The following is a 70,185-nucleotide window of genomic DNA, read 5'->3' as shown; positions in this document are numbered from 1 at the left end:
AATAAAGGAAACTTGAGCCTCGAGGCACGGGAGAAAGAGAGTTGATGTCTACTGTGAAAAGCTGAGGGGGAAACACAAAGCGAGAAGGCAGATTCCGCCTTAACTCTCTTTTCATTGTTATTAAATGAGATGCCTCTGCATGGTGAGTTTGGAGCAAAGGACTGATGTTAGTGTGACCAGGTTGCATTCATTGGCAGAGGAAAACACACTCATTAAAATATGAAGAAGACTTAGAGCGAGAAAGACCCTTGGTCAGTCACGATCAGGACTGGTGATGGCTCTATCAGCTCTCGGCAAAGGTCTTTCGCAACACCTCCTACCTGATCCTGTTAACTGCTGAGGACTGAATGGGGGGGGGGGCTTCATCATACAAACCAGATGATCTGCCACTGAACCACAGCCCCCCCCCCCAGCTCCAGCCCACAGGGAAGATCTCTCTTGGACTACCTCAAATTCCTCAAAAGGTGGGATATAGATTTTTATTTTATAAAAATAAAAATATTTTTGTAACTGTAAATAAATGAAACACGGTTATAGCATGCATTCAGACAAGCTGACAAGAGCACCAGTTCCTGCTTCTCGTATCGGTCAGCAAAAGGCAAAGAGGGAACCATACCAAGAGAGAGGAGATTCCTGCAATTCTCCATCATGACTTGCTTGTGCAACGGCCTGTGGCCCAGACCCAAAAAACCTGCTCCTCTCTAGTGAAACAGACACCACCAGACCCGGAAAGAAACATTTTCTTCTCACAGATATCAACACAAAGTTTTTTCACAGTATCAGCCTGGGTCAGCCACTTTGACAGAAAGGGAAAAGAGAGGATTCCTGGCCCAGGAGTGCGGACAGAGAATAGCGGCCCCAGCGGTGTCTCTGAGGCTTTCTTCCCTACCTGATCTGGTCCCTCAGAGACTGCTTCCAGGTCAAAGGTCCACAAGCACCTGCCAACAGGAATTTTACCCAACAGGCGGGCAAGTCGTCACTCTTTCATGCGGTCCCCCAGAAGCGCAACTGCAGCAGCCTCGGATTGGGTGGTGCCTTCTCTGCTTTGTGGAAATCAGCAGCCCCTTCTAACACAACAAGAAACGGGATTGGAATTAGGAAAGGAAGAGAAAATTTCTGGGAAGGCGTGGAGAAAGCAATACCTCTAGGCCAATTTTCTGAAATGCTGAATAATTAGGAAGGGAGGATATTTAGCATGTTCTTGTAGTCTGTTCTTTAGAGTGCTCAGGATGAAATCAGGAGGCGCGTTTTTAGCTAAGGCAGGAGAAGGTTGAAGTATCACACTCCCTCGTGTGTGAATCTGCCTACCAACCCCTTTTAAAGATATCCATGGTCATGGCCACCCATCCATCCATCCTAAGGTAACAAATCCCTGTCAATTACATATTGAGCAAAGAAGGTCTTTTCCTCCCAAATCTCCTTCCCATCAATTGCAATAATATGGAAGAGGGAGAAAATGGTGGATCCACCTCCATGCACAATTCAACGTCCTCTTTATTGTCTTTACAGCTTCTTCATGGTCAGGCTCTTTCAAAGACGGTCTCTTCTCTTTTCAACTGAGGCCTTTCCCAGAGGCCCTCATCTGTAAGGCTCTACTTTCCAAATGAAGAAGCAGGGCCTTTACAGCTGTGGCACCTTGGCCACAAATTTCTCCTCCCTGCCAATTTAACAGATTTTTATATTTCTGAGCATCACATTGAAAGAGAGATATTGTTGAGATTGATTTTAAAAGATCAACCATTAATACATCCAAATAGTTCATCATCTTCTGTCCATATTTTAGCATTCTACCCAAATTATTCATGATTTTCAGTGTTACAAGATTATATTTATCTATAATGCTGATCCTATTTGGATTGTATCAGACTGTTTCTGTCCAAATAATATTCTTGCTTATTTACTATTTACTACACAATCTGACTTCAGCTTTTATCTGTTCAGATGGCTAAATCTTAGATTCAAGTATTGGCTATATTCACAGGGGGGATTGGCAAAAAACTAGGGCATAATTCTTAATTCCATATATATGTAAATTCTACCATTGTATGTACTTAGGCATAAAATGCAATATTCATGTCGTTATGTAAGTATTAATGTGATTAAAAATCAAATATATTTGTTTTCCTATAGATTTATATCCATCCCTGCCAAATGTCAGAAAACCCTGTTATATCCATCCCTGCCTCTGGCTCAAACTTTCAGGAACTTTGACATTTCTCTAGCTGGCAAAAATATTGGCAGCCAAAAGGGAGATGAGAGTTTTTGGTCCCTGGGGCATCCTTTCCCACTTCTTTAAAACTCCCTTTTGTCCCCTTGGAGCTCTTTGCTCCATCCTGAATCATTTGATTTCCCTGCTGACTTGGATACCTGAGCACTTCATTTACAGAGGCACGAAGGGCCTAACACCGGAGGGGGGGGTGGGACACACCACCGATCCCTCCCTGCCCTCCCCGCCGGGGGGGGGGCTCTGCATCTTTTCCCACCCTCCGATTCCTGATCTCACCCCTGAAAGATCCTGCAGGGGGTCTGCCCCTAAAAACTTCCCCCCATCCAACCACTCTCTTTCCCTGCCTTTCCTCCCATGAAGACCCATCCCAGACTCTGCGCTCCGGAGCTGGATCTCTCCCTCCCCCGAGCCACGCGCAGAGAGGAGAGGAGAGAAGAGGGAAGGAGGCGGGCGGGGCGGAGCGCCCCCGAGGACCGGCGGTGGGGCGGCTCTCCTTCCCTCCCCGGCATCGGGTCCCGCCTGCCAACCACCTTCCCCGCCCGCTTCGGGGTCCTGTTCCACGCACCCGCCAGGGGGGAGCCGCTGCAACTCCGCGCGTGAGAAAAACAAAGGCCACTTTCCCACGCCACGGCGGGGCGGGCCAGGAAGCGACATTCCCCTCCTTCCCTGCCTCTCTAGCATTCCGCCTCGCTCCCCTTAACCCTTCCTGCGCACTCGCCCCAAGAGCACATCTTTGTATAGCGCCCTGCAAGCTTCCGAGTTCTCCAGAGCTCTTCATCAGGATGGAAGTTAGGAAAAACATTAAGAAATGCTGTAGAAAAGCCCTTTTTTCCACGGAAGGGGGAAAATCAGGCACGGAGGGCTTTGCATCCCCTCCCGTGGTTCTGCTCTTTTATCCCAGGGCGGAATGAAGGCCTGAAGGGAGCGTTGCCAATTACCAGGCGGGGCCTGGAAGTCTCCTGCAATTACAACTGATTTCCCTTCTACAAAGATCGGTTCCCCTGGAGAAAAGGGCTCCTATGGAGGGTGGTCTCTGTGGCATTATACCCCAGTGAGGGGTCCCTCTCCAAACCGTGCCCTCTCCAGGTTCCCCCACAAATCTCCAGGTTTTTCTTGACCAAGAGTTGGCAACTTGGTCGAGGGTTGCCCTCCTGCAGGTGGGGCGTGGTGCTCTCCCAGAACAACCGCCGGTCTCAAACCCTGCCCTCCCTGGTCTCCTTTTTGGGCAACCCCGCCCACTCACCCCTTCTCTCAGACAGGGTATGGTGTGGGACCAGCTATGCCCAACAGGAGCAGCCGCACCTCCTTCGCTCTGCCTTACATTCAACTCTCTTCTCTCTTGGGATGCAGCGCCTGGGTGCTGCTGCTTGGCATAAACGCACAGAAAACGTGGGTCCGTTCTCATGCGCCTACTTATGAGGTAAAGGCAAAGGTAGTCCCCTGTGCAAGCACCAAGTTATTACTGACCCATGGGGGGACGTTGCATCACGTTTTCTTAGCAGACTTTTTATGGGGTGGTTTGCCATTGCCTTCCCCGGTCATCTACACTTTACCCCCAGGAAACTGTGTATGCATTTTACCAACCTCGGAAGGGATGGAAGGCTGAGTCAACCTTGAGCTGGCTACCTGAACCCAGTTTCTGCCAGGATTTGTAAAACAGGATGCACCTGTTTTACAAATAAAACAGGTGCATTGTTTTATTTGTGATACTTTTGAAACCTAAGTAAACATAGTTCAGCTAAAACTGTTTCTACAGTGTTCCTATGTGGTAAAGGAAATTGTGTGGAAATTATACATTAAGTAAAATGCTATTTTAAAACGTTAAAGCCTTTTGAAGCAATAATTTGCAGTCCTTTCTCTCCTGTTTTGTTTACAGAGCATCACAGGATTGCTTCTCTCAATGAGAGGAGCTGGCTGCTGCGGAATATCAATCAAACTGGATATTTTAGGATTAATTATGTTAGAAATTGGAGATTGTTAATTGACCAACTAATTAACTATTAAGGTGAAGGTCAGCAGATGCAAGAAATATTTGCTCCCAATGAAGTTTCCTTTAACACTGCTGAGAGCCAGTTTGGTGTAGTGGTTGAGAGCGACGGGACTCTAATTTGGAGAACCTGGTTTGATTCCCCGCTCCTCCACTTGAAGCCAGATGGGTGACCTTGGGTCAGTCACAGCTTCTCAGAGCTCTCTCAGCCCCACCCACCTCGCAGGGTGATTGTTGTGGAGATAAAAACATACTTTGTAAACCACTCTGAGTGGGTGTTAAGTTGTCCTGAAGGGTGGTATAAAAATCAAATGTTGTTGTTATTATTATTACTACAAATGAACCAACCAAGAATTAACAAGATGTGCCTTCTGAGACTCAGGTATCTGTCGGACATGATCTTTGTTCCGTATCTTACAAATAAAGCATTATCTCTTCTTTTAACCCAGATTAAGTGATTATTTTCCATAACAAACAAAATAAATCTTTCTAACTTTAACACGATTGTCCTTTAAATAAAACCAATAGTCCTCAAAGTGTTTATAAAGATGAAACAAGAAGTGAACTGAGAGACAGCTTCATAATTCTTGTTAAACTCTCAAAGCAAAGTTATATATTTAAAAGTGGCACGTGTTCAAAATTAAAATGACACTAACCGTGTAAACCTAAAAACAGTGACACCAATCTAAGCTTATGAACTTCAATGGGCTTAGACTGCAGTAACACTGTTTAGGATTGCATTGTAAATCTGTTGTACTAATGAACTGTCAGGTCAAAAGGCAGGCCTGTATTTTTTCTCACCAGCTGCTGAACTTTTTGGAGGTGATGAGGCTCTAAGAGAATACACAGCAACAAATACAATCATGAATATATGACAGCGCCCCTGGTCTCCCATTGACATGAACACACACAAAAAGCTCCCTTAAATTGAATTAGGGATTCACCCCTGTATGGGTTTTTTCATGGCGAATAAGGCTGGGCTTCTTCCGGAAACTCTTTCCACACTCTGAGCAGGCATACAGTTTCTCGCCTGTGTGGATTCTTTGATGGTTTGCAAGGTGGCACGTTCGACTAAAGCACTTCCCACAGTCTGGGCATTTATATGGTTTCTCCCCTGTGTGGGTTCTTTGATGGGAAGAAAGCTTTCCACTCTCATTGAAGGCTTTTCCGCACTCCGGGCATATGTATGGTTTCACCTCTGTATGGGTTTTTTCATGGCCAATAAGGCTGGACTTCTTCCGGAAACTCTTCCCACATTCTGAGCAGGCATACAGTTTCTCACCTGTGTGGATTCTTTGATGATTCACAAGGTTGCCCTTCTGATTGAAGCGCTTTCCACAGTCTGAGCATTTATATGGTTTCTCCCCTGTGTGGGTTATTTGATGGGCAAGGAGGACCTTCTTCCGGCTGAAACATTTCCCACATTCTAAGCATTCGTACGGTTTTTCCCCTGTGTGGATTATTTGGTGGCAATTAAGGTTCGAACGGATAGTAAAGCTCTTCCCACATTCTAAGCACTTATACGGTTTCTCCCCCGTGTGGGTGCCTTGATGGGTAGTAAGTTGGCCCTTGTGAATGAACCTCATTCCACACTCTAAACATTTATATCGTTTCTCTCCAGTGTGGATTCTTTGATGGGCAGTAAGCTGACACCTCTTCCTGAAGTTGTTTCCACACTCTGAGCATTCGTACGGTTTTTCTCCGGTGTGGATTCTTTGATGGCACGTAAGGCTTGAATTCTGACTGAAACACCTTCCACACTCTGAGCACTCAAACGGTTTCTCCCCTGTGTGGATTCTTTGATGCGAAATAAGATTTGTGCTTCTGTTGAAGTTCATTCCACATTCTAAGCACTGAAATGGTTTCTCCCCAGCTTGGACTCTTTGATGGGAAATGGTTCTGTGACTGATGCTCTTTTCCCCAGGATGGATTCTTTGATGACTAGTAAAGCTGGAATGGTCACTGAATCTCTTTCCACATTCTGGACATATATACAGATTCTCCCCTTTATGGGTTTCTCGATGGGAAGTAAAGTTTGAAAGGTCACTAAAGCTCTCTCCACAGTCCGAGCATACATACAGGTTCTCCCCCTTGTGGGTTTTTTGATGCGATGTAAGGGTTGTTTTCTGACTGAAGCTTTTCCGATACTCGGACCCTTTCACCATATTTTCCTGGTTATGCATTCTTTGATGTGAGCTAAGACGTGATTTTCAGGTTAAGATTTTGGCACACTGATGGAAATTAAATTTGTTTCCTTCTTTCTTCACGGACTGGAATTTCCTATATATCAGTGCCTTCAGACTCAACACATTTCTCCCTCCACTCTGATATTGATTCTGCTCCACTTTTCTGCTCTTCTCCTCTCCTCTCGCACTCTTGCCCTGTATGAACAAAGAAAGGAAAATTAAACCTCCAGGCACAGTAGAAAGAGAGTTGATGTCTACTGTGAAAAGCTGAGGAGTAAACACAAAGTGAGGAGGCAGATTCCGCCTTAACTCTCTTTTCACTGTTATTAAATGACTAGCAACAAAGCCCATTGTGGGGAAAAATACAACGGGCTCTAGAAGGGGAGGGCGGATAAGACGGAATTCCCTCCTCCTGCGTCACTGATCCTGGCCGGTGATCTCAGTCACGTGAAGGGGGGTGGGCTTTGCTGCTGAGCGAGCCACTACTATGCGTGAATCTCTGGCTGTGATTTGTTGTGAGTCGCTTTCTCTGTAACTGCTTGGAAGAAGGGGAAGCCGGAAACGGGATTGTTATTTGCTAGCTAACCCTTTGCGATTACAATTTATTGTTTCCAACTCAATGATTGATATCAGCTTATACGGACCAGCGTGCTGGCCGTTTGTACGTTAATTTCATGTAACTTCTTCTTATAAGCGCTTCAGTTTCTGTGGCTTGTAAATGTACTTTTCATTGTAGAAGGTTGTTATACCTACACTTACCTTTGAATTAGCTATTAGTTTCACGCCATGAAAGTTGTCATTTGAATTTTCTGGTTGTAAGCAACAGCTTACTTACTGAGTTGAACTCAGTGGATTCTTGCTTCAGTTGGGTGGGCGGCGCCTCCTTCTCCTCCCATTTGGAGTAGGGGCTCGCGCTCTCCGCACTACTTAGGTTTTGCCAGTGTTTCCATTTAGAGTGTTATTCACTTTTATACAAGTTCTATTTATTATAATACAAAAATATTTTTGCACTTTGCTTTAAATGGTGTTTCTTTATTTGTGTTAGTTAGGTGGTCACGTTCTTTTTTCTAGTGTACATTTCCGTATAACTCCGTATAACTCACTAAAAACGTCAGCACAGTGTGCGACTGCCATAAAAAAAGCTAATGCTATGCTAGGGGTTATTAGGAAAGGGATTGAAAACAAATCAGCCGGTATCATAATGCCTCTGTATAAATCGATGGTGAGGCCTCATTTGGAGTACTGTGTACAGTTCTGGTCGCCACACCTTAAAAAAGATATCATAGCACTGGAAAAAGTACAGAGAAGGGCAACTAAAATGATTAAAGGGTTGGAACACTTTCCCTATGAGGAAAGATTGAGGCGCTTGGGGCTCTTTAGCCTGGAGAAAAGACGACTGAGGGGAGACATGATAGAGGTTTACAAGATAATGCACGGGTTAGAGAAGGTAGAGAAAGATGTGTTTTTCTCCCTTTCTCACAATACAAGAACTCGTGGGCACTCTATGAAATTATTGAGCAGTCGGGTTAGAACAGATAGAAGAAAATACTACTTTACACAAAGGGTGATAAACACATGGAATTCGTTGCCACAGGAGGTGGTGGCAGCTACAAGCATTGCCAGCTTCAAGAGGGGACTGGACAAATATATGGAGCAGAGGTCCATCAGTGGCTATTAGCCACAGGAGATAGATGGTATTCTCTTTGTGGGGAGGTGGTGCTCTGTTGTCTTGGTGCTGGAAGGAAGGCAGTGGGAGGGCTTCTGGTGTCCTGGCCTCACTGACAGTCCTTTAGATGGCACTGGATTTCTAGCCACTGTGTGTGACAGAATGTTGGACTGGATGGGCCACTGGCCTGATCCAACATGGCTTTGCTTATGTTCTTATGTTCTTATGTTCTCTTTTGGGTGTGTTCCCCTCCTAATAACAGCTGGTTTAAAGCGGGGGTGGGCATTGCCAGCTGCTCCGCTCCTAATACCAGCTAGGTGAAGACAGGGGGTGGGCACTGCCACGTGCTCCACTCCTAATACGAGCTTGGTTAAGGCATTGAACGGGAATTGCCACCTGCTCCACTCCTAATACTAGCTGGGTTAAGGCGGGGGTGAGCACTGCTACCTACTCTGTTCCTAATATTAGGTGGGTTAAGGTGGGGGTGAGTATTGCCACCTGTTCTGCTCCTAATACCAGCTGGGTGAAAGCAGGTGGCTGGTATTGCCACCTGTTACCCTCCTGATCCCAGCCTGGCCTTCCTGCCACGGCACATTTCCTGGAGGGACATGGTGCCTTGCCTGGGCTTCCCTCCGTGGCAGCGCCCTCTGGTGGTGCACCAGGGTATAAAGTGAGTTGTCTGAAACATGCCTACTCAGTTATATAGTAGGATATGCCTCTGCATGGTGAGTTTGGAGCAAAGGACTTGTGTTAGTGTGACCTGGTTGCATTCAGTGGCAGAGGAAAACACGCTCATTAAAATATGAAGAAGACTTAGAGCGAGTAAGACCTTGGTCCGTCACGATCAGGACTGTCTCCTCTGACTGGTGATAGCTCTATAAGCTCTCGGCAAAGGTCTTTCGCAACACCTCCTACCTGATCCTGTTAACTGCTGAGGATTAAATAGGGGGGTTTCGCCATACAAACCAGAAGTTCTGCCACTGAACCACAGCCCCTCCCCAGCTCCAGCCCACAGGGAAGATCTCTCTTGGACTACCTCAATTCCTCAAAAGAAAAGCCAAGAGGCATCCGCTGACAGCTAAGCCTGAAGACACCCAATGCAGCTTCAGCAAAGGGCTACCAGAGGAAGAATCTTGTCTCTGGGAAGAGACCCCACAACCCAGCCAGCTTGGAAGACGAGGACAGGAGTGGCCGAATTACAGCAACTGAGCTTACGTCCTGAAACGATTCACTGGCATTTCCAGACTGATTTTAAGTGTTATTGTTAGAGTGTTAAAGGCATTGCCCTGTCAGCTCCAGATGGATTAGTCACAATTCTGTTTTTAATTACTGCTTACATTTTAGATGGATTTTAGCTCTTGAATGATTCTGAGTTGGCTTTAATGGCCTTAAAACATGCTTTTATTGTGTATGTTTTAATTTTGGCCTTAGGAGCCCTCATGAAGGCAGAAAGGTGGGATATAGATTTTTACCCAATAGGCAAGCAAGTCGTCACACTTTCATGCAGTTCCCCAGAAGAGCAGCAGCAGCCTTGGATCAGGTGGTGCCTTCTTTGCTTTGTGGAAATCAGCGGCCCCTTCTGACAGCCCCTGAAACAGAAGACAAGAAAGGGGAGAGAAATTAGGAAAGGAAGAGAAAATTTCTGGGGTGGAGAAAGTGATATCTCTAGGCCAATTTTCTGAAATGTTGAATAATTAGGGAAGACGTTTAGCACGTTCTCGTAGTCTGTTCTTTTGAGTTCTCAGGATGAAATCAGGAGGCGCGTTTTTAGCTAAGGCAGAAGGTTGAAGTATCTACCAACCCCTTTTAAAGATATCCAAAGTCACGGCCATCCATCCTAAGATAACAAACCCCTGTCAATTATGTCTTGAGGAAAAAAGGTCTTTTCCTCCCAAATCACCTTCCCATCAATTGCAGTAATATGGAAGAGGGAGAAAATGGTGGATGCACCTCCATGCACAATTCAATGTCCTCTTTATTGCCTTTACAGCTTGTTCATGGTCAGGCTATTTCAATGACTGTCTTTTCTCCTTTCAACTGAAGCCCTTCTCAAAGGCCCTCATCTGTAAGGCATTACTTTCCAAATGAAGAAGCAATACATCCAAATAGTTCATCATCTTCTATCCATATTTTAGCATGCTACCTGAATTATTCATGATTGTCAGAGTTACAAGACTATATCCATTACTACAAAATCTGATTTCAGGTTTAATCTGTTCAGATGGCTAAATGTTGGGTATATTTAGGTGTTTTTGGCAGAAAACTAAGGTGTAATTCTTAATTCCATATAGATGTAATTTTACCATTTTATATACTTAGGCATAATAGTCATGTTGTTATGTAAGTATTAATGTGATTAAAATCAAATATTTGTTTTCCTATAAATTTATATCCATCCCTGCCAAATGTCAGAAAAATCTAGGGGTTTTTTTTTATGCCGCTGGCTCAAACTTTCAGGAACTTTGACATTTCTCTCGCTGGCAAAAATATTGGAAAGAAAAGGCAAATGAGAGTTTTTGGTCCCTGGGGCATCCTTTCCCACTTCTTTAAAACTCCCTTTTGTCCCCTTGGAGCTCTTTGCTCCATCCTGAATCATTTGATTTCCCTGCTGACTTGGATACCTGAGCACTTCATTTACAGAGGCACGAAGGGCCTAACACCGGAGGGGGGGGGGACGGGACACACCACCGATCCCTCCCTGCCCTCCCCGCCCGGGAGGGGGGGGGCTCTGCATCTTTTCCCACCCTCCGATTCCTGATCTCACCCCTGAAAGATCCTGCAGGGGGTCTGCCCCTAAAAACTTCCCCCCATCCAACCACTCTCTCTCCCTGCCTTTCCTCCCATGAAGACCCATCCCAGACTCCGCGCTCCGGAGCTGGATCTCTCCCTCCCCCGAGCCACGCGCAGAGAGGAGAGGAGAGGAGAGGAGAGGGAAGGAGGCGGGCGGGGCGGAGCGCCCCCGAGGACCGGCGGTGGGGCGGCTCTCCTTCCCTCCCTCCTTCCCTCCCCGGCATCGGGGCCCGCCTGCCACCTCCCTTCTCCGCCCGCCCGCCCGCCCCGGGGTCGCTCTCCTCGCACCCGGCAGGGAGGAGACGCCGCACCTCCGCGCGTGGGAAAAACGAAGGCCACTTTCCCACGGCGGGGCGGCCCAGGCGGCGGCAGGAAGTGACATTCCTCTCCTTCCCTGCCTCTCTAGCATTCCGGCTCGCCCCCCTTAACCCTTCCTGCGCACTCGCCCCAAGAGCAGCTCTTTGTATAGCGCCGTGCAAGCTTCCGAGTTCTCCAGAACTCTTCATCAGGATGGACGTTAGGAAAAACGTTAAGAAATGCTGTAGAAAAACCTTCTTTGTAGAGAAGGGAGGAAATCAGGCACGGAGGGCTTTGCATCTCCTCCCGAGGTTCTGCTGTTTTATCCCGGGGAGGAATAAAGGCCCATGAGGAGGCTTGCCAACTACCGGGCGGGGCCTGGAAGTCTTCTGCAATTACAACTGATCTCCCTTCTACAAAGATTGGTTCCCCTGGAGAAAATGGCTCCTTTGGAGGGAGGCCTCTGTGGCATTATACCCCAGTGAGGGGTCCCTCTCCAAACCATGCCCTCTCCAGGTTCCCTGCCCCCAAATCTCCAGGTCTTTCCTGACCTACAGTTGGGAACCCTTTGGGGATTCGAACCTCTCATAGCTCAGGGAACTTCTTCAACCCGTTCTGGCTTGTGATGGAGGGAATATTTTCCATCATCCGTCTTTGTGCTGCCTTCCTCCCAAATAGGAACATAGTCAGCAGGAGCTGTGACTCAGTGACAGAGCAGCTGTTTTGCATGTAGGAGGCCCTGGGTTCAATCCCCGGGATGTCCAGTTTAAGGATCAGGTGATGTGAATGACGTCAGCCAATGGAAAGTTGCTGCCACTCTGTAAGGTACATCTAGGTAAGAAGACGTGCCTGGGCCAAAGTCAGCCAACAACATTCTGTGGCCAAGAGAGAAATTCGAACCTGGATCTCTTTGATTCTATTGCAACCACTATACCCAATGTGCTCTTAAAGGTCAGGGAACTGGTTAACTGCTTTTTGACAGAGGACATACTTTCCACCCTCCCTGTTTGTGCTGCTTGCACTTTTCCTGGAACCTTTGCTTCCATTGCAAAATGTAGAGGGATGTTGTGTCATTGATTTGAACCATGATGGCCAGATTCCCTTACCTTTGGGCATGGTGACTTCTACATTCATGTTGAAGGTGGCAGCCAATTTTGAGGCTCCTAGCTTGACTTTGGCATGAGTTATAACTGCCAGAGTCAACTGCAGGTTCCAGGGCAAATAGCAGTGTGTGTGTGTGTGTGTGAGAGAGAGAGAGAGAGAGAGAGAGAGAGATTGCCATCACCATCCTAAAGTGGGCTCATAACTTTAATTGTGGATGATGTACGCCTGCCACAGAGAACCATAGCTTACAAAGTAAAGAACAGGTGTTTCTGGTGCTCACACATACCAGAATATTCCAATTCCTTTCTTGGCTGGCACTGAATTCCCACAGCCTTCTAGAAGCTGGTAGTCAATTCTGATGCGCCCCACTTCATTTTCTGAGGAGTTACGACTGCCCTAGATGGACAGAGCCTTTAATTGTGCCTGCTTGTTCCACTCGCAATATCTAACAATAGTGTGAATGCTGATTCCATAGCTCTGTCTCGGGTTGCCATCCTTCAGGGCACAGGTTTAAAATGAGGGTCCTTCACTGCCTAGCTGAAAGGGGCATGTGAACCTGAACAAGAAGATTATTTTTCTAGCCACTTTATTTGATTGGTTGGCTCTGGTTTTGGGTTGGTTTATGCTTCTTATGAAGAGGCCTCCCATGCTCAGAGCTGCACGCCAAGGGATCCTGAAAACTTAACCAGCGATGACATTTGTAGAGACTGTCTGGAAAATTTTAACATTTACGATTCTTGTGTGCCCTTTGGGGTATGTGCTCAGCCTGTGGTTAAGGAAACGAGGTTCATCTGATCAGAAAGGGAAAGAGAAAAGGGACAGGCACACCTGTTTCCACCCACCCACCAATTCCCTGTTTTCTTTCTTCTTTCCAGAGAGGGCCCAAGTGTCCACCAGCAATATCAGAGGTAGGTGTGAGGGAATCCCACCCCACGGAAGCTGCTACTCCCTCAGGCCTCTGTGGAAAAGACAGGCCTCCCTCTTCTCAGAGACCTTTGGGGAGGATGTTCAACACTGTCTTCCCATCCACAAGCCCTCGCCCCTTCCAATTCCAATGTTTAGGGGATGGAATAAAGAATCCCCAATGCACACACAAACAGACTCCACGCATTCACTGCAGGAAGCCCACTCTGGAGACTACAGGGCAGGGCTTTTTTTCAGGGGGAATGCGGGGGAAAGGAGTTCCGGAACCTCTTGAAAATGGTCACATGGCTGGTGGCCCTGCCCCCTGATGTCCAGACAGAGGGGAGTTTAGGTTGACCTCTGCGCCGCCAAGTGCCGCGGAGGGCAATCTAAACTCCCCTCTGTCTGGAGATCAGGGGGCAGGGCCACCAGCCATGTGACCATTTTCTCTGAGGGCAACCCACTGAGTTCTACCACCTCTTTTCCCAGCAAAAAGCCCTGCTACAGGGTATATCATATCCCTGCTCAGCCCTGCATTGTGGATTGAAGAACTTAACAGCAATCTTTTCTTCCTGTACAGGGACCAGACCTGATGTCCAGCAGTCCTAAATGAGGTGAGTGATGGAGGATTGGAGGGGGTGTAATAAGGGGAAAGGGTGTGGCTGAGTCTCCAGAGGGAGATCCCAGCTGCAATCACATCATTTGAGGGAAATCCCTCTTCTCAACCCCACACCCGTTCTTAAGCTGTTCTTTCTGGAAATGAACTGGTTAAAGGGAAGAGGAGTTCAAAAAGATCTGGGTGGCCCTTATGGAACACATTGGTGCAAGATTTAGTAACTGAGGAGAACCATTAAGAATCTGGAATCTGTGAGCTGTGCTGTACCTCCACAGTGATGGGGTAAGTGGAGGAACCGTTCTTTACATACAATGGGAAAGAGATTTCAGGAAGCTTGGCTCTCCATTACAGCTGCAAGACCAGGATGCGCCTACATTTCCCATCGAAACTTGAGGGAAGCTGACAAGTGTCCAACCTGTGTCAGGCGTCACTTGTAGCTTGGCTCTCAGATAGACAAATCTGCTCCTTTCTTGGGGGTGGGGCTGAAATTTCACCAGAAATTTCCTCTTCCCTATCCAAACTCAGCGCCTGGCGTTTCATTGCTTGAGATTCACCCCAGCCATGTTCTTTCTCTCTTAACTCTGCAGCATGATACCTCTCCGTGTAAACATCTCCAAGCTGGCAGCTCTGCAGGTCCAAAGAAGGCTGAAGCAGAGAGGACCGATATCTCTTCTGGACCCATCATTTGCCTTCGGGTGGACTTTACCTCATCCATACTGTTGAGAACTAGGCCATCAAGAGATCAAGCTGCAGAGAGCTTCGCTGCCGTCAGGATTTCTTTCTGGCAGGGCCAGGCCAAAAATAACAACAGGAGAGACTCAACCAGATGCCTCCAGTGCTGGACTGCAGTTTATCCTTTTTAAATCAAACACACCCAAGATGGGACAGAAACCAGCCTCTTCCCCAATATTCTGACGATATTCTTTAAGGTGCTTTTTGCTCTTCTGCTGCAAGCCAGCATGGCTACTCACTTGAAACTCCATGATATTGAGAAGGAAAATCAGCATCCCTTGATTATGAAAGGAAAACAACATCTCTTCTTCGGCCCCATTTAACCTTACCGTCCCGGTGGAGTGCCTACCCAACATAAAGAGGACACAATTTTAAGGAAAGTGAAAGTTTCCATGACAACGCTGAATGCTCTTTACATGAAGATTCCCCCTTTGGTGTTCCCTCAATCTAGTTTTCCACACCAGGGGAAATCTTCCCTTTCTGTCCGCTTAAGCCCATGAACTGTTTGCGTGAGCTCCAGTAAGATGCAAACAAGTCGATCCGATGCCTGCAAAAATCTGTGAGATGGGGGAAGGCGCTTTCCCCCTCTTCAGTACTTCCCTCCTTGTTCGATGTTCGGAAGTGAATAGTTTGAATTTTAAATTAAAAGGACATTGTGTTCATAGATATTCATTTCAGCTTCCTTAAACATTTCAGTAACTTTCCCCTTTAACCTCATATTAATCAAGCAATTGGGTTTTATTTTGCTATGGTTTCAGTCAGGGTAGGTACTTTGATTGCTCAGTAAAATACGATAATGTTTCCTATTCTGGTTTTGGTTCAAATTATTATCTATTTGTATTTAAGAATTTTCAATGCTACCTCTCTGGAGAATCTTACAAACTAAACACATAAAATGCCATAAAATTGTTAACAGGTTTTTAAAAATTTAAAACCCCCAAATTAAATACTCAGCTTAATTTAACGTCACTAATAAAGAGTCCACTATTGCTCACCTTTAATATCTCAATTAAGCTTATCAATAATATCAGTGGGGCCTATGCATTAATTTGCCTTTGTGATAAGGAGGCTATCCCAGTAACTAAAAGCCGAGTGCATGATCGCAAGCTCATCTCTGCACACTGGAGAATCTAAACACATGGGAAAACATTTACAGTGCAATCCTAAAAAGAGTTACTCCAGTCTAAGCCCATTGAAATCTTAGGATTTGGTTGTTGTAGAGTTTCCAGGCTGTATGGCCGTGGTCTTGGCATTGTAGTTCCCGATGTTTCGCCAGTAGCTGTCATCTTCAGAGGTGTAGCACCGAAAGACCGAGATCTCTCAGTGTCAATGTCAACACACACACACACACACGCACTGAGAGATCTCTGTCGGCGCTACACCTCTGAAGATGCCAGTCACAGCTACAGGGGAAACATCAGGAAGTACAATGCAAAGACCACGGCCATACAGCCCGGAAAATCTACAACAACCAACGTCCTCTGGCCGTGAAAGCCTTCGACAATATATCTTCTTAGGATTGCAGTCTTAAATACCTGAAATGTCAGGGCACCAGTTAAGCGCATAACTCATATCAAAATAGGGGTGAAAATAACTATTTCTTTTTTTTCTAAAATTGACACTCTCTGGGGACTCAGAGCAGAATATGGGAGGTATCCATTCAGGGCCAAATTATAGAAGCTTCTAATTACGGTATGTCCAAGCCTCTGTTGAAACCACTGAAATTCTGTTCATTATAAAAATGGGGCTGATTTCTCCTTTCCCTCTAATACATGCTATGGAGGGAGCCCCTGTAATAATTTCACACCACCCAGTAGCAAAACAGTTCAGAATTTTTTTGGAACAAATGGGTCTGATCTGGGCCTTGCTAGGCCATAACCAGTCACAGCCCACAACTAACACACACAAAGTGAGAAGTGAAACAAAAGCAAAGGCTTTTCCATAAAGAGGCCGTGTTAACTAACTCTCCAGTACAATAAGGGAACATTACCAAATTCTGCCCTCCCTACGATAGGGTCGCCAGGCCACCCACTATAGCACAAGATCTCCTGGCAACTTGTTAATGCCAGGAGGTGCCTGGCAGTGCTTGTAACACCCATGGGAGGAAATGGGTGCGTGTTTCTGATCAGGTCACCCAATGCAACATCATGGGACACTTATGGATTTTTCTTTAAAAGCTGATGTTTTTATCATAGGGATCTTACAAATCCTAGGTAAAGGTAAAGGAGGTCCCCTGTGCAAGCACCGAGTCATTACTGACCCATGGGGGGATGTCGCATCACGATATTTTCTTGGCAGACTTTTTTACGGGGTGGTTTGTCATTGCCTTCCCCAGTCATCCACACTTTACCCCCAGGAAACTGGGTACTCATTTTACCAACCTCGGAAGGGATGGAAGGCTGAGCCAACCTTAAGCTGGCTACCTGAAACCGGCTTCCTCCAGGATGAAACTCTGGTCAGGAGCAGAGCTTGGACTGCAGTACTGCAGCTTACACTCTGTGCCACAGGGCTCTTCCCATAAAACCTAGAACATCCCATAATGTTACTTCCAGAAGTGACATCAGCACACCAGTTGAAGGACCTTACATTCTCCTGGGAGGTGCCAAGTGCAGTCTGGCAATCCTACTCCACAATATATCTCACTCTTTGTGAGGCAAGTGATATCCACATATTCACAGTAACAGTGTGATTTGAATCATCAGAATCACAATCCCAGGATAGAATAAGCAATTCAGAATCCCTGTGGCCAAATGATTTCTGCTGACCATATTTCATCCACCTCCTTTGCAGTTTGGGCAGCCCTCAAAATATTATTAATTCTGATAATTATTAGCTGGAATCTTCCTGTATCTAACCCATTGTTCCTAGAAACTGAATATGGGTTTTTATTAATTTTTGTGTTCGCTTTTTAATTTGTTTTTAGTTTGGAACTGGCTGTTATTATTCCAGGTTACCGGTCTTCCAAAAACAACGAACATGATCAGCAACGAGCCTGCTAATCATATGGTTCCATATGTCCATCCTTAGATTAGCTAGGTAGATAAGATCTATCCTCCTTCCCTATCAAAGTATGGAGTTCCTATAATAAAGAACTCAGGATTTCCTATCTAAATATAAACAAGTGTATGCTTTGTTATTTTCTCTCCTGCACACATACCAGCCAGCATAACCAGCTCATAATCACGTTTCAAAGCAAACAATCTGCTAACGGTCCAACTAAGGAGCCCTTTAATTAGGTTTCTGGGGCCAACATACAATTTATCAAAATATCTCATGGGCTGCCTGGAGCAGCAGCAACCTCAGGGTCCAGTGCTATCTTTCTGCTAGTTATCTCCCAAGGAACCAAAACTTTCTTGCAAGACTAAGGCATCAGTGGAATTATATTAAATCTCAGATTGGCAGACCGCTCCTGCCTTCTCTTCTCCCAGGAGTCTTTGTTAGAGGAAGGCAGTTTAAAAGTGGGAGTAGATAAATAAATACTTTGTGGAACAGGAGAGACATTTATGAGCCAGCCTTTTGGGGCCTAGGTGCAAGGAATGGTCTCATGTTGTCCTCCCATCTCATGGTTGACTTATGGGTCTCAAAGGGATATTTGGGGGAAGCCCTTGAGGTTTGGTAAAAAGAAAAATAAATCACTATAATATTGACAATTATATGGGGGAGAATCACCCCAGCGACGTCCTGTTGTGTTTATGTGAAGTCACCAATGCAAGTTCACGCTCTGTGATAGGTTCAAGTGAGGGGAAAGGCCTGAAAGGCTGGCCTGAACTTGACTGACGAAATCACTCCCCAAGATTCAAGCTCCCCACAGCCTCTCGGGATGCATGACATGAGCAATCACAGAGAGGAATTACTTCTGAACAGCTGGTGCTGCTGTTGAATCAGAAAGTTGTCCCAGAAGGGGCAATCTTTTTCTTTATTCTAAACAGCACAGAGAAGGAGGGAGAAAGAGGGGCTCAGCCTGGGGGTGGGGGGCAGGTCTGGTAAAGCCAAGTGGGCTCATTTTGTCCCTTGCTGTGGCAAGGCTGGGGAAGAATAAGCCAGGAGAGCGAGTCCCTTGCAGTGGCAACCCCTTCTTCCCCTGTCTTCAGCTCGAGCCTGTGCCTTTTTGTGCTGGGGTGGCCCTAGACGTGGAGTGCCCTCGGTTTCATGTGACCCCAGTGGGAGGAGCAGCTCCCCAGGCCATCTTCCTGGTGGCTTTAAGGGCCAATCCACCCTGTCTGTCACTGCCAATCTTTTCCCCTTCATGTTGTTTCAACATGCTCAGTTCACTGGTTTGGGGGAATTTGGGAATTTCAGTCAAATTTGTGTTCTCCATGGTCTCCTGGTCTGTTGTCCTGATGGCTTACAATTATTAGGAATACAGACTCCAAAACTTTCTGCCTGTTCCTTTGCTCAGGAAACTGTACACAAATACCCTCATAGTATGGTTGCCAGCTCCAAGTTGGGAAATTCCTGGAGATCGGGGGGGGGGACCTGGAGAAACCTGGAGAAAGTGGGGTTTGGGGAGGGAAAGGACCTTGACATGGCATAATTCCATACAGTCCACCCCCAAAAGTAGCCATTTTCTCCAGGTGAACTGATCTCTGTGGCCTGGAGACCAGTTGTAATTCCGGGAGATCTCCAGCCACTACCTGGACGCTAGCCAAGCAGAGAGAAAATCAGAGAAGAAACTAGCAAAGTAAGCGCCGTGATTAACTAAACAATACAGATGATAGATCCAGAGGAGTTAGCCGTGTTAGTCTGTAGTAGCAAAATCAAAAAGAGTCCTGTAGCACTTTTAAGACTAACCAATTTTATTGTAGCATAAGCTTTCGAGAATCACCGTTCTCTACATCAGATGCATGGAGGGCCAAAAGAAACTGGTCAGATATAGAAGAGGAGAGGGGAAGGTGGAGTAGATGCAAACAGCTCCTTCTGATATGGAGATGCAAACAGCTCCTTCTGATATGGAGATCAGTTTGCTTCTGTAAAGGTTCAGAGGAGTTAGCCCTGTTAGTCTGTAGTAGCAAAATCAAAGAGTCCAGTAGCACCTTTAAGACTAATCCACTTTATTGTAGCATAAGCTGAAAAGTGACCAATGCTTGCAGATGTAAAGTGACCGTGTCTCGATTTATACCAGAAACAATGAACAGAAGAAAATGTCCATCATATTTAAAGGAGGAAATGTTCCAGAGTTGAGGTGTAACTGCAAAGGGGGCACTAGTGTTTCCTTCCCGTTTCTAAATTAATTCCTCGAAAGCTTATGCTACAATAAAATTGGTTAGTCTTAAAGGTGCTACTGGACTCTTTTTGATTTTCCTCCGGCAGTTATCATGAACAATATCTCAGTACAAACAGGGAACATCTCAGGGAAAATTCATAGCAGCAGCACTCTAATGGAAAGGCTGTTAACTTATAAAGAGAAGCAGCCGAACCATTTATCACGGTGCTTATGTTGCTTTCTTCGCTACTACCTGGAGGCTGGCAACCCTAGGTGCGGCTGCTCCTGTTGGGCATAGCTGGTCCCACATGATACCCCGTCTGAGAGAAGGGGTGAGTGGGTGGGGTTGCCCAAAAAGGAGACCAGGGAGGGCAGGGTTTGAGACCGGCGGTTGTTCTGGGAGAGCACCACGCCCCACGTGCAGGAGGGCAACCCTCGACCAAGTTGCCAACTCTTGGTCAAGAAACACCTGGAGATTTGTGGGGGAACCTGGAGAGGGCACGGTTTGGAGAGGGACCCCTCACTGGGGTATAATGCCACAGAGGCCACCCTCCAAAGGAGCCCTTTTCTCCAGGGGAACCGATCTTTGTAGAAGGGACATCAGTTGTGATGGCAGGAGACTTCCAGGCCCCGCCTGGTAATTGGCAACGCTCCCTTCAGGCCTCGTTCCGCCCCGGGATAAAAAAGCAGAACCACGGGAGGGGATGCAAAGCCCTCCGTGCCTGATTTCCCCCCTTCCGTGCAAAAAAGGGCTTTTCTACAGCATTTCTTAATGTTTTTCCTAACTTCCATCCTGATGAAGAGTTCTGGAGAACTCGGAAGCTTGCAGGGCGCTATACAAAGATGTGCTCTTGGGGGAGTGCGCAGGAAGGGTTAAGAGGAGCGAGCCGGAATGCTAGAGAGGCAGGAAGATGGGGCGATGGACGTCACTGCCGGCTGCGGCTTGGCCCGCCCCGCTGTGGGAAAGTGGCCTTTGTTTTTCCCACGCGCGGAGGTGCGGCGGCTCCTCCCTGCCGGGTGCGTGGAGAGGGACCGCGGGGCGGGCGGGGAAGGGAGGTGGCAGGCGGGCCCCGATCCCGGGGAGGGAGGGAGGGAAGGAGAGCCGCCCCACGGCCGGTCCTCGGGGGCGCTCCGCCCCGCCCGCCTCCTTCCCTCTCCTCTCCTCTCCTCTCTGCGCATGGCTCGGGGGAGGGAGAGGGGCGAGATCCAGCCCTTTCCCGGCATGGTGGATTTGCAGGGCGGGTGGAAAGGTAGAGCGCGGAGTCTGGAGGAGCCTTCTTGGGAGGGGGAATTGTGGGTCAAGGAAAGGCGGGGAGACACAGTGTTTGGATGGGGGGAAGTTTTCAGACCCCCTGCAGGATCTTTCAGGTGAGATCAGGAATCGGAGGGTAGGAATAGATGCAAAGTCCCCCCACCCACCCCAAGTAGAAGGGGAGTAGGTGGTCCCCCAGTCCTGGGATCTCTTTCAGGACGGGAGGCCTTTGATGTATCTGTAAATGATGTGGACTCAGGTGTCCGAGGCAGGACAGGGCATCGAATTATTAAGATTGGCAAAGCCCAGAGCAAATAATAATAACATTCGATTTATATACCTCCCTTCAGGACAACTTAATGCCCACTCAGAGCGGTTTACAAAGTGTTACAAAGCTCCACGGTGAGAAAAAAAATGGACTTTTAAAGAAGTGGGGAAGGATGCCTGGGCCCAAAAACTCTCATTTTCCTTTTGTTTCAAATATTTTTCTAAATAGTAGTATTTGTAAATAGGAGTAGCATATACGGAATTAAGAATTGTGCCTTAGTTTTCTTCCAAGAAAATGGAATCCATCCAATATTTGAATCTAAGCTTTAGCTATCTGAACAGATTAAAGCTGAAATCAGATTTTGTAGTAAATGAGCAAGAATATTATTTGAGACAGAAACAGTCTCATACAATTCAAATAGGATGAGCACCATACATAGGAATAATCTTGTAACACTGAAAATCATGGACAGCAGGACAGAACATTCCCAGTGAAATGAGCATCCAGTAATAAAAATATGATGCTAAAATTTGGATAGAAGATGACAAACTATTTGGATATATTAATGGGTGACCATTTAAAACCAATCTCCATTTCCCACAATATCTCCGATTTGACATGATGCCTAAAAATATCAAAGACTTGTCAAATTGGCAGGGAGGGGAAATTTGTGGCCCAAGGTGCCACAGCCGCAAAGGTCCTGCTGCTTCATTTGGAAAGCAGAGCCTTACAGATGAGGGCCTCTGAGAAGAGCCTCAGCTGAAAAGAGAAGAGACAGTCCTTGAAATAGCCTGACCATGAAGGAGCTGTAAAGGCAATAAATTATTGCAATTGATGGGAAGGAGATTTGGGAGGAAAAGACCTTCATTGCTCAATACATAATTGACAGGGGTTTGTTATCTTAGGATGGATGGCCATGACTTTGGGTATCTTTAAAAGGGGTTGGTAGATACTTCAACCTTCTGCCTTAGCTAAAAACGCGCCTCCTGATTTCATCCTGAGAACTCAAAAGAACAGACTACGAGAATATGCTAAACATCCTCCCTTCCTAATTATGCAGCATTTCAGAAAATTGGCCTAGATGTATTGCTTTCTCCACTCCTTCCCAGAACTTTTCTCTTCCTTTCCTAATTCCTCTCCCCTTTCTTGTCTTCTGTTTCAGGGGCTGTCAGAAGGGGCTGCTGATTTCCACAAAGCAGAGAAGGCACCACCCGATCCAAGGCCGAGGACACTCTTCTGGGGGACCGCACGAAAGAGTGACGTGTTGCTCATTTGCTAGGTAAGAATTCAGGTTGCCCATTTCAACTTAGTCTCTTTCCCTAGAGTCAGTTAGCTTGTCATTTCTGAGCTACTTTTATAGTCTCCGGGAAGTTTGCGTAGAAAAGATGCTGAGATTCAGGCTGAGCTGCAGTTTCAGAATGTGTTTAATTTCAAAAGTGTATCGCCAGTCAACTTAAGCAATGAGGAGTGTAGAATGAATGTTTTTTTTCAATGAGGAGTTGAAATACAAAACCCTTATCAAAAGTCATGCATTCTTTTTATGCAAGATGTTATTTATTCCCTTTCAGCTGCTATCTTATGGAGAATTCCCTCCACCATAGTTCCCTCTGCAGAAATGAAAACATGTGCCTGCAGGTGGTGGCTCCAGAAATAGATTTGCTTGCATATGAGAACGGTATTGAAAAGGGAAATCTCCTAATGTAAACTAGTAACAAAAAAAGCCAAAGCTCAAGGAGATTAGAATTAGGTTGCAATGAAACACCCTATGAAACAAACATAAATGTCAATTTCAATCTTCTATTTTACATGGACAATTCCAATTCACATATATAATCAAATCACTGTCTCATTTCCAATATGAATATATTATACACATATCATTAAGTAAGCTTATTATTTGTGATTCTCTCAGTTTGTGTCTCTTCAAATGTTCCAAGAAGCTAATGCAATGCTTCAAGTGGCTAGTAGCTGTCATGCAGTGTAGGCAAGCCGCATATCCTCGTCCGAGGGTAGATGCGAAAGCGGCACTTCAAGCTGGCTACGAGCTATGCCGGCTTTTCTATTTACAGGCTCGTTTCGAGTCCCATCTTCTTCTGGCCAGTATTTTCTATGTGACCAACAAATATTATTACTCCAAGGCATACAAAACCTAATAATAAAGTACAAGTAATAGTTTTTTCTTAGTGTGATTCTTCAATTAAACCTGCAGAGTAAATTGTTTTGGGTTGGGTGGAGCCCCTCAATTGTTTGACATATAAACACCTGCTCGTTAGATCTGTTCTTGTTCTTAAAGTGACCATAGTTTCAAGAGTTAACCTTTATAGGCAATACCATCTATACTCACATTCAATAATATCCTGCAGTATCCAGTTGCAGGGGATAACACAATCAAGGTCATTAACATCAAATATCTCATTTACTCACTCCAAGTGGTATCTAAAAATCAATAATTCATTTGAATGTACCCAGTTCCATAAATATCTATTTCAATAAATAAATATCATTCTAATAAATATCGTTACATAGAAAGTTATTACATCATTTACACAAATATTTTTCCAAAACAAAAGTTATATTTCATAATAATATTTTACCAAAATCTTATAGAAAGGGTAAAAAAAAATTTCATTATTGAGGCCATTTGATGTAAGTCCATTCTAAAAATCCACCTGGCTTCAGATCTTAAAAGAGCCTGTTGCGTATCCCTATTCTCTGTGGGGTGGATTGCTTCCAACATGGAAAATTGTAATTCCCTTTCATGGACGTGGTGTGCTTCAAAATGTTGTGATAGAGGAGCCTCCTTATTACGAGTTTTTATTTTGGATAAGTGCTCCTGTATTCGGGTACGGATTGGACGTGTTGTGCTTCCAATGTACATAAGATTGCATGTACATATAATAATGTAAATTACATAAGGTGTAGCACAGGTTGAGAAGTCTTTAGAAGACATCATTTTTCCTGTATGTCGATGCTTCAAATGTTTTAAATCAATGCTTAAGGAGCAAACATTACAGTGTCCACAGGGAAAATGACCCTGTGGGCGATTCTTGCATCCTTCTATTGTTCTCAAATCAGAAGAGACCAGCCATTCTTTCATGCTTTTGGTTCTTCTGAATCCAATTCTAGGGAGTTCCTGACATCCTGGAATGCTTTGAACTATGTGCCAGTTTCTCTTAATAATATGTGCTATTTTCCCTGATAATGCCGAGAAATCCAGAGCCCATGAGATCCAGTTTTCTTGTGTGGTGTTATGATCTTTATATCTCAGTAAGTCTTGTCTTGGGGTTCTATCTGCCTTGGTTATAGCCCATTCTGTTATGCCTGTAGGATACCCCCGTGTTACAAACGCTCGACTCATTCTCTCCACTTCTGAGATGTAATCTCCCTGCATGGTCGCATTTCTTTTTATTCGGAGAAACTGGCTATACGGTATGTTTTGTTTTAATTGTGTCCTGTGAAAGGAGGAGTACTCTAAATATGCTGACGTATCTGTTCCCTTGCGATATGGTCTAACTCCTAATAGAACGGAATTTCTTTTAGAAAGCACCATGTCCAAGAAGGAGACACACTGTAAACTTCCTTGGTGGGTAAATTTAATATGGTCATTGATGGCATTTAGCCAATTAACAAACCTCTCTGCATAATTATCTGATTTTAGGACCACAAAAATGTCATCAATGAAGCGCTTTAGGCAAATAATCTGGTCATGAAATGGGTTTACAGTAGCATTTAGAATAAAGTATTTTTCAAGTTCTGCCATATATGAAATTGCTATACTAGGGGCCGCCGGACACCCCATGGCTACCTTGGTAAACTTGCTATACTAGGGGCCGCCGGACACCCCATGGCTACCTTTCACTTGGTAAAAAAATTGGGTCTGAAATCTGAAGTAATTTCTTTCCAAGACAAGATCCAACAGATCTAAAAGGAGATGTGTTGGAAGATTTTTGTTTATTCTGGACTCCAAGGTATTTTCAACCACCTGTCTTGCTTCTTGGTGGGGGATAGACGTATATAACGACTGCACATCTAATGTCATAGGATATGCTTGGTCTGGAATCTGAAGGTTTTCTACCAAGTTTATAAAGTGTGTAGTGTCTTTGATACAAGTTTCCACCTTCGTTACAAACGGTTGTAATGCATGGTTCTAGAATGGAATTATTTGTTGGTCACGTAGAAAATACTGGCCAGAAGAAGATGAGACTTGAAATGAGCCTGTAAATAGAAAAGCCGGCATAGCTTGTAGCCAGCAGCTTGAAGTGCCGCTTTCGCGTCTACCCTCGGACGAGGATAAGCAGCTTGCCTACACTGCATGACAGCTACTAGCCACTTGAAACATTGCGTTAGCTTCTTGGAACATTTGAAGAGACACAAACTGAGAGAATCACAAATAATAAGCTTACTTAATGATATGTGTATAATATATTCATATTGGGAACGGGACTGAGTGATTGATTGTATATGTGAATCGGAATTGTCCATGTAAAATAGAAGATTGAAATTGACATTTATGTTTGTTTCATAGGGTGTTTCATTGCAACCCCTTCTAATCTCCTTGAGCTTCGGGTTTTTTTGTTACCAGTTTGCACGTAAGAAAGGGCAAGAGAGAACAGCTTCATATTTTTTGGAAAAAGAGTTGAGGATCTGACCTTGCAGTAATGGTGGTTTGCTCTGTTCTGATTCATATTTATGTTGATGTCAGGCGGTACCACGTTAAACACTGCAGACCTAGCATTTCTTCTTCAATGTTTTTTTTCTGCAATTGAATGGTGGAAAAGCAGTCTAAGAGTGTGTGTGTTATGTTGCTTCTGAGTTAAGCTACCCTTTGAATTAACAACCTCCAAAATGTCCTCTCGAATAACAGACTTGCTCAGATCTTGCAAACTGCAGGATGTGGCTTCTTTTATTGAGTCAAACCATCTTAGTTTTGTCTTCCTGCTTTCCTACTGCCTTCCACTTTTCCTTTGACTTCTCCAGTGAGTCTTGTCTTCTTATGATGTGACCAAAGTATTATAGCTTCAGTTTAGTCATTGTAGCTGCTAGGGAAAATTGGGGCTTGATTTGATCTAGAACCCAAGTGTCTTTTTTACAGTCCTTTGTATCTGTAAAACTCCAATCCAACACCGCATTTTGAATAACTCAATTATCTTCCTGTCGGTTTTCTTCATCGTTCAACTTTCTCATCCGTACATAGCAAAGGGAAATACCATAGTGTGAATTATCTTGATCTTGGTCCCCAGAGAGACATCTTATATCTAGTTCCTTCATGGTTACCCTTCCAAGTTTCAGTATCCTTCTACTTTCCTTGTTGCAGTCTTCCTTTTGGTTGACGCCTGAGTCACAGAATAGAAAATCTTTTACAATTTCAATTTCTTTATTGGCCACTTTAAAATCATTTAATTCCTCAGTAGTCATTACTTTTGTCTTCTTGATGTTCAGCTACTTTGGCACTTTCTCCTTTAAACTTCATCAGTAGTTGTTTCCAGTCCTTACTATTTTCTGCCAGTAACATGAGATCATCTGATTTTCTTATGAAATTCTCTGGTGTGTTCCAGTAACCACCGTAAATTTGCAATATGATCTCTGGTGCCTCTTCTTTTTCTGTCTCCAGCTTGAAAGTCTGGCATTTCTTGTTCCATATATGGTAAAAATCTTTGCTGTGAAATTCTGAGCATCACTTTACTTGCATAGCAAATTAATGCAGTGGTTCAATACATGCTGCAATCTTTGCTGTCTCCTTTTTTTGAAACTAGAATGCAGATCAAGTATTTCCAGTCTGTAGACCATTGTGTTGCTTCCCATATTTGCCGATATATTCTTTTTAAGATTTTGATGAACTCAGTTTCTGTAGGTTGAAATAATTCTATTGATACCTTTACTGTTTTTTTCCGCAACTGTTTTGAGTGCATATTTCATTTTACCTTCTAAAATTACAGGTTCTTCTTCAAAAGATTCTTCTTTGAAGGATTCTGTCATTCTTCCTTCTCTTCTGTATAGTTCTTCAACATATTGTTTCCCTATTTTTTTTATTTTGTCCCAATTGAACACTGTATTTTCCATGATGATCTTTCAGCATCCCAAACCATGGCTTGAATTTCCCTTTGATTTCCCGGATCTTGTGGAACAGATGTCTCATTCTTCCTTTTCTATTGTTCTCTTCTACTTTTTTGCACCAGTTACTATAATAGTTCTCTTTGTTTCTGCATACAAGTTGCTATAAAGCTCCATTTAGAATTCTGATTCTATTTCTGTCACCTTTTGCTTCCTGTTCATTCATCCATCAAAGCTTTTCCTTTGGGGGGGGGGGTTACAAGAATTGTCTTTGCTCTTTCTTCCTTGATAATGTCTCTGTTTTCAGCCCGCAGTTCATCTGGTTCATGATCAGTTGAGCTTAGTAATGCAAATGTGCTCTTTACACGGTCTTCTGTTTCTTCAAAAACAGTATTTAGATTGTGTTTTGGCACTGTGATTGTTTAGTATTTCTCTGCAGCTTTATTCTAATTTTGGTGGTCTGTACCACAGTCAGCCCCGGTCTTGTTTTGGCTGAGAGAATAGAGTTTCTCCATCTTCTTCTTCTGATTACAAAATCTATTTGATTCCTGTACTGGCCACCCAGTGACACCCCAGTTACCTGAAATCTGACGACTAAGATTTGACACAGAGATTTGGAGTCGCGAGGGCTGGATTGCATGTTCCTGTTGATTTCAGGAAAGGATTCTTTGACCCGCAGGGGGAAAGAAAACAGAAGATAAAATCCCCTGGCTCAGAGAGAGGCCATTTTGGCTAATTCCATCTGGGGCGGGGGAGGAGCTTTCACTCCTGGGCTTCATTTTGATGGCCTCCATCATTACATGGAGCAGACAAAGGACTGGCTGCCTGGAGAAAGACTCAATGGTGACAGGAAGCTTTGAGAACTTGAATCCTCTGGCCAGTTTGGTTAGGGATCTTGACGGTGTTTTGCCATCTTCTGGGCATGAAGCAGGGGTCGCTGGGGGAGTGGGGGGAAGTGGTTGTGAAATTCCTGCATTATGCAGGGGGTTGGACTAGATATCCCTGGAAGTCACCTCCAGCCCTATGATTCTATGAATCTGCCTTAGACTAGGCTGGGCATTTATAGTCCTTTTCACTGAGGCACATTACAAAATATAAAAAGACAACCAGGGAACAACTATAAAGTAGAGGAAAAGGCAGCAAGAGAGTGATAGGGGAATTGTGTGTTTTCCCCTTTCTTTTATATTCCTTGCTCCGCCTGTTGGTGTGCAGAGAGTCGGTGTGTGGCCTTTTTACTTTTAATACATTCTTGGCTATTTCTAACACTGGAAGTTGCTGTACTTACCACATATACCTCCACCACTGGAACACACTATTTAAAATGGGCACTGGGGAGAGGGAGGCGGACAGTTGCTAAATCGCTGATTTCCCAGGAGACCATGTGTGATAAACTGTCCCTTAGTCATTGGGTAGTGCAGACACTCGGTGGAGCCTTAAAATGGCAACACGGATGGGGAGACAAGAGTAGTGGCCCTCTTGGTGCATAATTCCTGAAACAACCAGTTGGTGGCAGCTTCCTGAAGAACCAAGAGAACACTCCTCCAAGGGTGTGGTGGGATGGAAAAACAGCCCATTGCTGAGTGGAGACTCAGGTATCCCCTAATGCCTAGAATCCTTGGCGGGCTGAATGGAGTAGTATTTGTGGGGCAGGTCCACCATAGGGAACAAAAGACTCTGTGAAGTATGCAAGGCCTCTAGTTTTTGTAATCTAAGAATCAAAGCTCTGAATTGAGCCAGGCAGTTTTCAGGATCTGTCTCTTCTCATCTCCTTTGCTTTTCTCACAAGTGACAGAAGGATGCTGGTCTTTCTGGTGGGCTGGAAGCACAGCCTCTGAGAGCTTCGCTACAAGTGACATCTTACATGCGAACGGCACTTGATTATTTTCGCAAGTCTTTCTGGGAATTGAAGTCCCTCTCCCCCACCCCTTTTCTTTCTGTTCCTTCCCCTCTCTGTTAGAATGCCTGCCTGAAGAGATGGAGAAAGCCTGCTTTTGCAAATCGCCCCTCCAGTCACAAGCCTGCTCTCAATGATCTTTGGGGGTGGGCAGCTGCGACTTTCTCAGCTTTCTCCAGAGCATCTCCCCCCCCCCCCCCGCAAGACGATTAGCAAAGTTGCAGCTGCTCGCCCCCAAAGATCACTGAAAGGACACTAGGACTTCACCGAATGTCAGCTTTCTCCAGAGCAACCCCCACCCCTCAGCAAGACGATTTGCAAAAGCTGCTATTGTAGGCTTTCTCCGTCTCTTCAGGCAGGCATTCTAACAGAGAGGGGAAGGAACAGAAAGAAAAGGGGTGGGGGAGAGGGACTTCAATTCCCAGAAAGACTTGCAAAAATGATAAAGCGCCGTTCGCGTGTAAGATGTCACTTGTAGCAAGGCTCTGAGAGACCAGATCAAGTAAGGAAGGAGTGCTTGGAGTCCACCGCAGGGGGCGCTGTCCTCTACCACAGCACCTAGGGCCAAAAAGACCTTCCCTTTCTGTCAAAATGGCTGACACAGGGTGATACTGTGAAAAGGCTTTTTTGTTGTTATCTGTCAGGAGAAAATGTTTCTTTCAGGGTCTGGTGACGCTAGAGGGGGGGGTCTGTTTCACCATACAGGAGTGGGTTTCCTGGATCAGATCCAGAAAGCAAGAATTGATGCTCGTGTCACCCTGTTTGTATCCACGATGAAGCCATGTTTCATTTATTTATAGTCACGAAATATTTTTATTTATTTTATAAAATCTGTATCCCACCTTTCTTCTCTTCATGAGGGCCACTAAGGCCCGAATTAAAACACATGCAATAAAAGCATGTTTTAAGACTATTAAAACTTACCCAGATTCATTAAAGAGTTGTGGCGTATCATTTAATAACAGGGAAAAGAGAGTTCAGATAGAATCTGCCTTCTCACTTTGTGTTTTCCCCTCAGCTTTTCACAAGTGGCCTCAACTCTCTTTCTCCCATGCCTGGAGGCTCAATTATCTTTTCTTTGTTCCTACAGGGCAAGAGTGTGAGAGGAGGGAAGAAAAGCAGAAAAGCAGAGCAAAACCAGGTGCCGATTTCCAGGAAATTCCAGTCCATGAAGAAAGACACAAAGGAAACAAAATTAGTTTCCATCAGTGTGCCAAAATCTTAACTGGGAAATCAAGACTTAGCACACATCAAATAATGCATAACCAGGAAAATGTGGTGAAAGGGTCTGAGTATCAGAAAAGCGTCAGTCAGAAAACAATACTTGCATCCCATCAAGAAACCCACAAAGGGGAGAACATGTATATATGCTCGGATTGTGGAAAGAGCTTTAGTGACCTTTCAAACTTTACTTCCCATCAAGAAACCCATAAAGGGGAGAATCTGTATATATGCTCGGACTGTGGAAAGAGCTTTAGTGACCTTTCAAACTTTACTTCCCATCAAGAAACCCACACAGGGGAGAACTTGTATATATGCTCACAGTGTGGAAAGACCTTTAGTGACCATTCAAGCTTTGTTTGCCATGAAGAAACCCACAAACGGGAGAATCTATATATGTGTTCAGAATGTGGAATGAGATTCAGCGACCATTCCAGCTTTACTAGTCATCAAAGAACCCACCCTGGGGAAAAGAGCATCATTCACAGAACAATTTCCCATCAAAGAGTCCGGGCAGGGGAGAAATCATTTCAGTGTTCAGAATGTGGAATGAACTTCAACAAAAGCTCAAGTCTTATTTCGCATCAAAGAACGCACACCGGGGAGAAACCATATGAATGTTCAGAGTGTGGGAAGTGTTTCAGTCAGACCTCGAGCCTTGTTTCCCATCAAAGAATCCACACCGGAGAAAAACCATACGAATGCTCAGAGTGTGGAAAGAACTTCAGGAAGAGCTCTCAGCTTAGTGCCCATCAGAGAATTCACACTGGAGAGAAACGATATAAATGTTTAGAGTGTGGAATGCGGTTCATTCACAAGTGCCAACTTACTACCCATCGAGTCATCCACACGGGGGAGAAACCGTATAAGTGCTCAGAATGTGAAAAGACCTTTAGTGACCGTTCAAGCCTTACTTACCATCAAAGAATCCACACAGGAGAAAAACCATATGAATGCTTAGAATGTGGGAAATGCTTCAGTAGGAAGAAGGTCCTCATTTCCCATCAAAGAATCCATACAGGCGAGAAACCGTATAAATGCCCGGAGTGTGGAAAAGGCTTCAATGAGAGTGGAAGCCTTTCTTCCCATCAAAGAACCCACACAGGGGAGAAACCATATAAATGCCCAGACTGTGGGAAGTGCTTCAGTCAGAAGGGCAACCTTGCGAACCATCAAAGAATCCACACCGGCGAGAAACTGTATGCGTGCTCAGAATGTGGAAAGAGTTTCTTGAAGAAGTCCAGCCTTATTGGCCATGAAAAAACCCATACAGGGGTGAAACCATAAAAAATGCTTACAGTTTGGAAAGAGCTCTAATGTACTCAAAGTTTCCATCAAAACAAATCAGATATGCCTAAACGTCCAGAGTGCTGAAAGAGCTTCAGACGGCACATATCTTTTTGACACATCTTTTCAATCCCTGGCATCTCTCATTAAACCAAGCTGCCAGTTGGTGACCTGGAAGATCTCTGCCTGAGATCCTATGTAGCCACTGCAGCTCTCTGTGAACAATAATGACCCTGATGGACCAACAGTCTAATGCAATATAAGGGGGCTTTTTGTGTGTTCATGTGAATGGGAGACCAGGGGCACGGTCATATATTCATGATTCTGTTCATTGCTGTGTCTTCTCATAGAGCTTCATCACCTCTGTAAAGTTCAGCAACCAGTGAGGAGAAATACAGAACTGCCTTTTCCATGGAATTTTTCTTTATTTAGACTGTATGAAAAAAATACAAAATTGCCTTTTGACCTGACAGTTCGTTAGTACAATTGAAGAAATAGCAGATTTACAGTGCAATCCTAAACCGGGTTACTGCAGTCTAAGCCCATTGAAATCTGTGGGCTTACATTGGTGTCACTGTTTTTAGGTTTGCACAGTTAGTGCGGTTTTAATTTTGAACATGTGCCACTTTTAGATACATAACTTTGCTTTGAGAATTTAACAGGAGTTATGAGGATATATCTCAGTTCACTTGTTGCTCATCTTTATAATGACTTCGCGGACCAATCATTCTATTTAGAAGGCAGTCACGTGTTAAAGTTAGAAAGATTTATTTCTGTCTGTGGGAAAAAATTGCTTAATCCAGGTTAAAGAAGCGACAATGTTTTATTTCTAAGTTAAAGAACAAAGAAGCTAGTGGTGTTGGTTACCAAAGTTGGAAGGCACATCTTGTTAATTCATGGTCGGTTCATTTGTAGTAAAGCTACAATTTCATTGGCAGCAGATACTTCAGACATCTGTTGACTTTCTCCATAATTTATCACAAAAGAGGTACAGAAAAGGAAAGACAACAACACTGCATATGTTCTACAGCCACCTCTTTATCTCTTTAGCTTTCTTATTCTGCTAGTCTATGCAACTTGCTCACTCCCATGAAATGGCTATTTTCAAAAAGGTTGTAAAATGGATTCCACACATTCTGAACAGTCACCTTCTCTGTACAAAATGTCAGGTATGGGGCTGAAGCTGTCACTTCCATTCAGAGAAGGTTTTAGGTGTGCTAGCGGCCTTCAAAACTTTACATAGCATTCTGCCAATCTGCTAAAAACTGTTTTGCCTCAAACTTCATGTATTTAGCTACGTCTGAGAAATATTAGATCTGATTTTTATTGCATGTGTTTTTTCCTGTACTCGTAAGATTCATTAGCATCTGTATATACTTACCAAGTTCTTGCCTATTAAAAATTGATGCTTTATTTTAAAAAAAAATTATCAACTTGGAGTTCTGGTAATTAAAAATTCAGGGTGGCAACCTTGTGAAATAAAGAAAAGACTTAAATGTTTCAAATGATCAAATCCTTTTCTTTTCTGGTCAGTAACACAGGCCTGAGATGACATTGCCCCCCTAAGCAGGAGTCTTTGTAGGGCTGGTGGCTGGACTTGGGCCCTGTTTCCTGGCCTCCCCTCTTCCAGAGAGGGAGGTCACATCAGCAGAAGGCCTTGGCTTCTGTTCCTGTGGGCCTCTGAGAGATCCTGGCACCCATTGCTTCCATGTGGCTTGAGTCCTGGTCAGCAGCCACCATCGAAATAAAACCATGGGTGCAGTGGCTCTAAGCCTTTTCATAGTATTTTAAGATCATAGCATAGCGAAGCTTTTCCAAATGTATTACTTTCTATGAAAACCAGCTGATTTCAAGTTGGGAGCAATCTTCGTCCAAAGTTAAAACTTTTTTGGGAGGGCCCTTTTACTACGCCTGCATGGGACTCGGATATTAATGGTAAAATAAAATTGAACCCCAAAGATGGTTACAGAAAAAATGTGAGAAAAAATAGAGTCCCCTCTACAACATTAAACCAAAGATTATTCAAATTCAAAATGCATACAATGCATAAATTCATAAATGTGTAATTCACAAATGGGTTTCGTACAGCCTCCAACAGATACAGCAAGCAACCACTTTTATCTGCAAATACGTGTGGTCAGTCAATGAAATGCATAAAGAGCAAAATAAACGGCAGGTGGTGGTGTGTCCTTCAGCCGTGCAGTCAACTGTGTCCTCAGTTGACTGCACATCCCCTAGGTTTGGTCTTTTTGCTTTGTCTTACAGAAAAAATGTACCTTCTAGTATGTTTAAGCCTTATTAAGAGAGGGGCAAAACAGTAGAAACTGTCTCTAGAAAGGCAGGAAGTGAAGGCATAATAGAAGGTTAGGACAGCGACATTGACCAGGACAGGGTTGGATGGATCCAGATCTCTCACTGTGGGGACAGGAAACAGAACCATAGAGCTGGAAGGGGCTCCCCGCCCAGGAAAGCCTGTTCCATCGAGGGACTGTTCTGTCAGGAAGCTCTTCCTAATGTTTAGCCAAAAACTCTTTTGCTTTAATTTTAACACATCGTTTCCGGCCCAGCCAGAGGGGTAATGGAAAACAACTCTGCTCCATCTGCTACGTGACAGCCCATCAAATGCTTGAAGAGGACTATCATGTCACCTCTCCGTCGCCTCCTCTTCAGGCTAAACATACGCAGCTCCTTCAACCTTTCCTCCAAACCCCTCCTCATCTTCATTGGTCTCCTTTGGACATGTTCCAGTTGTCAACTTCCTTCCTCAACTGGAACAGGCCTTGCTAGGAAATGTTTTTGGCTGTAGCTGCAGAAGTAATGGTGAACTCTTACCTCATCACTTCTGTGGAAGCACATTGAGGCTTAAGACTGAACTGTTTTTTTACCATGAGAACCTAACATCTGGGCCGATTCCAGATGGCCTACCTTTCGGCGGAACGTCACGCGTCGTTGCGCCGAAAATGTGAAATATCACATTTTCTCGCGCGAGTTTTGTGCGACACTGCACAAAACGTGCACGAGGAAATGCAATATTTTGTATTTTCGGCACAACAACGCGCAACGTTCCGGAGAAAGGTAGGCCATCTGGAATCGGCCCTGGATAGGGTTGCCAACCTCCAGATCAGCCAAAAAACTGAAGGGGCTCTCGAGGATAGCAATGAGCCCCCCCCCCAAGGTCCACCCTGAGTGACACTCGCTGTAATTCCTGTATTCAATGTCAAAAAGAGTCCCGTAGCACCTTTAAGACTAACCAATTTTATTGTAGCATAAGCTTTCGAGAATCAAACTGGACTCTTTGATTTTGCTACCACAGACTAACACGGCTAACTCCTCTGCATCTGTATTCAATGTAACAGTTAAACTGCTAAGTGCTAATAATATCTTACGCAAAGTAATGAGTTTAATGCAATAATCACACATAAGATTTCTAACCTAAGCTGCGCAACCCACTCCCTGATTCTGCACACGTTGGATAATGCACTTCCAATCCATTTGGAACGGATTTTTTTGTGTGCGGAACAAAAAATCCACCTCAAACGACTGATAATGTGCATTGAAAGTGCATTATCCAACGTGCAGAATCAGCCATAGTCAACTCATAAGCATTTTAATTGATTTTGTATCAGGGAGTGAGTTCCACCGCTTAGGTTAGAAATCTTATATGTGATTTTTACATTAAGATATTATTCGCACTTAGCAGTTTAACTGTTACATTGAATATTATAATAATAACATTCGATGTATATACCGCCCTTCAGGACAAATTAACGCCTGTTCAGAGTGGTTTACAAAGTATGTTGTTATCATCCCCACAACAACAATCACCCTGTGAGGTGGGTGGGGCTGAGAGAGCTTGGAGAGAGCTGTGACTGACCCAAGGTCACCCAGCTGGCTTCAAGCGGAGGAGTGGGGAATCAAACCTGGTTCTCCAGATTAGAGTCCTGCACTCTTAACCACTACACCAAACTGGCTCTCTGTAGGAATTACAGTGAATGATTGTCACTTGAAGTGGCCCTTTTGTCTTTGTTTTTTGAACCTCCAGATCATCCCTGGAGTTCTCCCAGGATTACAACTGATCTCCAGGTAACAGAGATCAGTTCCCCTGGAGAAAACGGCAGCCTCGGAGGATAGACTGTATGGCATCATATCCCTGCTGAGATCTACACCCTCCCCAAATTCCACCCTCCCCGTGTACTGCCCCCAAATCTGTAGGAATTTCCTGAGCCGGAATTGATAACCGAAAGTATCTTTTTTCCAACCAAGATAAAGTGATAATGAAGGCAAAAAAAAATATGAAAAGAAGCTGCATTGTAACACACTGTGGTTTCCTATGTGCTGGCGTCCTCACTATGAAACTGGATTAGATTGACTTGAGCTCTTTAATTGGAATGAGTACCAGTATTTAAAACTCTGGTAATGCTATCCTAAGCAGAGCGACGCTCTTCAAAGTCTGTGGATATCAACCAGCTTAGAAAGGTATAACAATTGTAAAGGCTCAATAACAGGAAAACTGTGCATCCAGCTCTCCGTCAACGTATTCCCAGGAGCCATGTGTGCCTGGTTAACATCCAGTGTCCAGTGATGTGTGTTTTTAATATTGTAGGGAAAAATCACTTGTGCACAAAATTAAATACAGGGGATGCCTCCGCAGAAGTCCCACCCCCATATTGGGTCCTTGATCCGTAGAAGCCCCTCCCACAGGGTTTCCTGCCCTGCCTGTATTACTGTCAACCTGAGCAAGTTTCGCGGACACACTTCATCATCCGATCAAGTGGATACGTTACCCTGATTCCCTTGTGGGAGGCCTTCAGCAGCTCTTTTCCCACTTGGCAATGAAGTTGCCGCTTTCCGCCTTCTCTTTGTAGCTTCCAATATGCTTTGATTCGGCGAACTCAGAGTCCAACCAGTAGCACTTCTCTCATTGCTGTGCCATCAGACTGAGCCAGCTTTCAGATCCTACAGGATCTCTCACTTCCCACAAGTCCTTTCCAAAAAGTATTTTGAAAGTCCCGTAACACATGCTCCTTTATGCACAGTATCTTGTGGGATTAAATAGGGCTGGGACAGTTAGGAGGGAATTGTTTGTTCTACAGTCACATTTAGGAAAGACTGGCCTCTGAGCAAATATCTTCTCAGCAGCTTACCAGCGGCTTGGGGGAGGTGTTTCCCCTACCCGTGGCTTGTTTCTGCCACTGTCCTTCCAGAAGTTTCTGACAGAGAAAGAAAGAGGCAGAGAGCTGATTGTGCTCCATTTTGTGCGCCATGGCAGGCCAAACTGAGAGGTGTTCTTCAGAGTTCCACAGGGCCGTACCTAGAGTGGCTGAAAAGAATAGATGTTGTAGTATTTCTGTTTCTCCTATAGTAGAAATATCCCCCCTGAGCTGCCTCCCTTCTCCAAACTGTGCCCTCCCCCAATCTCCCAGTTTCCCAAGGTAGAGTTGGTAACCCTGTCCCCTGCTGGCCAGTATGTTTCGCTCACCACTTAATGAAGCCCAGTTAGTATCCTCTAACCATTGTTCTGCTGGGTTATGAACCATGAAGAGTTTGCTCTAATAGCAGTGATGTTTCGCAGAAATTCTTGTCTTCCCTTTTTAAACATACTTTTAAGCAAACAGAGAGATGATCAAAATTTACCAGATTTATGGCAAACTGTGCTGTCGTATGGACGGTAACTCACCAGGGCAGGTTTCATTCAGTAGAGAGCGATATACTGGTTAAAAAAATGCATAATTTTTATCTTTTAATGTGTTATTGACTCCACACTTAATTTCTCTTACTATTTTGATTCATGTATCTTTTAATTTAATGCAAATAGTACTGTACCATACTATCTTTGTTCCCCTCCTTTTGGGAGGGGGGAGCAAATTTGGTTGAAATGGGGCTTTAACATTTTCAGAAAATTAACACCATGACAGATGACTAAGAAACTGATTTAATCAAGAATCTATATAAAGCTGTGGGGACCCACAAGGACTTGGGGGGACATTTCATTTCCTCCTTTCCCACCACGTCTCTTTCATTTCCTTGCCCCCCCCCATAGCCTATCATTCTTTTTCTGCCCCTTTCTCTCCTTCCCACCCACTTTTCTCTGATCCCTGTTTTAACCTTTCCCTCTTCCAACCCCTGCAGCCCGTCCCTAAGGTCCAGTTGTGTGGTGCCAGCTGAGCCAGGTCCAATTGTGTGTTGGGAATGTGCTAGGACTTATGTGGGGTACTTCACTTTTCCCTGGATTCCTTTCCCACACAGTTTCCTCCGTTCCTTCCCTGGCAATCTCCATATGCTCATATTTCTCTACATTCTTCTCTCCTTCAAACCCACTAAACAACTTAGCTTTTATCTGCCCCCCCTTTTGTCTTCAACTATATTTATTAATTTACTTCACGTATATGCTGTCTTTCTCCACAAGGGGGACCCAAAGCAGCTTACATGCTCCTTGCCTCCTATTATCCTCACAACAGCCCTGAGAGGTAGGTTAAACTGAGAGTGTGTGACTGGATCAAAGTCACCCAGTGAGCTTCCACAGCAGAGTGGCAATTTGAATCTGGGTCTCTCACATCCTACTCTGAAACTCTAACCATTATACTACACTAGTTTTGGGAGGGGACTCCTGTTGAACAGTAGCAAGCAGCCGAGCCTGGATGAGTCATGTTGGTATCAAGTCATCCAGTGGTTGCTTCTGGGCTGAGCCCAATGAGTCCTCCCTCAAAGATCAAAACAGCCCTGGAAAGGGCTTTGCCCCCTCACTCAGCCTTCTCCTGATAGAAACCAAGCCTGGAATACTGGCTGAACTGTTACAGTTGCTTAGCAGCAGCCACTGAAAGCATGCGATTAAAGCTATGGGCACTCCTTTTATCATTTTATAATTTTTTTAAGCTTTCAGGTTTTCCTGCAGACCTGGGGCATTTTTCAAGTATATCGGGATATCTGTCTTGTCCATTTATGGCGCTTTGAATTTTAGTAGCCTCTGATCAGGGTCACTTGACTATAAGTAGGTAAGATGAAAGATGTGGGAGACAAAAAATAAAACTAGGTGCCTCAGAATTAACCATTTGGTGTGACAGTATTGAATCTGAAAATAAAACATGCTTCTAATTGTAACAATGATCTAGTAATGTCTATTTTGTCATATTTATGGGGTTGGAATTGAGCTAAAAACAAAAATTTGAAGCTTTCAGGATGGCGATTCTGGGCAAGAAAATGTTCACTCATTGGTTTTTCACGTGTCTTGTTCCAGATACAGGAGATATGTTCCAAAATACACACCTTAATGGGTCGTGTACTAATGCCCAGTTGAAAGAATGGCCTGGCTAAGTAGGTTAGCAAGGCACCCACAAACTATTTTATCATCCCACAGAATGTATAAGAGAGCATGCATGTATTATACCTTTTGAATGCATTGCTGTCTAATTTTTAAATCCAATTTGCTTTGATGCAATTGTTAGCGGCAACCCTAGTTTTCTCCTGATTTAAGGTTTGCTCACAAAGCAAAGCTGCAACCATTTTCATTCTCCCCTTGCTCAGTTTTTCCCCAGTGTGCCAGAGTAGAAAAGGGGGAGGCTTATCAAATACACCGAGATCAAAATGTTTGAAAGTGACCTTTTATTGACTATCTGCGAGAGACAAAGAAAAATGAATTAACGATTTGTGGGTTTGATTTTTAAGAATAAGGATATGAGATATCAAGAAGATGAGACAGAAAGAAGATATTAATTAGACCACAAGCTGACTGATAATAAAGGAGGGTTATAGGTAAAAAATTGTAATGGATTAATAATATACTTATGCTTTTTATTGTTTTTACTTTGTAGATTGATATGATGGCTCTCTGTAGTTGTGTTTTTGTTTACTTTCTTTTGTTCTATCTTTTAACCTTTCCACAATAAAAATAAAAAATAAAGTTTTAAAAAAATGTCTGAGAGCACAATGTCCCTGGAACTCTCACACAGTTAATGTTTCTGCTCCTATAAGCCTGAGAAATCGCAGGGGTGCGCCAGGATTCAAAACGGACCTTTGGATCCATATCAATGATGTGTCATATATAAACTCAAGCAGAGGACTTCGGCAGATTCATCCCAGCAATGCTAAAAAAGGGCAGACCTTGGTGTAAAACGGTACAAGCCAAACACAGTAGATAATGGGAGGAAAACTGCAGTTTGGAAAATATAGTAGTAAGACAGGGAGCCAGGGTGGGTTTCCTACACAAAATACGTGATCCAGGGGTGTGTTCAATGTACAGCATGAATGAGATTATGGAATAAAATACCAAAAGTTAAACCGAGCCCCTTGCAGGCCCTCATTGTACTTCATTTCAGTCCATGCTGCCTCTGCCTGTTGGATCTTGTTTGTAGGCAATGAACTTGGTTAACCTTACCTAGACATGTCAAAAGGTACAAAGATTACAAAGGTAAAAAGATTCTGCTGCCCCTCAACAATCCCCAAGATGTGATCAATAGAGCAGGGTTGGTGATTGGCTGAAGATATGTGTCAGTTCAGATCACACATAAAACCAACACATCTTTCCACACTCCAGGCGGTTCTATCGTTTCTTCCCTATGTTAATTTTTTGGGGGTCACAAAGGCTTCTAGTTTGCCTGAAGCTTTTTCCACACTCCTGGCATTTATATGGTTTCTCCTCTGTATGAGTTCTTTGGTGAGAAGAAAGATTTGTACTCTGACTGAAACTTTCCCCATACTTCAGGCATTTATATGGTTTCTCCCCTGTGTGAATTCTTCGGTGGGAAGAAAGGCTTCTGCTTTTACGAAACATTTTTCCACAGTCCCGACATTTATATGGTTTTTTCTCTGTATGAATTCTTTGATGAGAACCTAGGATATCTTTTATTTCCAAGGCCTTTTCCACAGTCCAGGCATTTATATCTTTTTCTTCACTGTGTGAATACTTTGGTGGGAAGTAAGGTGTGGATTTTGAAACTTTTCCCACATTCAAGGCATTTATATTGTTTCACCCTTGTGTGGATTCTTTAATGGCTAATAAGTTGTGTACTCTGACTGAATTGTTTTCCATACTCCTGGCATTTATATGGTTTCTCCCCTGTGTGAGTTCTTCGGTGGGAAGAAAGGTTTGCACTTCAACTGAAACTTTTCCCACTCTTCAGGCATTTATAGTGTTTCTTCCCTGCATGAATTCTTCGGAGGGAAGAAAGACTTCCACTCTGATGAAACATTTTTCCATGGTCCCGGCATTTATATGGTTTTTCCTTTGTATGAATTCTTTTATGAGAACCTAGGATATTTTTACTTCCAAAGCCTTTCCTACAGTCAAGGCATTTATATCTTTTTCTTCACTGTGTGAATACTTTGGTGGGAAGTAAGGTGTGGATTCTGACTGAAACTTTTCCCACATTCCTGGCATTTATATGGTTTCTCCCCTGTGTGGATTCTTTGATGGATAGTAAGTGTGCAACTCTGAATGAAGCTTTTTCCACACTCCTGGCATTTATATGGTTTCTTCCCTGTGTGAGTTCCTTGGTGGATAGAAAGACTTGAACTGCTACTGAAGCATTTTCCACACTCCTGGCATTTATATGGTTTCTCCCCTGTGTGAATTCTTTGATGAATTTTAAGGTGTCCTCTCTGAGTGAAACTTTTCCCACACTCTTGGCATTTATATGGTTTCTCCCCTGTGTGTGTTCTTTTGTGGGAAGAAAGGTGTCCACTGCTATGAAAGCTTTTCCCACACTCCAAGCATTTATATGGTTTCTCACCTGTGTGGATTCTTTGATGGACAGTAAGTTTGCCACTCTGATTGAAGCTTTTTCCACACTCCTGGCATTTATATGGTTTCTCCCCTGTGTGAATTCTTTGGTGGGAAGAAAGGTGTTCACTGATATGAAAGCTTTTCCAACACTCCAGGCATTTATATCGTTTCTCCCCTGTGTGAGTTTTTTGGTGGGAAGATAGATATGAACTGCTGTTGAAAGTTTTTCCACACTCCTGGCATTTATACGGTTTCTCCCCTGTATGAATTCTTTGATGAATTTTAAGGTGTCCACTCCGAGTGAAGCTTTTTCCACACTCCTGGCATTTATATGGTTTCTCCCCTGTGTGAATTCTTTGATGAATTTTAAGGTGTCCACTCCGAGTGAAGCTTTTCCCACACTCCGGGCATTTATATGGTTTCTCCCCTGTGTGGATTCTTTGATGGACAGTCAGATTTCCTCTCTGACTGAAGATTTTCCCACAGTCCAGGCATTTATATGGTCTCTTTCCATTCTTCATGTTAACATTCATCTTAACATCTGATTTTTCAGAGAACCTTTCCCAACTTACATCTCCCTCATTATTATTGTCTCCCTCATACAATTTTTGAAGCTGTGGAATTTCATGAACATTATTACCCCCCAGAAGACCAGAATTATTCCTTCCTTTAATTGGATGGTTTCCCTCCTCCTTCCTCAGTCCATCACAAAATTCAATGTTCTCTTTAACATTTTCTTTATCCATTACTGGATGCTCTTTTGTTTCATTCTCTGACTCCCACACACCTCCTGTGGATAGAAAGAGAAATCCTGGCATGAAACACCACGAAAACATAACTTGGAATTATAGAAACTAAAATTAAAGGATGTAGAGAATGCAAGAATTCAAAAGCTTGGTGTCTGCAAAACTTTTGCAAAAGTCTTGGCTGGGAATCTAGTCCTGAGTCTATTGATTGATTGTTAGTTCTCAGTGACAGGGGAATCATGTTTCCCTGTGACTATTATTAGCAGAGAGACCCTTCTCTGAAGTGAACTGGAAGTTGGAAGAGCTGCCACAAGGAGGAGAAAGCTAACAAGCAAGCTAATGAGTCAGCTGACTGACCTGGGAAATTGAATCAAAAAGAGTCCAGTAGCACCTTTAAGACTAACCAATTTTATTGTAGCATAAGCTTTCGAGAATCAAGTTCTCTTCGTCAGATGCCTGATACAAAGACTGGTCAAATATTTGACCAGTCTCTGTATCAGGCATCTGACGAAGAGAACTTGATTCTCGAAAGCTTATTCTACAATAAAATTGGTTAGTCTTAAAGGTGCTACTGGACTCTTTTTGATTTTGCTACCACAGACTAACATGGCCAACTCCTCTGCATCTGGGAAATTGAGTCACTTAAGCCAAATCCTCTCCCCCTTTCCATTAAGATCGATCAACAGGATGTCATGAAAGCTTTGGCTCAATAGTAACTATACAAGCATGGCCAAAAAGCCAGTGGTGCCAGGAAGAGAGTATTTATTAGACAATTAGTGGATCTACTGCAGCCCAAGCTCTGCTCACGACCTGAGTTCGATCCCAGCATAAGCCAGGTTCAGGTACCCGGCTCAAGGTTGACAGCCTTCCATTCTTCCGAGGTCGGTAAAATGAGTACCCAGTTTCCTGGGGGTAAAGTGTAGATGACCGGGGAAGGCAATGGCAAACCACCCCGTAAAAAGTCTGCCAAGAAAACATCGTGATGCAGTGTCCCCTCATGGATCAGTAATGGAAATGTCCGTGATACTGTATGGAAATGTTCTCAATACTAATTGTATTAATCTCACACTATGTAATATGCCTTCAGTCTCAGTGAGAAAGGCGGACTATAAATGTCTCAAATAACAACAACAATAATGACTCGGTGCTTGCACAGGGGACTACTTTTACCTTTTAATACTCAGATAGGGCTGGGAGACCTACAGAGAGATTGGGATTAGGCTGATCTCATAGTCAGTTTGGGGAGAAGTTGACCAGATAGTGTGTTGGCCAAAAAAAGGGCACACGTGGATTTGGTAACATGGAAATTTAGTTTTCCTCACAAAAAGAACTTAGAGCCAAACTACAAGTGACGCCTGACACTAGTTGGACACTTGTCAGCTTCCCTCAAGTTTTGATGGGAAATGTAGGCAGCTTGGTGGAATGTTGGATAAGTGAGAGTTGAAAAGTCCGTTGGACAGCACTTGGAGAGCCAAGCTGCAAGACCAGGATGCCTACATTTCCCCATCAAAATTTAAGGGAAGCTGACAAGTGTCCAACCTGTGTCATTCACTGCTTGTAGCTTGGCCCTTAGGAAGTAGACTTTGGTCAGGTAATCTTTCAGTGGCTTTTCCTGAGGTTTTCTAAACTGGACCTTTCCTACCTGCACAAGAGCCCTGTTCACATGCTATGGAGAACACATATACAACCTGCACATACATGCATTACCTGCTTGGAAGAAAGAGCCAACGTACATTCACTTTACAAATGAAACCAGGGACCAGTACAGGGACAGGTGTGGGGCTTCTATCACACATTCAGCTGTCTACCCATTGGATGTAACATGAAAACTATTCGACACACGTATAAGGAAAAATCAAGTATATAATGTAAGTGCGTTCACTGTAACTTGTGAATAGGGCTCAAGCATACTGCGAAATTCTGACTGACATTCGTATTCTCATTCTTTCTCTTATTCTCATTCTATGTTCACAGAGGGCTGACTTCACAGCCTTCCTTTCCCCTACAAGGAAACAAACCATTTTGTATTTTATTTCCCTCAAGTATACTTCTGGGAGATGAGCAAATGGGCTTATGAGGGTTAAATATCAAGGCAGGAGACAGGCCAGAGGGTATCCACAGCACAACTGAGGCAGGGGCGAAGGATCCTGTATATTCAATATACACAGATTCTATATATTTCACAGGTGGCTAAAATCCTGTATTTCACCAAACACTTTCAAATTCACCAAGCACATTCTCTGAACTCTCGATCATTTTAGTTTGCCTGGTGAAAGGGCAAGACCTCTCATTTTATATTTAAAAACTCGCTACAAAATAGAAAAAAGTAGCATTTATTCAGTTGGCCTTTATCCCACAAAAACAGAAAGATTCTTCGCATGGAGACCTCAACAGACATCAGAGGCTCCCGTGTGAAGAAAGAAAGAAAAGAAGGGGGAAATAAAAGGCAACTTTACGTTATAAAAGTCAGCTTAGTTGAGCTCAGAAAAAAGGCCCAGTGGAGGGATGGCTACTCTTGTTTCTAGGCTCCATAGAAAGAAAATCAAAATATTCCAAAGGAAACACGTTTCATGCTTCAACAACTCTGTGCTCTAAAACTGAATTCTGCTTTCATAGAAGAATCTCAGAGCAGAACTACAAGTGACAAAAGGCACAGGTTGGGCACTTGTCTGCTTCCCTCAAGTTTTGATGGGAAATGTAGGCATCCTGGTCTTGCAGCTTGGCTCTCCGACTGCTGTCCAATGGACTTTTCAACTCTCACTTGTCCAACATTCCGCCAAGCTGCCTACATTTCCCATCAAAACTTGAGGGAAGCTGACAAGTGTCCAAACTGTGCCTTTTGTCACTTGTAGTTCCACTCTACACAGATAGCACTGCTGTCCATTCAGTGGTCTGACGGTGGAAGGCAGCTGCATAATCTCACGTGTTTAAACATTCGTTTCATTCACATATTAAAACTAAGTATATTCCTGCTTTTATTCTGGGAAACTCAGAAGCCAACGCTGGGAACAACAATCTATGCCCCAGAATTTCCATCAAACGTTACTGTAATTGGTTTGCCCTCTGCACCAGCTCAGAGACAACTCGGAATAATCCAGACGAATGAAACTCGACCAGGGGAATCTTATCAGCTCTTGGAAGGAACCTCAGAGCTCCCAGAGATTGTAAAGTCCCACGACAGACCTACCTGCCAATCCCTCCACATCTTCACAGCCAAAGACAAACAACTCTTTCTCCTTTTCCAGCCACAATATGAGGTCAGGTTTGGCAATCACAGGACCTTCTTTAAGGAGAAAACAAAAGCACAGTTATGGCTGTTCTGTGTCCACCCTCATTCGGTCCCTCCACAAATAAGATAGCTGGACCAGAGCTCCTCCACTTGGCATTGGCCGTTACGAGCCCACTGCTTGCCCAGCTAGGAAGGAACTACAAAATGGAAGGTTGTTCAGGGGTGTTCTCACCCAAGACACATCCCCCCTCAACACACAGAGACACATACCGGGAATCAGGCTTTAGAGCTTCCCTGGATCCCAGGGCCACCCAGAGGTGATAGACAGAGGCTCTGTCTATCAACTTTTTGAGAATTATTGGAGTACAGGTGAGGTGCAAGAAGACTGGAGGTGGGCAAATGTTGTCCCCATGTTCAAGACTGGGAAAAAGGAGGATCCAAGAAAGGAGGCTCCAAGTAGCGACGCATCAGCTTGACATCCAAACCTGGAAAGGCTTTGGAACAAATCATCAGTCAGTCTTTGAGCATTTAGACAGATGGCTGTGATTACAAAGAGCCAGGATGGGTTCCTCAAGAACAAGTTATGTCAGACTGAACTTATCTCCTTTTTTGAGAGAGTTACTACTCTGGTATATCAGGAAAATGCTGTGGACATAGCTTATCTTGATTTCAGGAAGGGTTCTGCATGATATTCTTGGTGACAAGTTGGTGAAATGTGGTTTTGATCTTACTACTGCTAGGGGGATTGGTAACAGTTTGACAGATGGCACCCAAAGAGTGATTGTAAATGGATCCTCATGTTCTTGGAGAGGAGTGACAAGTGGAGCGCCGCAGGGATCTGCCCTGGGCCCTGTGTTGCTCAACATCTTTATAAATGACTTGGATGATGGCATAGATGCAATGTTCCTTAAACTTGCAGATGATACTAAATTGAGAAGCGGTTGCAAATTCAATAGAACACAGAATCAAGATTCAAGGTGATCTTGACATGCTGGAAAACTGCTAAAACTAACAACGTGAATTTCAACAAAGATAAATGTAAAGTTATGCATTTTGGTAGAAAAAAAATCAAAGGCACGCTTATAGGACAGGGGAGACTTGTGTTGGCAGTAGTACATTTGAAAAGGATCGAGGGCTCTTAGTAGATAATTTGCTGAACATGAGCCAGCAGCGCGATGCTGCAGCTAGGAAGGCAAATGTGATTTTAGGCAGTATCAACAGAAGTACAGTGTCCAGACCCCACAAAGTGATGGTATTGCTTTGCTCTGGTTAGCCCTCACCTAGACTATTGTGTTCAGTTTTGGGGCACCACGATTTAAGAAGGACATAGACAAACTGGAACATGTCCAGAGGAGGGCAATGAAAATGGTGAGAGTTCTGGAGACCAAGTCATATAAGAAACGGTTGAAGGAGCTCAGTATGTTTACCCTGAAGAGGAGGTGACCAAGAGGTTATATGATGGCCCTCTTCAAGAATTTGAAGGGCTGTCGCATAAAGAATGGAGCAGAGTTTTTTCCCGTTGCCACAGAGAGTCAGATCAGAAACAATAATTTAAAATTAAATCAAAATTTTTGGCCAAACACGAGGAAGAACTTCCTCAGGAGGTGGTGGGCTCTCCTTCTTTTGGAGGTATCTCAGAAGAGTCTGAATGGTCATCCGACAGCTATGATGATTCTCTGACTTAATATGAATGTACACAGATCAGGAGAGGGAGAACATGAAAGGACGAGACACTGCTAGGCTCTCATGGCCCTTCCTTACATGCCCAGGGTAATGCTGACGGCCACTTGGGGGTCAGGAAGGAATTTTCCTCCAGGCCAGATTGGCCAGGGATCTTGGACGGTTTTTTGCCTTCCTCTGGGCATAGAGCAGGGGTCACTGAGGGAGGTGAGAGGGAGGGGATAGTTGTGAATTTCCTGCATTGTGCGGGGGGTGGAATAGATGACCCTTGGAGTACCTTCCAGCTCTATGTCTCTGTGACTCCATCTTCTGTCAACCCAGAGGCTATAAAAGGCCATTCTGAGAGGCAGGGGCTGATTCTCACAGCAAGGCTACTGCTCCTTACTGATCGATCCAGGGGAGTTAGCCGTGTGAGTCTGTAGTAGCAAAATAGTAAAGAGTCCGGCAGCACCTTTAAGACTAACCAACTTTATAGTAGCATACGCTTTCGAGAACCAGAGCTCTCTTCATCAGATGCATCTGACAAAGAGAGCTGTGGTTCTCGAAAGCTTATGCTCCTATAAAGTTGGTTAGTCTTAAAGGTGCTGCCGGACTCTTTACTATTTTGCTCCTTACTTAAGGCACCTTTTTTGTGGCTCTCCAAGGCCAAGCTATGATGGATGGCCAGTGGTTGGTCCATAACAGGTCAATAATGAGGCATTCCAAGCCTCTCAAAATGTCCCCCACAATGCAGGCTGGCCCAGGAACCTCATCAAGTACTCAACTGTCTCCCTCCCTACGAACATTCCCACTGCAGTAGTGTTAATCATCCGGTCCCCTGGCCGCCCCACCAGGGGCTCTGGCCAATGGCCTTGGCCACTCAGGTGCCCTGCCCTGACACTCCCTGTTTGCAATCACCTGGCAAGAGTCAGGGAGAAAAAAATAACAAGGTCTCCCAAACCCCACCCTTTCCTCCCTTCTCTGCAAAGAGGACCCCAAATTCTTGCCAATCTGTGCACAGGATCATAGAGCTTACATATAGTCAAGGGGGAAAGGATCCTCACCCAGAGAGGCCACGTGCCCAAAATTCTCCAGCATGACTTCCTTGTACAAAGCTCTCTGGGCTGGGCTCAGCAGGCTCCACTCCCCCTTGGAGAAATGCACAGCCACCTCTTCGAAGGATACCTGACCCTGGAAGAAGAAAGCATTTCTTTATATTGCAGGCCCCTGAGAAAAAATCCAAACAATTCCAAAAATCCAAACGATTCTTGAACCGTAGCAGCAGCAACCAAGAGACCTTCCCCTGCTAAGTTTTCAATGGGGGCATCCGAAGTCTAGAGGGGTGGCCATTTTAATCAGGGGGCTACCAGCCTGCTGACTGCAAATACTTTGCCTGGACACATGCTAACCTTTACAGAGTACAGATTCTGTGTGTGTGTGTGTGTGTGTGGGTGGGTGGGTGGGTGGGGATTTTCTGTTTAACCCAACCTGATAGTCAATCTTAGAGTGCAGGAAATGACCCAAGTCAACTGCGTGTCGCAAACTAGGCAGAAGTTTATTTGAGTGATCACCAAAATGATGCCGTTCCGATGCATGCCTGCGAGAACAAACACGCATGTTTTCATATACAGTGGAACAACAAACATCAGAAAAAGGGATTGTTCACCTGAAGTTGTGGGATGTAGATTATGTTCTTTTCTCAGGCGTGCATATTAACAGCTTGTTCTGCTGAAGTGTCAATTTCAGCACTTCTGACATTGAACATTAGCACTCTATGTACCAAATGCAAGATAAGGAAACATAGCACTGGAAGGGACTCCAAGGGTCATCTAGTCCAGCCCTCTGCACAATGCAGGACGTTCACAGCTACCCCCTCTCACCTCTCCCAGTGATCCCTGTTATATGCCCAGAGGAAGGCAAAAAACCTCCCTGGCCAATCTGGAATGAAGAGATAAAAGACATCTGTTGCAAATGCCAAAATATAAGGAACATCTCCTATTTATGCTGACAGGGCTTGATTAATATCTTAATAAGGTCATGTATCTGGGTAACTAGGTTAGAGAGAAGAGCCGGTTAAGGCTTACCCAGCATGCGCTGGGAGAGCCAAAGCTAGCTTGGTCCATTTTTTTATATCTATTTCTACAAGTCCAACTAAAAATTCCTTAACATTCGAATGCATTGGATCCTTTCAGCGTAAAGTATTTTGAAAACTGTTCTTAAATTGATTGGGAGGCAGTTCGAAAGATCGGTTCATGCTATAAAATCATTTGGGTAAGTATATAAAACTGATGTATTGTCGAAGGCTTTCACGGCTGGAGAACGATGGTTGTTGTGGGTTTTCCGGGCTGTATTGCCGTGGTCTTGGCATTGTAGTTCCTGACGTTTCGCCAGCAGCTGTGGCTGGCATCTTCAGAGGGGTAGCACCAAAAGACTGAGAGATCTCTATCTTTTGGTGCTACACCTCTGAAGATGCCAGCCACAGCTGCTGGCAAAACGTCAGGAACTACAATGCCAAGACCACGGCAATACAGCCCGGAAAACCCACAACAACCATTATATAAAACTGATTTTTCAAGGATCAACTAAATGTCACAAAGTAGCATTTATGTATGAGGAGGCCACATTTTTATTCAGTTCAGAGTGCCCATAACACTTCTTGCTCTTGCAGCTTTTCTGTTTCCAAGGGAATAGCGGCCATTGTTTCTTTGTCCCAGCATGCCTTGGTATGACCCAAGATCTTTTTCTCCAGGCACAAGCCAAGTCAATTTTGAAGAGTCTCCTTAACTGCCATCTTCAGACTGGGAAGGATTGCAAATGGGGTTTTTGCCAGGCCCTTTCACGAGAATATCACACACCCCAACACACACACAAACAAGGCCAAGCAACATTGCACATGACTCCAAGTCTAGCTTTCCCCACAGGGTCCTTTGGAGTCCCTCCTAATAAATAGTAAAGAGCCCAGTAGCACCTTTAAGATTAACCAACTTTATTGTAGCATAAGCTTTCAAGAACCACAGCTCTCTTCATCAGATGCATCTGACAAAGAGAGCTGTGGTTCCCGAAAGCTTATGCTACAATAAAGTTGGTTAGTCTTAAAAGTGCTACTGGACTCTTTACTATTTTGTAACTACAGACTAATACAGCTAACTCCTCCAGATCTCCTTCTAATAAAAGTATTCTTTTATTGCCCTGCTTGGGATTCTCTGCACACACCATGCTAGGCAAGGGGCAACCATTTTCCTGCCTCCCAAGCGGGCAGCCTCGACATCTTGTGGTGCCAGTACCAAGGGCAAGGAGCCCGATCCTCTGGGCCTCGCAACAGACAAGGAAGCGTTCCTGCCACCCACTGCTCATCTCCCCAGTGACCCCCCCCCCAATACCTGAGCAGGCTGCATGGCAGCTCTCTTCCCTTCACCACATGGAGGAGACGGAGAACACGGCAAAGAAGGCATCAAGGGATGTTTTCACTGCTGCCTGGGAAGGAGAAAGACAAATGTTGGGAAATTCTTTTTGCTGAATGCAAATCCCTCTTTGTCTCAATGTTGCTTTTGAGAATGCTCCTGCCTTTCCTCCACACTATATTAAAAAAAAAATCTACCCGCGGTCTCACCACTTTCAGACCTCCACAGCTACCACTTCTGCCTAAACATGTCTCTGTGGAACCTGAAGCCACTTGATCCCCCACCCAATCTCCAAAAGTTTTGGATCCTCCACTCCATCTTTTGGAGGGAAAAGGGCCAAGGGACTCCCTATGAGGCAGGGAAATCCAAAAACAGATACAATCTACTACTGAACATTGTTATCGTGTCCTTTCCCCTTGTATCTCCACAACTAAAAGGGCCAGAAACATTTAAAAATCTATACTGAGAACTCAGAGAACCTTATCTATAGGGATCTAAAAATGCTGGACCCCACCCACCCCCTGTGACAAGGTGCTGAAGGATCTCCCCTCTTCAGATTATTTTTTGTGTGTGGCTTTTGTGGGTAACTTCCCTGGTTCACTTTCCCCCTCTCCCCCCCTCCCTCACCCCTTCTTTCTGCCATATCTCCCCTCAGCCCCCACTCCTTTCCCCTAACTTGCATCCAGCACCTCCTTCTCCATCCTCCCTTCCCAAGGAAGCCTGACGTTCCTTGAATAGGCTTCCTTGGGAGGTTTCGGGCTCTACTTCTTTGGAGGTTTTTAATTCAGGGGCTAGATGACCATCTGTCAGCCATGGTGATTCTGTGACTAATGTATGAATTTAGCTCAGAGGGAGGGCAGGAAGGGATTGCCTTTTCTTGTGCGCCCAGGGAAATGCCAATTGGGGTCAACAAATTAGCTGAGGATCCTGGAGGGTTTTCCTCTGGGCATAGAGCAGCGGTCACTGGGGGAGGGGGGAGATAACTGGGAATTTCCTGCGTTGTGTAGGGGGTTGGACTAGAAGATCTTTGGGTACTTCCAGCACTATGTTTCTCCCCCTCCCCACGGTGCCCCCACACACATTGTTTCCCCCTTTCCGCATCGACTCCACCCAAAATCTCTAGGCCCCTACTCCTTTCCCCCTCCTGCATCTGCCCTTCCAAATCTCTAATTGATGTTTAGTTTTGCTAACCAAATTTCCTAGATTACTATTTATTATAGATGACAAATCTAATGGGACTTTGATCCTGATATAACACCAGTGATCGTTGACCCGTGCAAATTCATGGCACTTTTGTATATTGACTTCAGGAGCTTGAGTTAAGAAAATTGGGTATCTTTCTCTCTTGGATAGATTAATATTTAATCCAGAGATCGCACCAAAATCTTTAAGCATATTTGAAAATTCATGGAGTGACTCCTCTGGGGATGAAATAAACAAGACGATGTCATCTGCGGAAAGTGAAGTTTTGTGCTCCTGTAATGCCTTTGATTACATTATTGGAATGAATAACATCGTCCAGAGGCTCAATAGCACCTGATGGGCACCACTGTCAATTACAAAAGTATTAGATCTAATGGCATTAATTTTTATTTGAGCTGTATTATTGATATATCAAGAGCGATTCCACACATGTTGGATAATGCACTTCCAATCCTCTTTATAGATCATTTGGAACAGATTTTTTTGTGCGTGGAACAAAAAATCCACCTAAAATGATTGATAAAGTGCATTGAAAGTGCATTATCCAACGTGTGCGGAATCAGCCCAGGATGTACTTGTTCTAAAAAAGGAAGGGCCGCAACCCATTTTCTCTAGGAGTTTTAAGAAATAGTTTTTACTTATAGAGTCAAAGCTTTGGCCATATCAATACTAAGAATGAGAGACCGAGTTTTGGTAATCCTGCCGAATATTTTACCTCCCCATCTCACTAGGGCCTGCAACAATATCTTAAAAACGGGGGTCATACCTCCCTCACAGTCGGCTGCCATGATTATCCTAATTCTGAAAGAGGGCAAAGATGAAACCAACCCTTCATCATATTGGTGAATAGCATTAATAAATCAAACCAATAACATTTTCACCGCCCTGATTGCCCAGACTTTTATTGGTAAATATATATAACAAGATGAAACTGGCTTTATGCCCTTGAGAAATATTTCTGATAACACTAGACAAACACTCCTGCATCTGCCCTGTCCTTCACCCTCCCACTCAAAATTTCCCCCTTGACTCCCCCCACCCTGCGCAACTGTCTCCTTCCCTCCTTCTCTTCCTAAACGTGCCTCTGCGGAACCTGAAGCCACTTGAGCCCCGTCCAACTGGCAAAGGTGCCAAGTTCGGACCCACCCTGCCTTGCAGAAAACTTTTGTGGCTCTGCACAAACTGAGGTCAGGGGTCTCTCCGGGGCAGAAAGAGGGGTGGCAGGGAGAGATTTCAGGGAGGGGTCTCTCTCACCCCTGTTGCATCCCCCTTTTTCTCTCTGCTTTGGGTCTTGCATTGCAACCCACCCACCCCGCCGTCCATATTTCCTGCCCTTCTCCCCCTCCAAAGCCCCTTTTGAGCTCACCAGTTTCCCTCCCAGCCAGTGAAGCTACAACCTGAGAAATAAAGAAAGGGCTTCTGCCAGGGAGGAAATGGTTTTCTTCCCCAGTGTGCCTCTCTAGGGCGGCATCTCTCTCTTTTTAACCCTTAGAGAGCATTTCAGTCCATTTAAGGGACCCACGATTGAAAATACAGACTGGGCATCCGAGGAAAGGCCAAGTCAGCGTTAGCCAGCATGAAACAATTATGATATCGCACTGCAAAGGACTCAGCTATGTTGTGTCTGTTGTACTGAGATGGTGAAAAATGAGAAATATATAGTGATGGGGAGGAGGAAGGGTTGACTCCCTGTAAAAAGTTTTCATTTTGCCCTTTCAGGGTCTAATTTTTGGAGTCTGGCAAATGCACTGAGATCACTTTAATAGAAAGGCAAGGCCTCGGCTTGCCGTTTCCTTTTCTCCAGTTTGAACTTTGGCTGTAGTTTCCCCCCTCATACCAAAGGAAAACACCACTCTGAATAGAAACGATCCTTGAGAGCAAATCATCACCATCACCATGGGAAAACAAATCAAGCTGAAGTGTCTGGGGGAATCCATTTCCTTCTTTTCCAAGCAGGGTGGTCTTTACCAGGAGAACATCAAAAGAGTCTATGGAGATGCTAGGGAGAAACACCAACTAGAAGTTCTAAGCAGCACAGGAGACCACTCTGAATGCAACTGGGGGCCGAACTACAAGTGATGAATGAGACAGGTTGGACTCTTGTCAGCTTCCCTCAAGTTTTGATGGGAAATGTAAGCATCCGACTGCTGTCCAATGGACTTTTCAACTGTCACTTGTCCAACATTCCGCCAAGCGGCCTACATTTCCCATCAAATGTCTTTTTTGCCAGTGAAAAGAACCAAACCTAGGCTGCTGCAAAGTTTGTATTGGCTGGGAGTGCAGGATGAACCTTACCAAATTCTGTCAGACCTGCCCCATCTGTCAAAAAGTGGGCAAGCCTAGGGAGAAAACCAGCGTCCAGTTAGACCCATTGCTCCTAAGCGCAACACCTTTCACCAGAGTGGGAGTGGATATAATCAGGCTCCTCCATACAACAACAGGGAGATCAAAATATCTTCACGGAGTTAAGAAGCAACTTCATGTTAGTATAGATGCAGAGACTGTAGCAGGTGTGTGATAGTAACTGTTACTATGAGGGGGCAAAATAATGGAAACTGCCTCTAAATCCAGCCAGATTTAGGCCAGACCTATATTTTGTCATGGAAGTCCAAAGCCACTAATAGAGTAGGACCATCCTGTAATCATTCTCTGATTGGTAGCTGTAGCTCTGACATCAGACATGGAATTTTACCTGTGATAGGCTACATCTCCTAATCAAGCTCACCGTGAGGCTGTCTTAGGTCCCAGTGGGTCAGCCTAGATGGTCTCAGAGGGTTACTGAGTGGTGACAGCCGGTTGCCAGGAGGCTTTCCAGGGCACCCTTGGTCTAAGGGAGTTCCCAGGAAGGAAAAGCAGCTTTCCCTGCTTCCTGACTATAACAGGTTGCCATCCTCTGGGTGGGGCCTAGAGATCTCCCAGAATTACAACTGATCTCTATATCACAGAGATGAATTCTACTGGAGGAAATGGCAGCTTTGGAGGGTGGACTTTATGGCATCATGGCTGTTTTCACACAGCCACGCACCAGGAAGATCACTCAAAACTACAGCATAAAAGCATGTTCCTAGCACGATTTCCCAGCACGATCCCGTTTAATGGCCCTTTTCCTGACGTTATTGGGCCATTAAAGGGGATCATGCAGGGAGATCATGCTAGGAAGACGCTGTGAGTTTGTGCGATCTCCTGGGGTGCGTGTGAAAACGGCCCGTGTCCCTGCTGAGTTCTGTGCCCTCTGGAGAGGGGCATTCTTGGGAAGGGGTCCAAACGGAGAGGCAAAATGATACTGAAGATGTGTCTTTAATAATAACAACATTCGATTTATATACTGCCCTTCAGGACAACTTAATGCCCACTCAGAGCGGTTTACAAAGCGTTATTATTACCCCACAACAATCACCCTGTGAGGTGGGTGGGGCTGAGAGAGCTCCAGAGAACTGTGACTCGCCCAAGGTCACCCAGCTGGCTTCAAGTGGAGGAGTGGGGAATCAAACCCGGCTCTCCAGATTAGAGTCCCATGCTCTTAACCAATACACCAAACTGGCTCTTTATTAGCAATGATGCATTGTTGGTCAGCACTTAACTGAACCTAAAAGGATGATTAGAAAAATGGCTGCAACATTCCTCAAGGTGCTCCAGAATATATAACCTCTCTCTGTCACTGTCGATCAAGTTCGTTGAAAATTGAAAAGATCATTAAATCTTCAGATTCCATCCTCCCCAGATATTGCCCCCAAATCTCTAGGAATTTCCCAAACTGGACTTGATGAGCCTATTTCTAAATCTGCTTTTTCCCTCTCAATCAAGATAATGAAAGTAAAAAGCACATGAAAAGAAGTTGCATTGTAGCATATCACAGTTTACTGTGGGTTGGTTTCCCCAGTATCAAACTGGATTAGATTGACTTTTGCCCTTTAATTGAAATTAATACCAGTATTTCAGCCTCGAGCAATGCTAAGCAGAGCGATGCTCTTCAAAGTCCATTGAAGTTAGTGGGTTTAGAAGAGCATAACAGTATTCTAAACTGCATTGCATCTGACAAAGAGAGCTGTGGCTCTCGAAGGCTTACGCTACAATAAAGTTAGTTAGTCTTAAAGGTGCTACTGGACTCTTTACTGTTTTGCTACTACAGACTAACATGGTTAACTCCTCTGGACTGATATCCTTAAACAGATTCCCCAAAAACAAGTGTTTCTGGTTAATGTCTGGTGATGTATTTTCTAGCACCACAGAGAAAACTCACTTGTCTGCACACAAAATAAACACAGTGGATGCCTTCCCATACCATGCTGTTTCAAAATAATAGAAATATCGAACTTCTCTTCTCTTACCTTTCCCAGCCTGAGAAAAGTCTTTCCCTAAAGAAACCAGCATAGAATTCAACAGGGCCGGATCTAGGGTTGGTGGCGCCCAGGGCAACCCTAGTCTGACCCCTTGTGTGCGCACAGCGCATGTGCACTCCCGGCACTGCGTGATGACATCACTTTTGTGACATCATCATGCAGGGTGTAGTGTGCCGCCCGTGCGGTGCGGTGCGGTGGCATAGGCAGCGTGCGGGGCTGGGAAGCCGCCCGCGCCGTTTGCCTCCCTGTGGGGCAGGTGAATGGCGCAGGCAGCCTCGCAGCCCCCGGTGCAGCTTTTGCCTGCCCTGCAGGACAAAGGGTAAGCGGCAAGCCAGCCACCCCCTGTCCTGCAGGGCAGGCAAAAGGCAGCACGGGGTGCTGGGAGGTTGCCCGCACTGCCACCCGCATGCTCCCAGCAGCTGTTCCCGACGCCCTGTCTCTGGCAGCGCCGGGGGGGGGGCAGACTACCCCCTCTGCACCCCTCGATCTGGCCCTGGAATTCAAAGGACCAGGGACCTGAAGTCTGTAAATCTGGGTCTGTTTTTGCCCCAGTGGGCCACTCTGAATCAGTGTGGAAAAATGATTCCATAATATCTTCAGCGGTCAAGTCTTTGAAACCTTACCATATTACTATTTTTTGGTATCAGAGAAACTTCTAGGATGACTTGATCGCAAATAGACTTGCCAAACTGCTGCTCACCTGCTCAACCCTTTTTGAGAGCATATTTTCCTTTAGAAATTAAATGTATTATTCTATTAGCCATTTGACCATAGGCGCTCCAAAAAGGAAAGGATTCCATAATATAAGTGACATTAATTACGCTGTTTACTGAAGTGAAATAGAATCATAGAATCATGGATTTGGAAGGGGCAATAACCAAATACTGGTTATCCTTGGAATACAGTCTATATAAGAACCGCAATGGCTCAGAATGAAACAAAAACATGTAAAGAAAGAGCCACTTACTGCAAGAGTAAATACAACAGAGAGTAAAAGATACTGTAAATGAAATAAAAGGGCCCAGTAGCAGATGGCTACCCCAAAATAGAAAAGAGCAGTGGTCCAGTAGCACCTATAAGACTAACAAAATTTGTGGTAGGATCACAGCTCACTTCTTCAGATAACCAGTGAGCTGTGACTCACAGATGCTCATACCCTACCACAAATTTTGTTAGTCTTATAGGTGCTACTGGATTCTTGCTCTTTCCTACTGCTACAAACAGGCCTACCATCTTGACCTACCTAAAAATAGTTCTCCCTCTAACATGCTGCCCCCTCAGTATCCCCTGACCCATCAAATTAAAAGCCAGGCCTTCCAGACAGAAAGTGAGAGAGACCTCAACAAAGGTTGCCAACCTCCAGGTAGGGCCTGGAGATCTGGAAGTATGTTATCTTCAACTACAGAGATCAGTTCCTCTGGAGGAAATGGCTGCTTCGGAGGGTAGAGTCTATGGCATTGTACCCCTCTGAGGCTCCTCCCACCTCCAAACGCTGCTTTCTCCAGCATCTATCCCCCCCCCGCCCAAATCTCTAAGAATTTTCCAGGCCACGATTGGCAACCTTAACTTCAACCCATCCCGAGCAACTTCCCTTGACTGCTATCTGGATCAGAGGAACTAGCCCAGTCCCCAACGGTGAAGAGGGAGACACGGAGGCAATTTTTACACACTTCTGTTTTCCCCTTTTACCCCATTTCCTCCACAGGGCAAGATGGTCACTGTTCTCCTACACATCTCCTGTGTTCTCGTGAAAATGGGCCGATCGGATTGGGGCCTCAGCTTCCTAAGGACTCTGCCATAGCTCCACTGCCTTTTGGGTCAGCCACTTTAGGAAGTTTATGTGGAGGAAAGACTGCCACGCAAAGACGATCATGTTATCAACTGCGGGTGCGCCTGGAATACTCCAACTGAGGCCTCTTGTGGCCTTGACAGAAATAAATTCACAATGCGGTCTGAGGCAGTTGCATGTGTAAAAGACTGGATTTGTTCAAGTCTGTATGTACACACACACACACACATATGTACAAGCAGAGGGGCTCACAAGAATTGCAGGGGGGTGTACCAGGCTCCCTGCTCTCTCACCATTACCACCAGCTTTCCTCTCCTGTTCTGCTGTTTGTAACCCACCCACCCCCCCAATTCTCCCTCCAAAGGTTGCTGATATGGAGACTTCCTCTGTTCCATTGGGTCTGTTATTCAAAGTCCAATAAAAAATAAAACTTAACAGAATTATTTTTTCAGCGCAAGCCTAAATCTTTTTTGTGAAATAAGGATTTACCTCAAATCTGTGTTTCTTTCATCTGCTTTCCCCCATTTATGGCTGCTTTCCACCATCCAGTTCTTGCTCTCTACAACCCAATAGGCCAGAAAGACTGAGAAATGCTTTCTCAAGTACTCTAATATCACAGTAATGATCTGATTTTTAAAAATGTATTTTTGAGTTGTATCGACCTGTTCCTATCTCATGGGCTTCCACAGTTTCTGCAACGTTATTCTGTCTGCATTATACAGTTTCAATGCATTACTTTCTAATTTTCTAATTCAATTTGATTTGATGCAACTGTTAGCAGCAACTCAGGCTTTCTCCTGCTTTAAGGCCTTCCACAGAGGAAAGCTGTCACCATCTTCCTCCTCCCCTTGCTCAACTCTTTCCCAGAGTGCCAGAGTCGGGAAGCGGGAAGCTTATCAATTACACTGAGGTCAATATGTTTGAGAGAGAAGAGTCCCAGGGACTGTGTCACAGGTGATGTTTCCTGGCTCTGACAAGTCTGAGAAACCCCAGAGACGAACAAAGATTCAAAAGGGACCATGGAATCCTTGCTAGTTGTGTGTCAAGCCGAGAATTTGGGCAGATTCATCCCTCAGCAACCCACAAGACCTGATCTGTCTTGCAGGGTTGGTGACTGGCTTAACATGGGTGAGTTAAATATAGATTACCCCATAAATACTTTATTCTAACACAGCATTTTTCCACACTCCAGGCATTTCCACGGTTTCTCTCGTGTGGAGTTTTCGATGGTAACTAAGGCTTGAAATGTGACGGAAGCATTTTCCACATTCCTGGCACTTATATTTTTTCTCCCCTGTATGAATTCTGTAGTGGGAAGTAAGGTGTGCACTTTGAATGAAACTTTTCCCACATTCCAGGCATGTATATGGTTTCTTCCCTGTGTGAATTCTTTGATGAGAAATAAGGCTGTCACGCCGGCTCAAGCTCTTTCCACACTCCAGGCATTTATATGGTTTCTCCCCTGTGTGAATTCTTTGATGGTAAGTAAGATGTCCACTCTGATTGAAGCACTTTCCACATTCCATGCATTTATATGGTTTCTCCCCTGTGTGAATTCTTCGGTGGGCAGTAAGGCTTCGACTATGACTAAAGATTTTTCCACACTCCAGACAGTTATATTTTTTCCCTCCTGTATGAATTTTTTGATGGGAAGCCAGAGTATCACTCCGACTCAAGCTTTTTCCACACTCCATGCATTTATACAGTTTCTCCCTTGAATGGCTTCTTTGATGGGCAGTAAGGTGTCCACTCTGACTAAAGCACTTTCCACACTCCAGGCATTTATGTGGTTTCTCACCTTTGTGAATTCTTTGGTGGTACGTAAGGCTTCCACTGTGCCTGTAGCTTTTTCCACATTCCAAGCATTTATATGGTCTTGCACCTGGGCGTATTCTTTGATGGGAAATTAGGGTACTTTTCTTCCCAAACCTTTCTCCACACTCCAGGCTTTTACATGTTTCCTTTCCATTATGGGTGTTTACACTCAACATAATGTCTGACTCCCATGCACCTCCTGCAGAAAAAAAGAGAAACCAAGCATGAACACAGAGAGCAAAAGAGAGCCTGGAATTATGGAAATCAATTAAAATTAAAAGCTGTAGAGAATGCAATAATTCAAAGGCATGGTGTCTGCAAAATCTTTTGAAAAGTCTTGTATGGGAATCCAATCCTGTGACATTTTACAGTCTATTGATTGATTATTTCTTATCAATAACAAGGGGAACAGAAGAGCTGCCACAAAGTGGAGAAGAAGGCTAGTGCCTGGGGATGGGAACTGAAGATATTCACAGAAATTGCAGTTTCGAATCATTACCTTGATTATCTGGAACAGTAACACAAATCCAAGAAGCTTGCAATAACAAAACCCTGTCCCTGAAAAAAATCCATTTTTTTTCCAAGTTCCAACGCTTACCAGCCATGCAGCATGAACACGTGTTTCTTTTATTGTATTTCCTGGAAATGGCGTCTCTCCCAATCAGACCCTTACAAGGGAGGAGCAAAGAGCATTCTCAGCCAATCCAAGCTGCCGAGAGCTGCCATTCTCCTTCTGTCCCTCCCCCCCTCCTTGTGATCTGGAGAAAGATTTTTTTTCCCTTGTAAAAGTAGAAAAGTCTTAGATTGCTCAGTGGCCCGTTCTGGTTTTCATTCCCCTCTGGAAGATGAGTGGATGAGCTTGTGAGGGTCGCATACCAAGGCTGGGGACAGGCTGGGCAGTATCCACAGCATGGCTAAGGTGGGGCGAGCAAGCCTCAACACGGATTCTATATGTTTACTTCCCAGATGGCTAAACCCCCAAGTTTCATCAAGCACTTCCATGCTTCAGCATTCTCTTTTCTTTACTCCCGGACTCCATTTCAAGCCTCTTTCAATGAATCCACAAGCAGAAAGCCCCCCAAAATGAAACCAAGGTAAAAGATCATTTTCTGAAAGCTTGTAATATCTGGAATCGATATCACATAGGCAATCTACATGGAAGGAAAGAGGGTCTGCTACTTATTCACGATTTCTTTTATCTTTGCACTGTTCGTTGCTCCTTGTGTACCCTTTTTAGTTTCTTATGGAACTTATTTTCATTTTGCATTCTCTCTGATTCATCTCTGTGAGCCACAAAGCCCTGATCAATCAGGTTTGCCAAGAGGGAGAAAGGGAGGTGATCCCTATCACGATTCAGCATGCAAAAGACAAGGCTTAGTCCCTGCAGCTGCAAAGGCTAAGTGGAAGACACAAACAGCAGAGCTAAGCCTTTAATGGCAGCAGCAGAGGCAGACCCGAGTTCAAATCACTCAAGGAAAAAGCATCCTTGGACACAGTCTGTGATGGAAGCAGTACCAAGGGTAGAGAACAGAACAGCAAGGGAGCAAAGAATGAGGGCCAAGATCATTTCTCCATTCCGTTTGGGGCAGAATTTGAGGTAAGAGTAATTTGAACTAATGAAACATGACCAGAGAAATCCACCAATCCTTGAAAGGAACCCCAGAGATCGTTGAGTTTCACTACCAAACCTACCTGCCAATCCCTCCTCTTCCTCGCAGCTACGGACAAACAGCTCTTCCTCCTTCTCCAGCCAGGATATGAGGTCAGGCTTGGCACTCACAGGACCTTCTTCAAGGTGAAAAGAAAACCAGTTACGGCTATTTTGCGTGCACACAAAAGCCATCCTGATTCTGTCCCTCCATGAATAAGGCAGCTGGACCAGAGCTCCTCCATTTGGCATTGGCTGATATAACCCTACTGCTTGACTGGCTAAGAAGGGACTCAGAAATCGAAGGGTGTTCTCACCCCACCCCCAAGTGCCCCACACACAGAGACTTGGAACCAGGCTTTACTGCTCCCAAGAGCCCAGGGCCATCCAAAGTCGGAGGTCCAGAGAAACCCCATCTTCTATCAACCCAGATGCTATAAAAGGCCATTCATGAGAGACAGGGTCTGAATCCACAGAAAGGCCACTGCTCCTTACTCAAGGCACCTTTTCTGTCTCTCCCCAAGGCCAAGCTATGATGGATGGCCTGTGATTGGCCCATAACAGGACCATAACGAGGCATTCCAAGCCTCTCAAAAATAGCCCCCACAATGCAGAGAGGACAGGAACCTCATCAAGTTCTCAATCACCTTCTTCCCTTGAGGGGTTCTGGCCAAAGGCATTAGTCATTCAAGAGCCCCACCCAGATAGTCCCCCTTCCAAAAATCTGGCAGGAATCAGGAATAAAAAGGTCTCGCCAAACCTCACCATTTATCTTATTATCTTCCCTGGGCCTTCTTCCACCACTGTCAAGCTCCAATGTCCCTTCTTTTGATAGCTGCATATAACGTTATTTCCCCCATTCTACTTTCCTTTCCCAATCCATGGCCCTATGTCCATCTTTCCTTACATCCTCATTTTGTAACTCTGACCACCACCCACAACACAGATGAATGACAGCCCAGACACGAGGGGAACACCTACGCCGACCATCCCACCCTCTCCAAATGAAGCACCCCTTGGCACCAATCTCATCTGATGTCCTCTCATGCGGGCCAGTCTAGGCAGGACCTAGTCTGCAAGGAGAACCTCGAACCCTGGACATATCTTTACACAGGATCACAGAGCTTACGCCTAGTCACTCCTCACAGTATTAAGAAGCAAATCAAGATAAATGAATCCTTACCCAGAGAGGCCACGATGCCAAAATTCTCCAGCATGACTTCCTTGTACAGGGCTCTCTGGGTTAGGCTCAGCAGGCTCCACTCCCCTTTGGTGAAATACACAGCCACCTCTTCGAAGGACACCCCACCCTGGAAGGAGAGGAAGAAGGCCTTTCTTTACATTGCTGGCCTCTGAGGGGAAAAAAATCTAGACATGGATATTAAAACAATTATTGAAAAGCAGCAGCAGCAACCAGGAGGCTTGCCCTTCCCAGTTTTCCTTGGGGGCACCTGGGGGCCAGAGGAGCAGCCATCAATCTCAGGGGGCTACCACCCTGCCACCGGCTCTGGCTTCCCTTCTTCTTCGCCTGACACAGGAATTGAGAAGTGTCCTAAGAAGAAGGCCTTTCTGCAGAGAGGAGCATTTCAGCATGCAAAAGTACACAGACATTCGGCTGATAGAGGGCCACGGCTTGCCCTCCTGGGTGAAGACAGAGACAAGGAGGTTTTCAACACCCTCCCCACTTTGTCTGGCAAATGGTGAGCAAAACCAGCTGCTCTTCTCTTGCTGAGAGCAGAAAGGGGAGGAGCTCCTTCCTAGCCGCAGGAGTAATAATAATAATAACATTCAATTTATATACTGCCCTTCAGGACAACTTATTGCCCACTCAGAGCGGTTTACAAAGTGTTATTATTATCCCACAACAATCACCCTGTGAGGTGGGTGGGGCTGAGAGAGCTCCAGAGAACTGTGACTCGCCCAAGGTCACCCAGCTAGCTTTGTGGAGGAGTGGGGAAATCAAATCCAGCTCTCCAGATTAGAGTCCTGTGCTCTTAACCACTACACAAAAATGGCTCTCCAGTTTGTAGCAGAACCTCTGATGCAATGGGATGGACAACATGACCAATCCAGTTCTTAGGGAAAGACCATCAGTAAAAATCACACCACAAAAATGTATGGCAAATTTCTCAGAGAAACTAAATTTGTGATCTCTTGCCTCTTTTATCGTTCATCTCATACGGCCAAAGGTCTTAAGCGTAAAACCAATACAGCATAACAAGATAAAACATTACAAAACATGGCAAAACCAGCAAAAGCTGGTGGGAAACAATAAAAGAGACATATCTCAAATGCTCAAATATATAGATAAAATAAACTTATACAATTTCTCAGATAGACAGCAGAATAATCTCATTTTAACAACATTTTAAGGAGACCAGGACGGCCAAATATTTTGCGACAGATTGAGTTGTTGTTGTTTTTTTTTTAAAAAAAGATCTTTATTGGATGGGTTCACATACATTTCATAAACACTTTACAACAAATACACCCCTTTTCTTAATATATGTTATCCCACCCACCCCCCTGTCCCATATTGACTTCCAACAGCACTCTGATCCCTTTCCCCCTAGTAACTAACTCTAGTCTTGTTTTTCCCCTGTTGTTTAAGGCAAAGTTTTATCTTATATTTCTAAATCTCTCAATCTCAATAATTGTCAAGAGACCACAATTGGTCTTTAACATCCCATTTCTTTTCTAAATATTTTTAAAATTTACCCCAATCTTCCACAAATTCCTTTGGATTTCGATGTATTGTCGAAGGCTTTCACGGCCGGAGAACGATGGTTGTTGTGGGTTTTCTGGGCTGTATTGCCGTGGTCTTGGCATTGTAGTTCCTGATGTTTCGCCAGCAGCTGTGGCTGGCATCTTCAGAGGTGTAGCACCAAAAGATGTGCTACACCTTTTGATGCTACACCTCTTTTGGTGCTACACCTCTGAAGATGCCAGCTACAGCTGCTGGCGAAACGTCAGGAACTACAATGCCAAGACCACGGCAATACAGCCCGGAAAACCCACAACAACCATCCTTTGGATTTCGTTCTCTCCATTTCCTTGTTAATTTGTCCATTTCCTCCTGTCTCCAATGTTGAGCATACAGTAGTCTTGCAAGATGGAGTTATTTTTGGATCAAAGTCTGCTAACAATGGCCATTGTATATATCGCGTTTTCCCCACAACATGCCGCGACGTCCCGGGTACAGGTAAGCAATCTGGAAACGGCCAATGAAGATACCACTCAGGCCTCAAGAGAGGGCTGATATTTAGACAAAGTGGGAGCAATCCAAAGGGCACTGGGGACAGTCTGTTGATCACAGGACAACAAAAGACGGTCTACTGCCTCCATTGCACCAGATACACAGTCACAAAAGCAGTCTGAGAATGGGATTTTAGCGAAACACCCTCTCAGTTCTGCCATGAGGAGAACATTTAATCTGGCAAGTATGAATGCACACCTATGACTAGAGATTGTAAGAAGTTTAAAATATGTGGGGAGGGTTTGGGAGAAGGATCCCAAGTGTAAAAGAAGAGCATACCCGCCTTGCCCAGCTTAATGGACTAGTATGATCAAGGTTAATCACCCTTATTCTGATCAGCTTTAATGCTTCTTGGAAATCCATGTTCCCAAGTGTTACCAGAGAGAGGACAAGGAATTCAATTCATTTTATTATTTATTTTATTTATTTATGTCATTTATAGTCTGGCTTTCTCACTGTGACTCGAGGAGGATTACACAGTGTGAGATTAGTATGCTCAGTGGCAAGGACATTTCAATGAACGATCATAATCTACACATCTCTCCCAAGCCATTCTATAATTGTCTTCCTTTAAAAGGTACAGAAGCACACACACCCCTCCACCCCACCCCAGGGCATTAGGTGCATAAAAAAGAACCTTCAGCCTCAGGTTAAAAGCAGCAGTCCAAGCCCTAGACGCGTATGAATGCTGTGCAAACTCTTCTCTGAGGGCAGTTCCTGCAACACAACTGGGCTCTCCTGCCACCCGCCACAGGAACTGAAGAAATGTCTAATCCAAAGACTCAGACTCTATTTAACCAAATGGCTGTCCCAAACAAGACCTGAGGGACTATTTTACCAATAAACCCTTTTAATGGCTGCCGGTACATACTGACCTCCTCTTAAATGGAAAAATTTTAGGAGAGCATTTGTATTAGTCCTAATCATTTCTGTTGCTGAGTGAACATGGGCTTTCCAGGTGAGATTATGGCTAAACAGAACTCTCAAATATCAAAGGCCTATAAGCACGCTTGCCTCTCTGCTAAGAACTTTTTTTTTTAGGTAATGGCATCAGCGTAGTTTGGTTCATCCTAAAGAACATTTGATCCCACAATCAAAGCAGTGCATGCACGTTAGGGCATCCCAGTCCTGGTAGCCCCTATAGCATGTTAGATGGGCTCTTAACGTTCTTCGGAGTTCTGCACAGAGTCACAATGTACCTTGAAAGGAGTTGGAAGGCCTTCTCCTTCAGTTTGGCACCACAGAACTTGTCCCCTCAAGAAACACTTTCCCCATTTTGTTTCTTTGATGGGCATCTAATTCCCAGAATGCCCTGATGGTAACTCATGAAGTAAATTGACTACAATGGGCATTTGTGTATCATTGAACCTAGGCCTTTCATATGTAAGCATCAGATTTTAATACTAGCCTCACAACTAGTTAGCTGGAGGATTATTCATCCGGCCTAATTATGCAGAAAGAGACAAATCTGTGAATATTTCTGCCAGGAGCAGTTTACACTTCCTATTCCAACACCACCACCGCCCCCCCCAACCACTTTTTACAAGACACACAAGAGCCCTTTTTAGAATCCTTGTTCAGGTGTTTCCAATCCTTCTAGTAAAAAGTGTTTTGAAAACTCTTCTTAAATTGGTTGGGAGGCAAGACTGGTTATAAAGTAATATAGACTTTTGCTAAATTTATAAAACTAATTTTTCAAGGGCCAATCAAAAAGCACACAACAGCAGCTACTTATGAGGAGATTACCACATTTTTATTCAGTTTGCCTAGAATACTTTTTGTTCTTCCAGCTTTTCTGTTTCTGAAGGGAGGACAGCCATTGTTTCTTTGTCCCAGCATGCCTTGGTACGACCCAAGACCTTTTTCCTCTAGGCACCAGCCAAGCCCAATCTGAAGAGTCTCCTCAACTGCCATCTTCAGACTGGATTGCAAATTGGGCTTCTACCAGGCCCTCTCATCAGAATATCACCCCCCCTAACACACACCTAACCCCAAGGCCAAGAAACATTCTACTGATTCAAAATCTAGCTCTCCCCACCAAGTCCTTTGCAGTCCCTCCTAATAAAAACATTATTTTATTGCCCTGCTTGGGATTCTCTGCGCACACTGTGCTAGGCAGGGGGCAACCATTTTCCTGCTTCCCCAGTGGGCAGCCTCAACATCTTGTAGTGCCAGTATCAAGGGCAAGGACCCTGATCCTCTGAGCCTTGCAACAGAGAAGGGAGCGCTCTTGCCACCCACTGCACATCTTCCCAGTGACCCACCCCCATACCTGAATGGGCGGCATGGCAGCTCTCTTCCCTTCACCACACAGAGGAGATGGCAGAGAAGGCATCGAGGGTATGTTTTTACTGCTACCTGTGAAGGAGAGAAAGAAAAATGTTGGGAAACTTTTTTTCCTACATGCAAATTTCTCTTTCTCTGGGCTTGTTGTTTGGGAAGCTCCTGCCTTCCTCCCCACCACGTTAAAAAACCCAGCCAGGCCCTCATCACTTTCCTCCCTCCAGAGCTACTGCTTATTCCTAAACATGCCTCTGTGGAACCTGAAACCACTTGATTCCCATCCAACACCCAAAGGTGCCAGGTTCAAATCGTTCATTCAAGCTTTTACAGGGACCTTGTGGCTCCACACAAAAAGGCCAGGGGACTCTCTCCAATGCCAGACCAAAAATTCAAGAGGAGGCACCATCTGCCATTGAATATTGTTATAATAGCCTTTCACCTTGTATCTCCACAATAAAAAGGGCTAGAGACTTATTTTTTTAAAAAAACCAAGGCTGAAAATTCAGAGGTCATGATACAAAGACTGTTAATCATTTACTAATATATAAAAATCCTCCCCTCCCAATGGCAAGGTGCTGAAGGGGCTGCTGCATGGGACGAGGCAGGAAAAACTTAAATTTCCTAACCGCATGGCAGCCATCCAGTCTTTACTGTAGTTTCCCCTAAAACTCTGGGACAACTTTGGAATGATCAGAAAAAGCTGGAGAAATCCTACAAGATGCCCAAAGGCACCTCAAGGATTTGGGAAAGCAGCAAAAAAAAACCCCACTTTCCAAAAGCATGAAACTCAGGGAAGATGGGCCCTGCAGAAAAGATCTAATACACCTGCCTTACTGTTCAAAAGAAGAGGAGATTGGAAGGGGGGGGCTAAAGGGATGAGCCAGTGCTAGGCTCACCTGACTCTCTGATACGCCCAGGGTGACCCCATTTGCCGATTTGGGGTCAGGGAATAATTTTCCTCTAGGCCAGGGACGCGGGAGGCGTTTTGCCTTCCTCTGGGCATTGAGTAGGGGTCGCTGGGGGAGGAGAGGCTGGAGGTAGCTGTGAATTTTCCTGCATTGTACAGCAAGTTGGACTAGATGACTATTGGGATGCCTTCCAGCTCTGTTTCTCCCCCTCTCCCACTGCTTCCCCCTCCTGCATCTGCTCCTTCCTTCTCCACCTCCCCCCCCTTCTCAAGGAAGCTTGTTAGCCAGTGGAACAGGTTTCCTTGAGAGGTGGTGGGCTCTCCTTCCTTGGAGGCATTTAAGAAGAGGCTAGGTGGTCATCTGACGGCTATGATCATTCTCTGACTTAACATGAATGTACACAGACCCGGGAGAAGGAGGGCACGAAGGGAGGAGCCCGTGCCAGGCGCCCATGGCCCTTCCTTATATGCCCAGGGTAATTCTGACCACCCCCTTCAGGGTCAGGAAGGAATTTTCCTCCGGGCCAGATTGGCCAGGGATCCCGGTGGGTTTTTTTTGTTGTTGTTGTTGCCTTCCTCTGGGTACGGGGGAGGGGTGGGTGGGTGGGAATAGTTGTGAATTTCCTGCATTGTGCAGGGAGTTGGGATAGATGGGGAGGGGCCTTCGTCTCACCCTCTGCTGCACTCCTCCTTTCTCTCTGCTTCAGATCTTGCCTTGCAGCCCCCACCCCAAATTTCTCCCCCTCCAAAGCCCCTTTGATCTCACCAGATTCCCTCCCAGCCATTTATGCTGCAACCTGAAAAACAAAGAAAGAGCTCCTGCAGTGGGGCAGAAGGACAGGAAGTGGATTTCTCTCTCTCTCTCTCTCTCCTCTCTCTCTCTCTCTCTCTCACACACACACACACACACACCCAAGAGTTTTTTCTAGGACTTCGGCTCTCTCTCTCTTTAACCCTTAAAGAGCAACCCGCAGTTCAAGGGAGCCAGGAGAGAAAAGGCAAACAGGGCATCCGAGAAAAAGGCTACTAAATGTTAGCCAAGGTATGATATCCCACTGCAAATGGTCCAGCTATCTTAAGTTCGCTTCTTTTTTGCATGTCCTCAGATGCATTTCATGCAACCACCTTGAGTTTATTCATGTTATTCACTGCAAGAACAATCCCATCTCCAGTTCTTTCCACCGGAAGTCCAGCCACTTTCGGCAAAGAGTCTGGGGGTTGGTTGTATGAGATCCAGCCCCGCTGCTAGGAAAACGGACGGATGCAGCTGCAAAAGGTGCCTCATTCCAACTCAGGGCCAAGCTACAAGTGACAAGTGTTCTCCCTGTTCACTTGCCCTCCACTCAATCCACTTGCCGTTCAAGTGTCATTCGTCATGTGTGGCTTGGCCCTCAGACTAGCCCGGATCCTGGCCCCCTACCTTGACACGGCCAGTCTGGCCACCTGAAGACATGCCCTGGTAGCATCAAAACAGGACTGCTGTCGGGGGCGTGGCGTCGGCAGCTATGGAGGCCCGCACGTTTTAGAGAGCTCCGATCCTCCCCAGCCAACAACCCTGGCAGTAAGCAGCAAAATGTTTATTTATTACTCAGAAAATGGGCAAACAGGACTTGGAGAAAAACAAGCAAGCAAAGTATCTAAAAAGTTGCAGGAATTTTTTATAACTCCAAGTCAAACGGCACCACAAGATCTGACTGGAGGGAGTAGCACCAAAATGGCGGACAGAGCGATTGCAGACGCTAGCGCTGAAAATTCTCCCTCCGTGCCAGAGCTTTCCCCGCAATTAAAAGCTCTGCAAATCAGCATGCTTAATGAGATCGCAGCACTTTTGAATCCAATTAATGAGCAGCTATCTGATATCAAACTGAACTTACTAAGCACTAACCAGAAAGTAGAGGCTGTGCTGGAGCTTAGCAACTCAGCACATGGCTTTATAAAAGAAATGCAAAACGAAAACAAAATTCTCCAAGAAAAAGTCCTTTCTCTTGAATTAAACACACGTCAGAGAAAGCTCAGATTCCGTGGGGTTGATGAGACTTTAACTATTAATGAAGACATAATTGCATGGCTGACCTCATGGCTTGCAAAAGCCCTCAATCTAGAAGAAGGGGTAGCTCCACTGATCATCAAAGCCTATCCTGTAGGATCAAAAAAACAAAGAGCAAAGCCAAGGGACATTTTGGCAGAGTTTGCTGATCAAAGATCTCGTAAGAAAATCCTGCTGGAAGCAAGAAGCAGAGGCTCAATTCTCCTCAATAATTCCCCCATAAAAGTCTTTACAGATCTGCCTGGAGAAATCTTAAACAAACGAAAAGAGCTTAAGGAAACGAGCTAAAATCCAGTACAGATGGCTAAATTACACTAAACTTTCAATTCAACACCAAGGTAGACAATATATTGTGACAGATCCAGATTCAGGACGTTCTCTTCTAAGAAACTTAAACTTAAATTCTGAAATGGAGATGGATCAGATGTCGCAGAAAAGGAAGATGACACTGGGATTTTCA

At 44.7% G+C, this 70,185-nt stretch overlaps 4 protein-coding genes across 9 annotated transcripts in view; 1 reads left to right on the top strand and 3 right to left on the bottom strand.

The window, feature by feature from the left end:
• Positions 1–2,849, bottom strand: part of LOC129327974 (zinc finger protein 850-like) — a 12,679-nt gene extending 9,830 nt beyond the window's left edge. Inside the window, exons 1-2 of the mRNA XM_054976721.1 lie at positions 2,793–2,849; positions 890–1,067 (exon numbers count right to left, since the gene is read on the bottom strand). The gene's annotated coding sequence lies outside the window, so the exon portion shown is untranslated. The remainder of the gene's footprint in view (positions 1–889; positions 1,068–2,792) is intronic.
• A 1,977-nt stretch (positions 2,850–4,826) lies between these two features.
• On the bottom strand, positions 4,827–11,219 carry LOC129327270 (zinc finger protein 501-like). Of its 2 annotated transcripts, none has more exons than XM_054975766.1 (3): positions 11,145–11,219; positions 9,539–9,655; positions 4,827–6,595 (listed from the first exon to the last, which is right to left on the bottom strand). In XM_054975766.1, the coding sequence occupies exon 3, from the start codon at positions 6,395–6,397 to the stop codon at positions 5,147–5,149; it is 1,251 nt and encodes a 416-aa protein (XP_054831741.1). In that variant the 5' UTR covers positions 6,398–6,595; positions 9,539–9,655; positions 11,145–11,219; the 3' UTR covers positions 4,827–5,146. The 2 variants fall into 2 exon arrangements, with proteins under 2 accessions (XP_054831741.1, XP_054831742.1); XM_054975767.1 differs by having other exon boundaries at positions 11,168–11,219.
• Positions 11,220–20,652: 9,433 nt separating this feature from the next.
• Positions 20,653–33,128, top strand: LOC129327266 (zinc finger protein 501-like). Of its 3 annotated transcripts, none has more exons than XM_054975760.1 (4): positions 20,653–20,728; positions 22,394–22,510; positions 24,559–24,660; positions 30,267–33,128. In XM_054975760.1, exons 3-4 carry the CDS (start codon positions 24,621–24,623, stop codon positions 31,682–31,684), a joined length of 1,458 nt encoding a protein of 485 aa, XP_054831735.1. In that variant the 5' UTR covers positions 20,653–20,728; positions 22,394–22,510; positions 24,559–24,620; the 3' UTR covers positions 31,685–33,128. The 3 variants fall into 3 exon arrangements, 2 of the variants coding, with proteins under 2 accessions (XP_054831735.1, XP_054831736.1); XM_054975761.1 differs by lacking the exon at positions 20,653–20,728 and adding an exon at positions 20,998–21,079; XR_008596797.1 differs by lacking the exon at positions 24,559–24,660 and having other exon boundaries at positions 30,267–30,346.
• A 6,097-nt stretch (positions 33,129–39,225) lies between these two features.
• On the bottom strand, positions 39,226–68,526 carry LOC129327265 (zinc finger protein 501-like). Of its 3 annotated transcripts, XM_054975759.1 has the most exons (6): positions 68,445–68,526; positions 66,761–66,846; positions 62,416–62,542; positions 61,277–61,372; positions 59,048–59,783; positions 39,226–41,906 (listed from the first exon to the last, which is right to left on the bottom strand). In XM_054975759.1, exons 1-6 carry the CDS (start codon positions 68,461–68,463, stop codon positions 40,973–40,975), a joined length of 1,998 nt encoding a protein of 665 aa, XP_054831734.1. In that variant the 5' UTR covers positions 68,464–68,526; the 3' UTR covers positions 39,226–40,972. The 3 variants fall into 3 exon arrangements, with proteins under 3 accessions (XP_054831734.1, XP_054831731.1, XP_054831733.1); XM_054975756.1 differs by lacking the exons at positions 59,048–59,783; positions 61,277–61,372; positions 62,416–62,542; positions 66,761–66,846; positions 68,445–68,526 and adding exons at positions 45,336–45,431; positions 48,101–48,227; positions 50,417–50,510; positions 53,007–53,073 and having other exon boundaries at positions 39,226–42,192; XM_054975758.1 differs by lacking the exons at positions 59,048–59,783; positions 61,277–61,372; positions 62,416–62,542; positions 66,761–66,846; positions 68,445–68,526 and adding exons at positions 45,336–45,431; positions 48,101–48,227; positions 50,417–50,506; positions 53,007–53,053 and having other exon boundaries at positions 39,226–42,192.
• Between the last annotated feature and the right edge of the window lie 1,659 nt (positions 68,527–70,185).

Source organism: Eublepharis macularius, chromosome 4 (genome assembly GCF_028583425.1).
Source record: "Eublepharis macularius isolate TG4126 chromosome 4, MPM_Emac_v1.0, whole genome shotgun sequence".
NCBI lineage: Eukaryota > Metazoa > Chordata > Lepidosauria > Squamata > Eublepharidae > Eublepharis > Eublepharis macularius.
This window is presented reverse-complemented; position numbering and strand designations above follow the sequence as displayed.

Bases quoted from the DNA above. Each gene is read 5' to 3' on its own strand.
- LOC129327270 (XM_054975766.1), bottom strand. From the start codon at position 6,397: ATGCATAACCAGGAAAATATGGTGAAAGGGTCCGAGTATCGGAAAAGC.
- LOC129327265 (XM_054975759.1), bottom strand. The intron at 62,543-66,760 runs GTATGGGGGTGG...CTCTCCTTCCAG, and splicing joins CTGCCATGCCGCCCATTCAG to GGTGGGGTGTCCTTCGAAGA. The intron at 41,907-59,047 runs GTGCCAGGAATG...GAATGGAAAGAG, and splicing joins ACAGGGGAGAAAAAATATAA to ACCATATAAATGCCTGGACT.
- LOC129327266 (XM_054975760.1), top strand. From the start codon at position 24,621: ATGGTCGCATTTCTTTTTATTCGGAGAAACTGGCTATACG. The intron at 24,661-30,266 runs GTATGTTTTGTT...TTGTTCCTACAG, and splicing joins TCGGAGAAACTGGCTATACG to GGCAAGAGTGTGAGAGGAGG.